At 37.3% G+C, this 72,089-nt stretch overlaps 1 protein-coding gene across 1 annotated transcript; it reads left to right on the forward strand.

The window, feature by feature from the left end:
* The first annotated feature begins 22,529 nt into the window (after nucleotides 1–22,529).
* LOC143756615 (uncharacterized) lies at nucleotides 22,530–49,535 on the forward strand. Its single transcript, XM_077247194.1, has 6 exons — nucleotides 22,530–22,586; nucleotides 24,292–24,513; nucleotides 45,918–46,073; nucleotides 47,017–47,105; nucleotides 48,610–48,703; nucleotides 48,813–49,535. The coding sequence occupies exons 1-6, from the start codon at nucleotides 22,530–22,532 to the stop codon at nucleotides 49,128–49,130; spliced, it is 936 nt and encodes a 311-aa protein (XP_077103309.1). The 3' UTR covers nucleotides 49,131–49,535.
* Nucleotides 49,536–72,089: the final 22,554 nt, after the last annotated feature.

The raw sequence follows: 72,089 nt of genomic DNA on the forward strand, positions 1-72,089 counted from the left end.
ACAGCTGGAGGAGTTCATCTGACGGAGCAGAGATCAAAGGCTCGGGATGAACTGACTCCAGAACAGTGGGCATGCTGTAGTGAATCTGAAAAAATACTGTCATCCTTTATGCATGCAGGGAAAACACTAGCTCAGGTTGAATGCGGAAACCTGGGCCTGTTGTCTTAACCAAGGACTCGTAATGTACCAAGGTAAAGCGATCTGTGAGCACTCCCATTCATTTCAAAGGCAGTTGCTCAGCTGGTACATACTGCCCATATAGTGTGTGTGTGGCGTGTATGCATATATACTGTATATATATATATATATATATATATATATATATATATATATGTAGCAGGGTATGTATAACCGCTGTTATTGATTGGTGTCATGCTAACCCTGTGAGCCTATCAGTGCCGAATGTAGCAGGGTGATGTATAGCCCTTGCTCTGATTGGTTGGTGTCATGCCAACTCTGTGAGCCTATCATTGCCCAGTTTGGGGAGTATAAAAATATGAGTGTTTTTTGTTGGCCAGGTATGCGTCACTATGGGTCCTGCCCATTGTAAACTTCATGTTATGAGTAATGGTAGGTGTAGTAGCGTTGGGTTTGAACCTCAAACTTTGAACTTGATTGAGATGTTTACATCAGCATATTTGTGACTGGCAGGAGAGTTTGATGCATCCTCTGGTTTTGCTGTCTGGTGTGCAATGGCTCTTGCAATAGCTGCTAGGTAAGTTTATGTATGTTAAAAAGTGTTCTTTGTTAATGGGAGACTGAATTGCTTGCATGTTTTTAGTGTGTTGTCTCGTAAGCGGCGGCATTCTCATAAGGCGAGTGACGATATGTAGTACAGTGCTGCAAACCTCCTGTGGTATGTATGATTTTAAGTTAATTTAGTTTGTTTTTAATTCTAAGTAATTGTTTCTTATCTTTGGCAGGTGCGACAATGTCCAAGGGTTCCTGTGATTTATTTGAGGGCAGGATTTAAACCTTCTAATGTGACTGCACTGCTGCTTTGCCTGGGTCTCAATTGAATGCTCTTGTTGGCGAAGCTTGCTTTATTTTTATTGTTTTGAGTTGTCTAAACTTGAGTTAATTTTTTTTCTGAGTAAATGTATTTGTTATTTTGGTTTATGAATGTATACTTTTGTTTCACAAGTATAGAAACTTTTGTATGTCATTAGTTTGTGTATTTTCTTTCCATTGTTTCATTGGATCGCTGAGTAGGAGGGGTTGGCCGTGGTAATAATTTGATTTTGTGTATTTGCACGTAGTGCGTTTAATACACTCTAAGAAATAAATCCGTAAAATAACAGAAAAAGTACTGGCAGCTCATTACCCGGACTTTGTCCCGTAATTAAAAAACGGAAATTTTCTGTTATTTAATGGTGTATCTATAGTAAAAATAACAGGACACTTTCTGTCATTTAATGATGTATTTATAGTAAAAAAACGGACACTTTCTGTCATTTAATGGTGTATCTAGAGTAAAAAAACAGGACACTTTTTGTCATTTAATGGTGTATTTATAGTAAAAAAACAAGACACTTTCTGTTATTTAATGGTGTATCTATAGTAAAAAAACAGGACACTTTTTGTCATTTAATGGTTTATTTATAGTAAAAAAACAAGACACTTTTTGTCATTTAATGGTGTATTTTATAGTAAAAAAAACAAGACACTTTCTGTTATTTAATAGTGTATCTATAGTAAAAAAACAGGACACTTTTTGTCATTTAATGATATAACTACAGTAAAAAAACGCAAATGTTAAATAAATCCGTAAAATAACAGAAAATGTACTGGCAGCTCATTACCCGGACTTTGTTCCGTAATTAAAAGATGAACATTTTCTGTTATTTTATGGTTTTCCTACAGTAAAAATAAAACAGATGAATTTAGGCAATGTACCTACAGCAAATAGAAATTTTACTTTTCTATTAGTCAACAGTGTACCTATAATGATAATAACTCTTGTTGAAAACATTTCAAACAAATCTTCTGTGATTAAAAAACAATTCCATGAAAACTAAAACTAAAATATAAAGGGAAAAAACAAAAGGGAAAAGAATATATAGTTTTTCATCTATAAATTGTTTCAAGTCTGCTAATTCATGACACTCTTTGTTAAAGGAACACTCCACCGTTTTTTTTTTTTTTTTCATATTAAATTATGTTATTCCCTTAACTAAGGCGAGTTGATGCATCCCTCTCTCGTCTCAGTGCGTGCACTCAGTCGCTCGGCGACACTTTGACAGCCCAGTTCATTCATTAGGATCCAAACAGGGATGAAGTTAGAAGCGACCAAACACCTCCACGGTTTCCCTTAATTACACTTACACGAGTAGTTACACGACCAAGTATGGTGACACAAAATAAAACGTGGCGCTTTTTTAAGCGGGTAAATGGATAACTATAATGTATGGCTGAATGATCCTGAATGATCCTGGAGTGATGATATTATTGCACCGAGTAATATCACTCTGTTTGGATCCTAAAGAATGAACTTGGCTATCAAAGTGTCGCCGCGCGCCAGAGACGAGAGAGGTATGCATCAACTCGTCTTAGTTAAAGAAGGCTAATATCCGGTATTTAGCACTTTGAGTCTATTTTCTAGTTTGTTTTGGATGAATTTTTGGATGAACCCATTTTGACGATGGGTGCCGTCTCGACTTTTTGACTCTTGACTAGAGTGGTGGACACAGAAATTTTCTCGACTTTTTGACTCTTTTAGAATCGCCTCTGACCGCTTCAGAGTGGCTGTCTATGGGCATGCACAAACATTTCCTTAAAACAACCCTTAATGTTCGTTTTCAAAACTGTGCAACTCACCGAGTGGTTAGTGGTGTTTGTTGATGATTAAAAACAAATTTATCAGTGCAATGTATGATTTCAATCGGTGTTATTTGCTAATAGTGGAACTATTTTTTCAGATACCTCACAACCGCGTATAAACTTCCGCTCGATATTTGAGTCTGCACACTCCAGACCAAATGTAAACAGACCCCTTTTCCGTTTCCGGTAGCGCAGTAATATCAACGAGCAATGAGTCCTCCAACAGAAATCAATGCGATTTTACAAAATGCCAAATAAAACACGACAGAAACTGTATTTGTTTTGGAACATCAAAGAACACCACTAATCACTCGGTGAGTTGCACAGTTTTGAAAACGAAAGTTAAGGGTTGTTTTAAGGACATGTTTGTGCATGCCCATAGACAGCCACTCTGAAGCGGTCAAAGGCGATTCTAAAAGTGTCAAAAAGTCGAGAAAATTTCTGTGTCCACCACTCTAGTTCATCCAAAACAAACTATAAAATAGACTCAAAGTGCTAAATACCTGAATTATCCTTTAAGGGAATAACATAGTTTAATATGAAAAAAACGGTGGAGTGTTCCTTTAACATTACAACAATTGCATCCACTGAATAAATTATTTTAAAATGTGTGAGGGGAAAAGGTTTTTAAGAGGAACATGTATTGGGGGATGGGGGGATACTCTTCTTGTCTTCAGGTAAGATGAAGTCTGTAAAAGAAATACAAAACAGTATTACTGACATACAGAATGTGTCAAAACAAAGAAAACCAAGATTCTACAGTGTTAAATTTAACACAGTCTCATCCCAAGACGTCATATGACTGACGCTTTTGACCATACGTCAACATCCGACGTTTTAGGGTACCCTTTAACGTCAGTTAGATGACGATCCTAGGGCGTCATCTAACTGACGCTTTACCTTTAGCGTCAGTTAGATGACGCGGGTAGGTTTAGGTCTGGGGTAGGGTTAGGATTAGATAGCGTCATCTAACTGACGTTAAAGGGTACCCTAAAACGTCGGATGTTGACGTATGGTCAAAAGCGTCAGTCATATGACGTCTTGGGATGAGACTGTGTTAAATTAACACTCTGAGTGTGGACTCATAAACACTGAAGCAGTGTTAAAGTAACACTGAAGCAGTGTTAAAGTTAATGAGATAATTAAGTGAATTATTGAGTGATTGAGCATTATTGAAGACACCTGATGTTAACAAGCAGAATTACTGAAGGAGAAAACCGTAATTTAAGTCACCATTATGGAGATCAGTGTTTGCTTTAGTTGGGCTCTTGACCCTTAAATCATTAACTTTAGATTTTGTTTGGCTGCTGTACGTGAGTTATAACAGCCAGATGAACAAATAGAAAAGGTGGTCTGATGTTGTTGGTTGTGTTTAAACATGATCATTGTCACGGACCAAGCAGTAAAGGCAAGGCACAAGGTCAAGGATTTGCAAAAAAAATTGGCTTTATTTAGCCTACAAATCAAACAAAGTTTCAAATCATTGAAAAACAAAGTAACAACAGAATTAATCAAAGTGGGTCTCAACTAAACTGAGGTCAACATAACAGAACCACAACATAAGTCTGAACGTAACAAAACTGACCTCCTGAATGACACAAAATGGGGGTATATATACACACAGGCTAGCCTACACCAAACACAAAAGGGGGGAAAACTTAATTGACTACAATTAAAAAGACCCAAAATAAACCCAACCACCAACCATAAGAATATACTGTACAAACAAACACTACTGAAACCCAATGTTAACCTAACAAACAAAATATCCACATGCTGCTGTGCTATTAAAAACTTTGTAGTTCAGAGTCCCTCTGCCCACTGCCAGGAGTTGGTTCCTTCCACTTCCTGTGGTGGAGTATAAAAGGTGCTCTCAACTCCAGCACACCCTTTGGCAGATGACTCGGCAGCCGCATGTGTAGAAAAAAAAAAGACAGGTATAAATCCCTAAACAATTCTTCTCAAATGAATACTATTAACCAAAATGCCTGCACTCAGATTGGGAACTAGCATCATTGTGAAAGGAATAAAAATATCTAGAAAAAAATTTGTTTGTGATTTATTTGCAAAGAAAAATAAATGCATTACCGCCACTTTAGGTGTTGGCGGTTGGTAGAACCGCCACATACTCCCCCTCCTCTGGAGACTCGCTGGGACAGCGGGAGAGGTAGTCAGCCGTAGTATTCTGCTTGCCTGGGATGTAATGTACTTCAAACTTATAAGGTTGCATGGCCAGGTACCAACGGGTTATTCGACTGTTGGTATCCTTCATCCTGTCCAGCCACTTCAGGGCTTTATGGTCCACCTCAAGGGTAAATTCCCTCCCCTAGAGGTAATATTTGAGAGAGTCCAAAGCCCATTTGATTGCTAGACATTCCTTCTCCACTGTAGAATAACGCACCTCCCTTGGGTACAGTTTTCTACTCACATATGCCACTGGCTGACGGAACCCTTCAGGGCCTTGAAGGAGCACAGCACCAAGCCCACGGTCTGAAGTGTCAGTCTGCAGAATGAATGGTTGTTTGAAGTCTGGGCAGTACAACACGGGATCGCTGCTAAGTGCCTGCTGGATGTCTCTGTAGGCTGTTTCGGCCTCTTCTGTCCAACAGAGCTGATTGGGCTTTTTGGGACTGGTCATACCTGTAAGCACAGCTGCTCTTGCAGAGTAGTTAGGTATGAATTTGTGGTACCAACCTGACATACCGATAAAGGACTTGAGCTGAGTTCTGGTTTGTGGGAGTGGGCAAGACTGGATGGCCTGAACCTTCTGCACCTGTGGTTTGATGACCCCTCCTCCAATGACATGGCCCAGGTACTCAGTTTCTGCTTTGGCAAAGGTACACTTGGCAGCATTCACTGTGAGCCCTGCAGCCTGGAGGCACTTGAAGACAACTTTAACCTGTTAACCTTCAAGGCCACTTTTGAAAAATCCCCAGAAATGGCATACCCAAACTTAAACAGATACAGTTCATGAACCCTTTGCACTAAAAGCACAAGTATGATCTCATTTGAAAGCTGACACCTAGTAGTTTATTGTAAATGTAGAAATAATTATTGTCATAATGAAAAAAAAATGTTTAAATAGCTTCAAAGTTTTGTAAAGTTATTAGAAATTTACTTTTATGAAACATCTTCATAAAAATAAAATTGAAGTTGGCCCTGGAGCAATCTAGAAATGCACTGCAGCTAAAGCCATATGTGTGACCATTTTATATTTAAAATCTGAAAATGATAAGTCTAAAACTCTGTATTTAGTTAAATGTTTTTCAAGATCATGTCAAATTACTTTATTTTGATTAGACTCTAAAATGCAAACTGATGTTTAGTCATCTTCTGAGTCATCTAATCAGTCTATTGTCTCTATTATTTTGTGGTGCAAACGAGCCCCATTCAGAGTCAGTCTCTCCCTGCACACATTTACACCTCTCCAGACTGGTTATGACTCTAAATATGCATTTCTTTTGTCTGCATTATAGCTACTAACGACTGGCTATTCACAGGCTATTCATAGGGTTTCAAACCCTAATTTCTTTTATCAAAGTTCTCACTAAATATTTGAAACTGGTATCAAATGCACTGAAACATTTCAGTAAGCATTCCTATTTAGAAAAAAATCATAAAACAATAACTGCTGGTGGCAGCTGGCAGGTGCACCTGGGCTAGCTAGCATGTTAGCTTAGCACACCATCAATACACGACCATTTATGAGATTGAAACCATGTTTGTGCTCCAAACTTACTTTATAACGCAAGTCGAGTGTTTTAAATAATCTTCTGTGATCTAATTTGGCTTCAGATAAAAAAAAATCCGACAGAAAATTTATTATTTATAGTGTTCTGCACGATGATGAAATCTATATCGATTAGCATTGCATTATAAATATAATCTATTATTATGAAATACCTGGCATGGCTTGAAGAACACAGGTAACTCAAATATCATTGCAATCATGTTTATTGTCTTCAAAACATCTTTATCTGCATGTTACAGCGATCTCTGTCAGCTACTTTCTGTATCAGTGACGTCCTGGAATGTCACATGACTATGGGTCTTCTTCGTGATCCATTTATGGACTGTTATTGTGCATATAGCGCCCTCAGGCTATTGGTATGAATTGAAAACACAGCACATCTCAGTAAGAAGCGATCATAATGATTACATCGACGCATTTGGGTATAAATTCAACAAATATTATTCCTGTCTATAGAAATATGATGTGAATCTATGAGAATATATCAATATTTCTCCAAGTCTGCACATTTTTGAGCTAAAGCCCTGAGGGACGATGTTTTGCGAATCGCTGTCATGACGACAGCTTGGAGTGTTTTTTATGAATGGACCAGCTGACGCTCATAATTCATATTAAAGGTATCGACTCATTTTTCCATTTCATAACTCCTGACACAAATTAAGACATAACTGTCACTATAAGTTTCTCAGAATACAATAGTGGTCAAATACTGAATCTTGAGTATTATATCTTTTTAATGATGTATAGTTTGTCAAGGTATAACATTAAATCTGATAGTAAATTTGAACTAAATAAAAAAAAAACCGCTTCAGTGCGCCGACGCTCTGGAAACGGTTAACAGGTTAAGATGTTTCAGATGTTCTTCCCAGGTGTTACTATAGACCACAATGTCATCCAGGTAGGCCAAGGCGAAATCTGACATGCCACCCAGAACTCTATCCACAAGCCTCTGGAAAGTAGCCGGGCCCCCATGCACCCCAAAAGGCATAACTGTAAAATTATAGAGTCCCCAGGGGGTTTTGAAAGCTGTTAACTCACGGCATGACTGGGCTAACGGGACCTGCCAGTAGCCTTTACACAGATCAATGGTAGTGAGGTACTTTGCCTTGCCTAAGTGTTCAATCAGGTCATCAATGCGGGGTGTTGGATAGGAGTCAAATTTGGAAATGGAATTCAGATATCTGAAATCAATGCAAAACCTGATTGTGCCATCCTTTTTAGGCACCAAAACAACAGGATTGCACCACTCACTTTTTGAAGGTTCGATGATTCCAAGAGACAGCATCAGATTAATTTCTTTTTCCAGTGGGCCCAGCATGCGCTCAGGAATCCTGTAACTCAAACGTCTAACAGGGGCATCTTTCTTCAACACAATGTCATGCTCTACCAGTGTTGTATGACCAGGGTTTTCCTGAAAGACTTCTGGTATAAAAAGAGACCTCACCTGTGACTGCTGAACTTCTGTGAGGTGATCCAGATTAGGCACTGACGGGGCAGGCACTGGCAAGTACTGCTCTTCCACCTCGTCATCCCCCACACTCCGGATAAGCATCACGTTAGGTCTCCCCACAGGATTTCCCTCCAGTCTAGGAATCCATTCCTTCAGCAGGTTGATGTGCAGGATCCTTGGACGGCTCCGACCCGGAGTGGAGATTTCATATGTGGTAGGGCTGATCTTTCTAATTACCTCATAAGGCCCTTGCCATTTAGCCAGAAGCTTGCTCTCCTGAGTGGGCAACATCACCAGTACCTTCTGACCAGCCTCAAAACTCCTTTCTTTCGCCAAGCGATCATACCAAGCCTTTTGCTTGAACTGGGAAGCTGCCATGTGCTCCTGTGCCAGCGTAGCCATTTTCTCCAGTTTCTCTCTCATCTGAAGAACATAAGAAACAACATTAAGGGGTTCTTCCTCAATGGAGGGTCCCTCCCACATTTCTTTCAGGAGGGTCAAAGGCCCCCTCACCTCATGACCAAATAGCAGCTCGAATGGTGAAAACCCAGTGGAAGCTTGTGGCACTTCTCTGTAGGCGAACAGAAGGTAAGGCAACCACTGGTCCCAATCAGAGCCAGTCTCATCAATAAACTTACAGAGCATCTGTTTGAGTGTCTGATTAAACCGCTCCGTCAGCCCATCAGTTTGTGGATGATAAGGTGTCGTTCTCAACCCTTTGATTCCGAGCAACTGATACACATCCTTCAGCAGCTTAGACATAAAGTTGGTGCCTTGGTCGGTGAGTATCTCTTTGGGAAACCCAACCCTTGAAAAGAACTGAACCAGGCACGATGCTACCGCCTTTGCCTTAACTGACTTCAGGGGAAACACTTCTGGGTACTTTGTAGCATAATCCGTAACGACAAGCATAAATCTGTTCCCAGACTTACTCTTCTCCACTGGGCCAACAACATCCATTCCTAGACGTTCAAATGGTGTATTGATCACTGGTAGAGGCTGGAGGGGAGCTCTGGTTGGACGTTTTGTTGTTGTTTGCTGGCACTGAGGACAACTCCGGCAGAACTGGGCTACATCTTTATGTAAACCAGGCCAATGAAAATAGCGGTGGATACGAGCTGTTGTTTTGTGCTTCCCCAGGTGGCCTGCCCAGGGAATGGAGTGACCCAAAGCAAGTACTGATTGTCTAGCTACTTTAGGAACCACTAGCTGGTTTCTTAAGCGGTGTTGATAGTAAAGGAGACCGTTCTGTAGGATATAGCCTTCAAACCCATGCTCCATATCAGTTCTCCCTTCATTTGCCTTTGCTCTCTGGATATAGTCAGCTAAACTAGCATCTTCTTGCTGCAGTTGCACCATGTTGACCGGTAATTGGAAACCCATTGTCAGCTCAGGGGTTGACCTCACAGGGGTTTTTCCCGCTGTGTGATAGAACTTTTCTTGCCGTCTTTGCCTGCGAGACTTGCGAGACTTCCCTGGCTCGGCCTCAACCTCGGCATCATAAAAAGGCAGAGAACATAACGTGCAATCGGTCTCACCTGGATGGGATGTTAATGCCCGCGCCTGAGCCCGGGTCAAGGCCATGCTGCAGGTGGAACTCTGCTGTATCAGGTCAAGAAGCACTGGTAAATCATGACCTAACACAACTGGGAAAGGCAGGTTATCAGTGACACCAACCTTTAGGAGGTAAGTCTGCCCTTGCACTTTGACGTACACATCCGCCGTTGGATAAGGTTTCTCATCCCCATGGACACAACAAATTGGGACTGTCTCAATGGTACAGACAGCCTGGGGGGGAATGTAACGTCGATGTACTAGTGTTTGATTACTTCCAGTGTCAATAAGTGCCCTCAGGTTCCGACCATTAATTTCAACCAATGTCTCTTTAAGGGATTGCCTCACCTGCGGCCCAGGCTCACATTTCTTCCGGGGTGCATAGCACATCTGTGTAAGTTTTACTGGATTCTGTGGACAAACTGGCTTTGTATGCCCCTCTTGTCCGCATAAATAACAAACCACTGTATTAAAACTTTTACCGGAGCCATGAGCAAGTGGCCGATTCTCCTTCACAAGTGGCTTACTTATTGGTGATTGCGGGCGTTGCTGAGCCAAGACAGGTTTCTGAAAATCCTTTGAAGCCTTCCAGGACTTGCAAACCCAGGAAGGATTTTTACGGCGTGCGGCTACAAACACATCTGCTAATGAAGCAGCCTCTGCCGCAGTCCGTGGGTCATGCTCTTTGATCCAAACCTGCAACTCAGGGGACAGCATACGCAAGTATTGTTCAAGAATAATAATTTCACCAATCTCATCAACAGTTTTGTCTCTTGGTTGAACCCATTTCCCATAAAGCTCCTTAAGTCTTACATACAGCTCTTTTGGGGTCTCCTCAGGTTCCACATTAAGAGATCTAAATCTCTGCCGATATGATTCAGGGTTAATATCATATTTCTTGAGAATGGCACATTTAACTTTATCATAATCCAGAGACTCATCAAAATCCATGTGTACATAGGCACTTCTTGCCTTACCCGTCAGCAATGGAATAAGTCGAAAGCCCCAATCTTCTTTTGGCCACTGACAGGCCACTGCTATCCTTTCAAAGGTAATAAGAAAATGTTCAATATCATCTGCATCAGTTAATTTTTGAAGCTTAGGTTCTTTAAAGAAGCGTGAATGAGACTGACCATACTGAGAGTCACCCTGCTGGAACGCTATTGGTGGATAAGCTGCCGGAGATGGTGAACTAACCTGCGCTCCATTAACCTGGCTATCCTGCTGAGGAGAGGGTGATCCAGAAGCAGCTAGGGTCCTTGCTTGAACTTCTAATTGCAGAAGACCAAACTGGTGTTGAAGTGCCTTGAACCTCTTCTCTTGCCTGGTTGCTTCCTGCTCCCATCTGGCCTCACGGGCTTGCTGCTGCCCCATGTGAGTACGAACGATGCTTACCAGGTCAGCAATGGTTGGTTCTGCCACATCTTTATCCTCCATGCCAGTGCCTCCACCAGTAGCTCCACCTACATCTGCCTCATCATCTGTTTGATCTTCAATTTCCGCTGGTAGTCCTTGACCACCTCCAGCTCTTTTACTTCCTCTTCCTCGTGGCAATCCAGCAAAGAAGGGGGGGGGGGGGGGGGTATAGAGAAGAGAAAAAAGAAAAAAAAATCCAAACTCCTTGTGTCCTGTACTGAATGATCTCACCGCTGCCACCACTTGTCACGGACCAAGCAGTAAAGGCAAGGCACAAGGTCAAGGATTTGCAAAAAAAATTGGCTTTATTTAGCCTACAAATCAAACAAAGTTTCAAATCATTGAAAAACAAAGTAACAACAGAATTAATCAAAGTGGGTCTCAACTAAACTGAGGTCAACATAACAGAACCACAACATAAGTCTGAACGTAACAAAACTGACCTCCTGAATGACACAAAATGGGGGTATATATACACACAGGCTAGCCTACACCAAACACAAAAGGGGGGAAAACTTAATTGACTACAATTAAAAAGACCCAAAATAAACCCAACCACCAACCATAAGAATATACTGTACAAACAAACACTACTGAAACCCAATGTTAACCTAACAAACAAAATATCCACATGCTGCTGTGCTATTAAAAACTTTGTAGTTCAGAGTCCCTCTGCCCACTGCCAGGAGTTGGTTCCTTCCACTTCCTGTGGTGGAGTATAAAAGGTGCTCTCAACTCCAGCACACCCTTTGGCAGATGACTCGGCAGCCGCATGTGGAGAAAAAAAAAAGACAGGTATAAATCCCTAAACAATTCTTCTCAAATGAATACTATTAACCAAAATGCCTGCACTCAGATTGGGAACTAGCATCATTGTGAAAGGAATAAAAATATCTAGAAAAAAATTTGTTTGTGATTTATTTGCAAAGAAAAATAAATGCATTACCGCCACTTTAGGTGTTGGCGGTTGGTAGAACCGCCACAATCATTATTTAACAATCATATGACCTGAACTCATAGAGAGCCCAAATTAGGTTTACTTTATCAATTAATGCAGCACTATTCTTGTACAGCATAGTGTTTTAAACTTTTACAAAGTAATCCAAATAAATTTTTCTACACGTCTCAAATACATTTTTTTTTTAATCGATTCAGTTTTTTTAGACACAAAGACATCAAGAATCAGCCTGTGAATCTCAACAATGGTGACAATTATAAAGCATGTTGCAGTGCATTCTGGGTGCCACCAATCAAAACTCATTCATGGCTGCCATCATGCATTGCTTCATGAATAAATAATGAGCTTATGTTCAGAGGTGATCTGTTTGTCACCATTGCTGAGATTCATACACTAATTCTTGATGTCTGTGTGTGCCAACATAAATTTTTTTGAAGTTTTATTTTTTTATCACTGTGTGTGTTGGATATTGAGTGTGGGGTGGAAATCCAAAGTGTCTCTGCTGGCCATCTTCCTCTTTGTGTCTTTAGGAAATGTTGGAATTTGGTACGGTTTACTAGTGAGACTGTGGCATTAGGTATTGTATGTCTTCATTCTTGTTCTTTTGTATTTTAATAAAGTGACTTGTTGTTTGTGTATTTTAGTCCAACCATCCGTGCTCACTCCTGCATTTGGCAACGAACCTGTGTGCCCTGGTATAGGGCTGTTATTTTCCTGGTGTATTCCAGGTGGCGTAGTCGAGCATTGATTATAGGATCTTTGGTCCACTTGCGGGTATTATATATATTTATTTTCAAATGTCCTCCGCTTCGCCACGCGTGAACCTGTAATGTTATTTTCGAATCCGACCACAAGGACTCATGCTCAATCACTATATGTTGGCGCATATGACACTAAGAACTGTTGTGCATGAAAAGGTAATATATAATTTTAGATGTAAATGCTATGTGGAAACAACAGATCCTATCACTTGTGAACCAAAGAAACTTTGATGCGATTGTGTGGAGGTGGCGTGTTTCTGAGGTGTGAATCTTCCTTCCTTTTTGCAAACAAGGAAATGTCAAAATAAGGGAATAAACATTATCTAAATCTATGCTAATGCCATGTTTCATGTTGTTTTGAATGCAGATTATAAATCCTCCAGATTTGGCTTCTTGCCATCTGTGGCCCCTTGAAGCTTATTGCTGAGTAGTGTGAAATTATTATTTGCTTGTTATACTCTACATGAATAATTCATACACCAGTTAAATGCTTTGAAGGCTTGGTTAATATTAACCTTGTTATGGTCATAAAAAAGTTCAGATTCAACCCTCCTCGTTAAAAGACTATTTTAAACAGTATCTCGAGTCATTATTTGTAAAAATCAAAGCGAGATCTCTGATCACTAATATGCATGTGTTTCCTTTAAAAGTCTTGAAAAGGACTGCAGCCATTTTCTTATGGTTATGTGAGATGGAAGATAATTACATATGTCCTATAATATTCAACAGTTAAACGTCTCTACTAAATGGAATCAGTATATTTCAGTCTTTGACAAGAACTAATGAGCTCATATCCTCTAAACTGCTGTACTCATCTTTGGGATGTAAGCTGTATGCCAATGAGCTGCAAATCTAATGGAAATTCATTACGACTTCTCCTCATTAGGTGGTCATGTGAGAAGCTTCTACAGGGTAGATGCCACTGGACCTCTAAGTGTTTGATGCTTTAAAGAGTAAAAGTGTTGTAGTATTTTTATCCCATACAGAAAAAAAAACATTTTCCTCCATTAGATGCTATCAGAAATAGTATACTGTCTGTCTGTGTGTGTGTGTGTGTGTGTGTGTGTGTGTGTGTGTGTGTGTGTGTGTGTGTGTGTGTGTGTGTGTGTGTGTGTGTGTGTGTGTGTTGTCCCCTTAAGCCATAACTGTATTCACTATACAGCACACCTCGAGAACCTTATTGATTTTATAAACGGTTACCATAGACAAATACAATACATTAAAGCCGAAATGTATTAATGTTACAGCATATAGAAGGTACTGTATAATGCTGCTTTCACTTCAATACACAGATCTAATATGCACAAGTAGTTTCTTTACTTGCTGTTTACGTTCACAGACATAACCGACTTTTATGTGAACTTTGTTTGACATAACCTTGTATGTATTTAACAGTTTAAGCACAATAAGAAGTGAAAGAGAACTTTTAATACTCACAGGACACGACGTCTGACATTTCAAGCTTTCTGTGCATGTGCTTCGGATGTGTGTGTGCTCAGAAAACCATTTATCAGACGTTTAGACTGATATGGCTGAACGCATGGAGATATAGCATTTCCATAATGATGAAGAACTGCAATGTCACATGAGCATGACCATGCAAGAGAAAATAATCAAAACCAATCAGATGATTTAGTTTTTGTCAGAGTATCAGAGGCACGAGCTGTAAAGGCTCCTCCCTCTTCTGGAAAGTGGCCTGGGGAGCAGGAGCTCATTTGCATTTAAGGATACATGCACGAAAACAGCATGTTTTTCCTTACACTCAAAATTGTGTGTTTTCAACATGGTATAATAAATGATCTGTGGGGTATTTTGAGCTGAAACTTCACAAATGCATTCTGGGGACAACTGAGACTTATATTAAATATATTGATTATTTATGTTACTAAGGGTGTTGCACAGTGCATGTAGAATTTAGATTTGTAAATAAGTGAGTTTTTTAACATGTCTTGATTTGTTGATTTATCTGAGATTTTAAGTTTGCTCTATATATTTGAACTTTTGATATTTACAGAGCCTCACCAAGCTGCTGCAGTGATTACCACCTGCTCAGCTCTGCTTCAGGCCACATAAAAGAGAATATGAGATCACTGAGGCTTTTCTTCCATTATTTGAACCCTGCTCATTCTATTATTACATCTGAAGTTTATAAACTATTAACGTTCAGCTTAATGAATAATGCATTAAAAATGGGAAGAACAGCTCTATCATAAGAATGGATGGGCTGCACATCATGACTTATGCAGTATATGTGTTTTCTGTGCAGAGTCCTCAGCAAAGAGAGGATGATGTCAGCTCCAGCCTTGTTACAAGAGACGCAGGTGCTCAGCATCCTCAGTGTGAACGTTATTGTATTATCTCCAATTAAAAAGAGCTAGTAGTTAAAAAAAGTAACTACATATATATTTCCGTAAAGTGTATATAGTTTATGGAAAAGTTTGCTGCGTCTGGCAAACGCCTTTGTACTACCATTGGTCCGTGGCAATTACGTAATAGGTAGGTGTGTGCTGAGGCCTTCATTCATGGTACTGCGGCCAAACCAAATCTTACTGAAAGCTTATTTTTCTGTATATCAAGCATAAATTTGGAACACAACTGATTGCAACTTTGGCTTTGATTTTCTTGCAGTTTTAGAGTAAAACGTGTTTTTGAAAATATATATTCTATATATTTCTAAATATATAAATACTTCTATCACGTATCAGATGTGTAGTGAGTTGGCTATTGTAATTGAAGTTTCGCCCTTTATAACTTTAGTTAAGGGAACTTAGTAAGCATCGATGCTCCCTGGTTTTCACGGTGCATTGTGTGACTTTTAGTGACCTTATTATTTAACATTTAATTATTGAATGTTTGAGTAATATTCTGAGTTTGCATTTCACTGCTTTTATTTAAGGATTTTTAAGAAGTCTGACATGAGTAAATACAAATGTTTACACAGCGCACAAACGCCTCTGCTCTTACTCCCAATTTCTCTCAACATTGGGACAAGAGAGGAGTCAGTCAATACACAGGAAAACAAAGTAACTTGCATTATTTATTTGAATAATCTGTTGTAAATTTAAAAGTAATGTGTTGTATACATATCAAATACATTTTTCCCTGTCTCCATTTGATATTACATCTTTCCCTGGTTTCAGGGGCGTCATGCAAGCCAAAATTCTGGGGGGGCACAATCTGAGACGTTGCAATGGTTTTCTGACGGGTGATATGGATCATGTTAGGAGGGGTCAGGGGGTTTCTCCCCCTGAAAATGTTTAAATTCTGGCTGCTAAACATATGCATTTCAATGCAGTTTGGGAGGGACAGAAATACCTTAACGGAGCCAGCAGCAACCCTCCTCTATCTGAGGACTAAGTTAAAGTATCTATTTTGTAAGTTTATGCAAAAGACAGGTTGATGAAAGAACTGTAAGCTCAAAATCAAAAGCTTTTGAAGTCTACTTCATTAAAGCATGTTTACACACACACTTACTGTACACTTAGGCCTACTACACCTTATTTTAAAAACAGTACCATTGCAGTTTTTATGTTATGATTTCAAAGTGGTATGTGACCTAAACGATCTTACATTAAAGGTACATAAAGGTGCTGAGGTCTGACTTTGTGGTACTCTGAAATTAAGTTATTTTAATATTAATATGATGAAGGACTTTGAAAGAAGTTTGACAGATTTCAGTGCTGAATAAGGTTAACACTACCCTGTTTATTTGAAAATGGTTAATATTTGACAGAAATGTAAAAAAGTAATCAAATCAAATGTAATATGTAACATTACTTTAGTAAAATCATACAATACTGTAGTTACACTGCTCATTATTATATTTTAAATAAGGACCTTGTAAAGAGTACAAATTGTATGGCAGGCAGTAACGTTAGCCAACTAGTTAACGGTTAGACTAGGCTAGCTATCGATAACGTTACACTGACACAACTTAAGTTAACCCTCTGAATTCGCAGCTAATAAATCCATAACTTTTTGATCAAGTTAAAATTTCCAGGTCAACCACAAATAATCCCACTACCTTTTAATATCACCCGATAACTAATTCAATGCCGATTTGTTGCTTTACCCAATTACCACTTCAAGACCATCTGTAGAACATTGCCAGCTCAACGTGCGAGACGAGCGAGTTGCTTGAAAATACACAGCAAAGATTCTAGAGCGCTACGCGCGTAGCAATCTAGATTTGATATACACAGACACCATATTAGGAAAAAGGGGCGGGCTGATGCTGACCGATTTATTACACATCCAGAAGAATACATTTGGGCCGTTATAGGCTGTGGTAATTATGGAGCATAATAGGAATAAAGTTGTGACAAAAAATTATCAGGGAGGAAAAATCTGAGGGGGCACGTGCCCCCTCACTTTGAATGAGCATGACGCCACTGCCTGGTTTCACAGACAAGGCTTAAACCTAGTCTGAGACTACAATGCATGTCTGACCTATTTTCTTTCTTAAGCAACTTGCACTGACATATCTTAAAATATTTCACTGCCATTGTTTTTTCTCAAGATGCACACCAGTAAAAAAAAGATTTCTAAGGCACATTTGAAAAAGCTACCTAATGTCCTAATTGAACTAAGGTCTTATCCTGGCTTAGTTGAAGCCCTCTCTGTGAAACCGGGCCCTTGTTCACTAGCCTGGTGCAAGAGTTTCTGATATAGTACTAGTGCAGGGCTTGCAACTAACATTGAGATGAATAGGAAGGATGAATGAAAAGCTCTATCCAGGTATGCTAGACCTCCTTGGTTGCAATAAGTCTCAATAGGATTTGCGACTGATCTTTTCACAGATTTGAGGGATAAAGAAAGATAAAAAAAGCAAGTTTGTGGACCTAATGCAGAAGCTGCATCAAAGCAAATCATCTGGATAAACAAAAGACTGCTGCTTAGCTGCCATTGATTTCTAAATTGCGATCCATTGATTTCATGTGCTCTCACTGAGGAACTGAGATATAGAGACATGGCAGAATTTCTAACAATAAATCACGTTTCCTTTATTTAATCAAGTCCGTTTAGCATTATGGTTATTTGAATGATAGGCCTCTCAGTGTACAACACCCTACAGGCAGCTTGAATTGACAATGTAATGCTTTACATAAATTGTGCAGACTCTAATAGTCATTCTGATCTCCAGCAGCTTATAAATATGTAGAAATCTAATCAGTGAACATTTAGTATTTACTGCAACTTATTTTTCTCATGTTAATAATAAGTCACAGGAGAAAATCAAATGTTTGAATCATAGGTTTCATTGAATTTATAATTCCTGTATCATTACTTAGCAACAGGGCTGTATCACTGCTAAATTTAAATCTCAATGGCAAAACAATTTCACATTTTAGCTTATTTGTGAACTTGAAGTCCGAATTTAATATAATGAGAGCGAAAGAAAGTCATGAAATAATAAACAGAGAACTATATTCAGGGATGAAGTGGTCACATGGAGCACAGAGACTATTCATGACGAGCCAGTTGGCTGTCAAAACCAAAATGTATATGCAGTGTAAATATACAAATTAATTAAATAAATTAAAAAATTAAAAATTAAAAACTTAAAAACTTAATGTTACGGAAGCAGACGGACAACAAGGTAGGTAGTGATGATAATGTTTAATTCAAACAGCAGAGTTTCAGGATACTTCAACGTGCAGAAATGGGTGAGTAACAGAGTTCAGATATGGATAATACTTGAATGCAGTCCGTGGATGGATAATGGATATTTCCTTTGCAGGAACGTCGGATGGAGATATCCTGAGTGGAGAAGAGGCTAACAGGCTGACGGCACACACTCACGCACCCCTTGACTGGACTGAAAGGCTTACGGCTCGTACACCACGGCAGAGATGATCTGGACAGACTGGGATCGGCACAGAGAACTGGTAAGTAAACACAGGGTAGATAGGTTAGTGATACTCGTAGAGAGAAGCACTATAAGTCCGCTTCGTATGAACGAGCCCGGACAATGAGAGGTGTGTGGTGTGTGCTTATGAAGCAGAGTGGCTAATGGGGTGCAGGTGTCTCTTGTTAAAACTCAGGTGACTGTGATCGTTGGGTGATTGTGGTAGAAGAACCTGGCCAATCCGTGACATTACCCCCCTCCCCAGGACCCGCTCCTGAGGGCCGAGGTCTCTGGCGCCGTGGTGGTCTTCCTCGTCCACGAGGTCCAGGGTATTGAGGATGGCTGGAATGGAACTCTTCCATGATTGTGGGATCTAGAATGTCGACTCTTGGGATCCATGATCTCTCTTCTGGTCCGTATCCTTCCCAATCGACGAGATATTCTAATCGACCACCACGACATCGGGACTGCAGGATTTCTCGAACGGAGTAGATGGATTCTTCTTCCAGCATCAAGGGGGGAGGAGGTTCCTCTTCGTGGCCAGGTTCTGTAGAGGGAATCAGAGGTTCGTGAAAGGGCTTGAGCAAAGAAATGTGAAATGGGGGGTGAATTCTGTATTGCGGTGGTAGCTGGAGTTTGAAGGTGACGGGATTGACCTGTTCCAGGATGGTAAAAGGGCCAACAAACCTGGGACTAAGTTTTTTGGAGGGCAGACGCAGACGCATATCACGAATGGAGAGCCAGACTTTATCTCCCGGAACATAGACTGGGCCCGAAATCCTCCTCCGGTCAGCGACTGTCTTAGATCTGCGTACTGCCCTTTGCAGATGATGGTGAGCTTCGTCCCAAACTCTCTCACTCTCCCGGAACCAGTAATCCACTGCGGGAACCTCAGATGGTTCACCATCCCAGGGAAATAGGGGAGGTTGGAATCCAAGAACACACTGGTGTGGTGTGAGGCCGGTCATGGGTTGCCGCAGTGAATTTTGGGCATACTCTGCCCAGCCCAGAAACTGGTTCCAGGAGTTCTGGTGGGCATTACAGAAGGTCCTGAGGAACCGTCCCACTTCCTGGATCTTTCTCTCCGTCTGGCCGTTGGTCTGGGGGTGGTAGCCATTCGATGGGACTGATGATGATATCTTCGGGTATAATGTTGGTGGTTATCTCGGGAGTTTCTGTAGAATCATGTAATCTAGACAAAGCATCGGCACGGACATTCTTAGAACCAGGACGGTAAGTAATGGAGAAGTGGAATCTGGAGAAGAATAACGACCATCTGGCTTGACGGGGACAAAGTCGTTTCGCATCCCGGAGGTACTGGAGGTTTTTATGGTCAGTGATAACTTGAAATGGATGGGTGGCACCTTCCAGCCAATGTCGCCACTCCTCCAGGGCGAGTTTGATGGCCAGGAGTTCACGGTTGCCGATGTCGTAATTTCTTTCTGCCGGGTTAAGCTTCCGGGAGAAGTAGGCACATGGATGGAGTAATTTAGGTGTCCCGTGAAGTTGAGAAAGGACGGCTCCAACTCCGGAAGTTGAGGCGTCTACCTCCACGACGAAAGGAAGTTCAGGATCTGGATGCATCAGGAGAGGTGCCTGTGTGAAGGCAGATTTGAGGGATTGGAAGGCTGCGGCCACTTCAGGAGTCCAGAGGAGACCCTTCGGTTTACCTTTGAGCAAGTTGGTGAGTGGAGTGGTGATGAGGCTGTAACCTCGTATGAAACGTCTGTAAAAGTTGGAGAATCCAAGAAATCTCTGAAGTTCCTTGATCGTGGTGGGTTCTGGCCAGGTAGTTACTGCAGTGACCTTCTTCTCATCCATTCGAACCCCCTGACCGTCAATGAGGTATCCTAAGAACTGTACTGAGGGGAGATGGAAAGAACACTTTTCTGCCTTCAGGAAGAGGTGGTGATCTCTGAGTGTGTGGAGGACCTCCGCAACGTGGTGACGATGTTCAACTTCACTCCGTGAGTAGATGAGGATGTCATCTATATAGACGACCACGAAGCGATGCAGAAACTCCCGGAAGACCTCATGTATGAAGTTTTGAAACACGGAAGGGGCGTTGACCAGACCATACGGCATAACCAGATATTCATAGTGACCAGTAGGGGTCACAAAAGCGGTCTTCCATTCATCCCCTTCTTGTATTCTGACCAAGTTGTAAGCGCTGCGGAGGTCCAACTTCGTGAAGATGGTAGCAGACCGAAGTTGTTCGAGGGCCGCAGGGACGAGAGGAAGGGGATATTTGAATTTGACTGTACCTTGGTTTAGAGTCCGATAATCAATGCATGGCCGCAGCCCTCCATCCTTTTTGGCAACAAAAAAGAAGCTGGATGCTGCAGGAGATGTGGAATGCCGAATGTATCCTTGATTGAGAGCTTCCTGTATATACTCCTCCATGGCCTTGGTCTCTGGCAGTGACAACGGGTAAATCTTACCTCTGGGCAAAGGAGTATTGGGAATCAGATCCATGGCGCAGTCCCATGGCCGATGTGGTGGTAACTGGGAAGCTCTCTTGGGGCAGAAGATGTCTTGAAAAGAAGAGTAGATATCAGGAATTTCCGTGGACTGTTTCTCGAGAGGACTTTCAACTAATGTGACATAGACTGGAACAGGATTCGGTATCGGACGTGGAAGAACCGGAAAACATCTTGGTAAGCACTCTTTGCCCCACTTTATCACTTCCCCGGAGCCCCAAGAGATGATGGGATCGTGTTTCACCAGCCACGGACGCCCAAGGATGATGTCCACATTGGCTCCCTCCAGAACCAGCAGCTGAATATCCTCTTTGTGTAGTGCTCCGATTTGGAGCATAACGGGTTCACATTTCTGGTGAATACGTGGACGTGCAGTGATGAACTTGGTTATGGGTTGGATCTGGTAAACATTTGACGAGGCTTCGGTACGGAGCTGGAGCTGGCGACAGAGGGTTCCCGAGATGAAATTCCCTGCTGACCCGGAGTCGATGAGAGCGTGGGCTGAAACAGAGGATGTCTGGGTGGTTAACTGGACACAAGTAGTGAGAGGATTCATTTTTTCTACATCAATATGAAACACACTCACCGATGTTCGTATGGGACGAATTGGACAGTTTAACCGAACATGCCCACTGGCTCCACAATACAGGCATAGACACCGGTTCAGTCTCCTCTGTCGCTCAGCAGCTGTGAGTTTACCAGAGTCGATAATCATGGGTTCTGGTTCTGGAGGGCTGGTGGTTTCAGATGGGCGGAAGAGTGCAGTAACATTAGAATGGGACTGATAAGATTGTAGACGGTCTGAGCATCTGATGGATTGTTGAATGAACTTTTCGAGCCCCATATGATCATCCAAAGCGGCCAGTTGTAGATGGAGTTGGGGTGTGAGACCAAGCCGGTAGGTGGTCAGTAAGGACCGCTCGTTCCATCCACTGGCTGCAGCAAGAGAGCGGAAGCGAAGGGCATATTCACGAGTCGACATCTTTCCTTGAGATAAATGATAAAGTTGCTCACCGGCTGATATCTCTCCATCAGGTTGGCCGAACACCTCCTTGAAGTGAGAAACGAAAGCTTGTATAGAACTAATGGCTGGACCAGCTTGCCTCCAGATCGTTTCTGCCCATTGGAGAGCTGGACCGGTGAGTAACGATGTGATGAATGCTATTTTTGACTGGTCGGTAGGATATAAAGTGGGTTGCATGGTAAATATGAGAGAGCATTGAAGCAAAAATCCGTTGCACTCCTCCGCCCCGCCAGAGTAGGGCGCTGGTCGGGCCATGGGACTGGAAGCTGCGGTTGCTGAAGAAGTGCTCGGTGGTGGTGGCGCTGGCGGTGCCGGTGGTGTGGGAGGCGCGATGGTAGGAGAAGATATTAAAATCCTCTTCAACGAATCCACCAGCTCTTGAAAGGGATCTGGAACACTCATGCTGTTACTGTCTTTAGGTCCGGGCTAACTGTTACGGAAGCAGACGGACAACAAGGTAGGTAGTGATGATAATGTTTAATTCAAACAGCAGAGTTTCAGGATACTTCAACGTGCAGAAATGGGTGAGTAACAGAGCTCAGATATGGATAATACTTGAATGCAGTCCGTGGATGGATAATGGATATTTCCTTTGCAGGAACGTCGGATGGAGATATCCTGAGTGGAGAAGAGGCTAACAGGCTGACGGCACACACTCACGCACCCCTTGACTGGACTGAAAGGCTTACGGCTCGTACACCACGGCAGAGATGATCTGGACAGACTGGGATCGGCACAGAGAACTGGTAAGTAAACACAGGGTAGATAGGTTAGTGATACTCGTAGAGAAAAGCACTATAAGTCCGCTTCGTATGAAGGAGCCCGGACAATGAGAGGTGTGTGGTGTGTGCTTATGAAGCAGAGTGGCTAATGGGGTGCAGGTGTCTCTTGTTAAAACTCAGGTGACTGTGATCGTTGGGTGATTGTGGTGGAAGAACCTGGCCAATCCGTGACACTTAAAGGGTAACTAAACCCTAAAACAACTTTTTGTAGTTAATGATCTGTAAGACTGGGGCTTTAATAGTGCTTTTCATTGATTCGAGTACATTTTTTGACATTTGGGTATAAAGTGTTTTAATTCTACAATATATGGTGTAAAAGCAGGCACCAGCTCACCACACCCTTGGTACGAGCTCACCAGGCCCTTGGCATAAGCTCAGCCCCTGGTATAAAAACACCTTGTTCCGTCAAAACCATTGTAGCGAGTCAGGAGTTGGAATTTGGAGTATTGAAATCGATCAGGATAACGTATATTAGCATCTAGCTAGCATAGCATTTATATAGTTATTTAAATTTTTCCGTGTAGCCTAGGTAGTTAATAAGCATAGTTGTTAGTGTAGTATTGTTAGAAGCATAGTTAGTTAGTAGCATAGTATTTCATCAGTTAAGATAGCTTCAAGTTAGCTTAGATTTTTAACATTAGCTTTATCTGTATTTAGTACAGTGCTTAGGATGGGATGTAGGTGCAGTGTTGCTGGTTGCAACAGCACTGCTGGACTGCATAGCTTTCCAGCAGACTTGGAAATTAGGCGCCAGTGGTTACATGCATTTTGCCTGGAAGACCGTGAGTTACCCCCTAGAGTTGGAGTGTGCAACCTGCATTTTACGTGGGATTGCTTCTCCAACGCAATGGAGGTGAAAATGGGCTTCTCAAAACAGCTCGCGCTGAAAAGTGACGCAGTGCCAAACGCTGCTCCTCCTGCATGGACTCCGCCACTGCAATGGCGTCTTGATGTGAGTGAGCATATATTTTTAATCACAATTTATGTTCTTTCCTATTAGGCTCAAGTTAACCCTCTGGGGTCGACAAATGCGCCGGCGCGTTTTGATGGATTTTTTCACGAAGCAGCAAAATAGAATTAAAATCACAGACTTATGAAATATGAAAAAATAAACTGTAAAATGTCAACTTTTTTATGTGTCCTCTTACAATCAAAACTAAATATTGTGCATTTGTAAAATAAAGAAAATAAACAGGGTGTGCTTTCTGCCTCTCCGTCTCCGTGTACTGTTTTCTGGAGCACGTCTCTAAACTTAAACAAAACTCAGTGAATCCTAGTCACATAGGCAAGCGCAATATATCTTTATAAACATTTAAGTCTCTGCAATTAAATGATCTAATTCAAAACAAAAACAAATATTCTTTGTTTATGTAATCTGTATGAAAAGATAGAGATGTCCGTCGTTCTCATGGCAACTCATTATCTGCTAATGTGAACATGCCTACAGAGAGCACGTGCTATTGAAACGTGGGTCTCAGGAGAGGGAGAGGGATCAAAGGAGACAGTAGAGCAAAGGAGAGTCAAAGTCTTCCAAGTATTGAGTCTTCATCCATATGGGAGACCCAACAATGAGGGAGTGAGAAGTGTGTGCTCTTATAGTGCTCTTGATGAGGGTGCCAACAGGTGTCAGGTGCAGGTGATCAGTAATTGGGTCATTGTGATGGGCTGTGTGAGTGTGAAGGAACAAACAGGCAGACAAAGAAACTGTGAGCTTTGGATGCTAAAAATTCACAGTAATTGCAGTCAAGTTAATCAAGTAAGTAAAATTAATAAATAAACACAATCCATCCCTGCTAGATAACTCATATTCTGAAGGACTACACAACTGAAGTCTCAGTTTCTCAATTTCTTAAAGGCCCACTGAAGTGCCTTGAAACGTGCAGCTTTGGTTGAACCAGTTCACCAAATCAAACTGAATCGTTCAAAACAGAGTCAGCGCTGATCCAGTTTTCTAAAGTTACTCGCATTCGGACGTGCCTGACAGTCACTCCGACTCGAAATAAACAATATCCCGGAGTATATGTTACTCCAGTAACTCCGACAGTAAACTGATGGAACTGATGAGCACAAACAGCTGACACTGAGCAAGCGTTTACTGCCGAACGTACAGTCAGGTACAGCCACGGTCGCTTCGGCCAGGTGGTATTTATAGCATAGGGGACTGGACACTTTCGATTCTAGAGAGCATTTGATTGGACAGAAGATGTGATGAGAAGCTGAAGTCCGCGGTGACGTCATGAAAATCCGTGATCTATTTTAGTGGAAGTGATAGACTGTAAGTTTTGCATGCTTATATCTCCTAAATGTGAATTTTGTCATTGTTTTGGAACACACCAGCTTATTTATCAAGTCCAGTCAAGTCAACTTTATTTATATAGCGCTTTTTACGATACAGATTGTTTCAAAGCAGCTTTACAGAGATAAAAGGAAAATAATGTTGTAATGATATTGTTAAATATAAAATTAAATGTCCCCAACTAACGAGCCAAAAGCCAATGGCGACAAAAGGCGAAGAAAGGCGAAAAAGGCGACAATGGCAATTAAGGAACCAAACTCCATCAGTTCATCTGGTTGGGGGTCGAGGTCATCACGCCGGTATGGAGACGAATTTGTTGAGGTGTCCATGAGGCCTTCACAGGGCTGATGAGGCTGGCACTTCAGGGATGTATTGTCGTCGTGTCCATGCGATGGCCCTTCGTCAGATTTGGATATGGCCTGGATCCGGCAGACTGCGGTAAAACTCGGGATAAACAGAGAGACTAATATTAGAGTAGACATACATCCTTCTTATGTTGTACCAAGTGCATCAGGATTTATGGGAAGTGTTCCCGGTTCCGGCTGATCTAAACTATGCAGCCTAACATTGAATTATAGAAGTCTATAATGTGTTATGTGTATGCTAAGCCAAAGAGATGTGTTTTTAGTCTAGATTTGAACTGACAGACTGTGCTTCCCGGGCAATGTTAGGAAGATTGTTCCAAAGTTTTGGTGCTAAATAGGAAAAGGATCTACCGCCAGCAGTCGATTTTGATATTCTAGGTATTAACTGGCCAGAATTTTGAGATCGCAATAGACTTGAAGGACTATAATGCATGAAGGACTATAATTTATAACATTAAGGCTAACATTTTCATCCTAAGAGCTAAAAAAAATTACATTTGGATTTCGGTGGGGCTTTAAGGTGATTCTAAAGGTGAACTTTTTTTACCACCAAAACTACACTTTTTAGTGAAAACAGGTTATTTACTGTTTTCAAGTGTGCTGCCATTGTAAGCAACAATGAACATACAATTTAATGTCATTCAACTTGTGATGTCTGATTTGTAAACAAATAGTGCTTTTGAGTTGATTATTTTTAATGAATCTATGAAATAAATCATACAGTAAGTCAGTCTATCTTGAACAACACATTCATGTGACTGAAGGCCTGAAAAATACCTTATGCTTATATATAAAATAGTCTAAATCTCTTTAAAGAACAACTGATCTGCTGTAACCTGCAATTTCACAGTAGGAGGAAACATGATGCATTGTATTTAACTGATTTTAAATGTCTCTACCAATGTTAAAAACAAACCTTCAATCTTGCTAATTATTATTTGTACATGCCGTGAGGTGCTCCACAACAGAACATATATTTACATCTTAGCTGATATAGGAAGATTTCAAAGTTCAGTTCAAACTGAAGATACAGTGATGATATACAGTACATTTAGCATTAGACACTTCTGGATTAAGTAAAAGTCAGGTGCAGTGAAGATTGAAGGAAGGGACGTTTGGAGGAGAATGTGTGTCTGTGTGTAGAAGACAGAAACAGTGGGCGACATCCTACACCATCTGTTTCCTCTCCCTCTCTCCGTCCTCAAAGGGACACATTTGGGAGTGTGTGTGTGTTTTAATGAGCACCCACACAGGTAAGAGAGATGCGATTGGAGAATTTTAAAACAGAGAGATACTGTGGCAGAACCCCGGACAACAATCAATGCACACCTTTATTTAGATTATAAAATAAAAACCCCTGCAGTCACATCTATACTGTTCTCCAAAGATTTTTACCATAACAAGTTTTTAAAATTGTGTTTGGGTTGATTAAGTGATACTAAATATTTTTGACTTTAATAAAAGTTAGCACAGAGGTTACAAATTTTTATTTCCAGTTAAGTTTTGCACCATGACATTGCAGATCAGAAGCACATGCTTGCTCTTACAGGCCAAGATAGCAGGCTTGTGCAAAATTCAGAATTTCAGAATTGGCCTCCATTCAATTCATGAATTGGAATTTGAAGTGAAATGACTCCGCCCCACAGGAAGTTGAATTTGAATTTGAATTGGAATGACAGGAAGTGGAATTAAATTCATGGCAATTCAAAGAAATTCTACACAGTCACACATAGGGTGACCAGCATCAAACAAACCAAATGTGGGACGATATGGGACATGTTACCAACACTAAAACATAACCTGAAACTGTTATATAATGTCCATTTAACTTAATAAAAACATTTGTATTCTGCATTTCAGCTCATAAAAATACTACAACACAATTGCATCACCAATGTAACATAACATGTCTTTATTTTACTTGCCATTTAAATTCAAAATCACTGAGCAAGACAGCAGGCATCATGCAGATCACTATTTTTGAAACAGTTCTGACTAAGTCCAACTAAAATCCAACAAAATAAATAATGAACAAATAAAATATAAAATAACATGAAATTAGTTTATTGACAGCCTTATATATTAAGAATATATTACACCAAACACTTTCATATTTTTAGAAAGGATGTGAATTAAAACAACTACAGCAGGCAATAAATTGATAAATTCTGTTAAATAAAAATTTTAATTTACCGAATTATCCATTTGTTTTCTGACAGGGAACACAGGGAACGAATCACCGCTCAACATTTTGATTGACAACCTACTAGTATTTACTCCTTTCTTTTCAACCATTGGATATGATTTTAAAAACGGCTGTTGTATTTGTACTTCTGACGAAGCGCTTTTAAATACAGGTGAAAAACTATGCCGCAAAAAGAATAAATAAAATGCTTTCTTAAAAAGGCAAAAGAACGCATGCACATTTTCTTAATATGATAATTAAAAACAAACAGACTGATAAAAATACGGGATTGTTTCATATTGTTTCATAGCAGTTAACACACATAATGATTCAAAAGCCTGTGTTTTTATAATTGTATATCTTCTAGGGGTCAGAAAAAATCCACTGAGTCTTAGGATGGAGTCATGCTCCCAAAAAGCTACTTTTTCAGAAACCCATTGCTACTTTATAACATGTGTTCAGTGTTTGAGTGGCACTTACTAATAAACTGTCACATTGACAATTTTTTGCTTACATACAGTATAAAACTTAAAGTAAAATAAATAAACAAATAAATAAATCACTCATTGCATGTATTGCAAACACTGTTGGCCACCAGGCCTTGACACTGTCCTGAACAATGTGCAATTGAATAAAGTAGAATCTTAAAGGTAGTTCACCCCCCCCCCCCCCAAAAAAAAAAATGTCACCATTTACTCACCCTCATGTTGTTCCAAACTTGTACAAGTTTCTTTTGTTGAACACAACAAAATGTATTTTGAAGAATGTTGATAACCAAACAGTTGACGGCACCCATTGACCTCCATAGTATTTTTTTCCTACTATGGATGTCAATGGGGGCCACCAGCTGTCTGGTTACCAACATTCATCAAAATAACTTCCTTTGTGTTCAACAGAAAAAATAAACTCATACAGGTTTGGAACAACTTGAGGGTGAATAAATAATGACAATTTTTGGGTGAACTACACCTTTAAGGATCTGGAGGACCATTTCGAATGAATAAATGTAAATTCTGCCATCAATGGATTCAGTAGAAGAGTAAGATAAAGAGAGGGCACAATCTCTCAAACCAAAGAACAAAAACTGCTGTTCTCTTCAAGTAACAGGGCAATATCTTATAAATCCATCTCTCTCGTCTGCTAATAAAGCAAAACACTATTTATGTGGGAATGAGGGGAGCAAATATTTACACATAAATGTCCATATGCTTTCAGCCGATATGTCTGTGATGAAAGCAAATGGATGGCAGTTCTCAGATTTGAGAACTAAGCTCCTTGCTGAAGTATTTTATGAATAAAATGAAGGGGCAAAATTTAATCCACTTCAAGCCATAAACTCACAAGCTCATAGGAATAAATCCATTAACCAGCAGCATCCTTTGAGTAAACACAAGCAGAAGAGTGTTTGGTTGCAGTGATAACTGTACAGATCAAGAGCAAAATTAGCATTACAACATAATTCTGGTGAAGTAAGATATATTTTTTTGTAAACTGCCTAAATGAAGCCAAAATGTGTTCACTGGAACAAACAAAAACTGAACATGCATATATAGAAATAAAATGACAAACAAACTGCCAATCATTTCCTTCTCTTTTTGAAACACAGGTTGGATAAAGTAATTTTGGACTGTTCCCTTCTAATTTAAATGTTGTTTTAAGTCACTGCAGAGTGCCAGTACCATTCAAAAGTTTGGGGTCAGTAAGATGGGGTCATGTTTTAATATAAAACTATTATATATAAAATAATAGTGAGTTGTCCCAGGTAAGGGGCCTGCAAGGTTCAATCATCTACTCAGAATATCCAATGTCATATTTTCAATAAAAACAAGTAGGAAAAATGAATCTCAGTGATTGGAAAAGGAGGCATTGGAGGCTACTAACCCCTGTCCACTCATACCTTCTCCTAAACCCTACAGTAAAAAGGGAGAAGAACTCAAAATAGAAAAGTTAACTGAATATTAACAGATACCCACTGGAGAGTCAGTATGCCCTCTGGCCTTCTTCTCTAACCACTCTCCTCTGTCTAACCTCCTCCACTCTCAAATCTACCTGTGTGCTGCATGGCTGGTCATTAAGCTCCAGAGAACAGACACAAGCGGAGGGGAAGAGAAGGACAAATGCACTGACATGAACACAGCGGCCTACACCCTAATATTTTACATTTGTGAGTCACAAACTGAGTCAGAGCTTATTACCTTCAACAATCTCAATGGTGGAGGGTCAAATGCATGCAGGTCTTGGGGTCTGGAGGTGATCTGTGCTGAGGAAACTGGTTCAAACCTCAGGTGATTTAAGACAGTTCCACATGCTTTTTTTTGACAGTTGTATGGCAGTTAAGAGCACTTTTCTCAGAATGTGTTTTGGGGAAAGGGCCTGTAAATGTGCTTGAAATTAGAATGCTATTTTGTTCTGCTGTGTTTGATAATGTAAGAAGCTACGTAATTTTGTATAACAGTATTACAAAAATATAAAAGTATAAAAATGTCTCATCGCACCTAATAAGCATTTAAAGATGACAATGAATGAGAAACTTCATATAAAAATACAACACAAAATATGTTAATTATACAATATCAAGTAGATGTTGCAACAAAGTATATATATATATATATATATACACCCACATATAAAACTATATTCACTACATACATACATACAATAATACATACAATAATACATACATATGTATGTATATATATATATATATATATATATATATGTATATAGTGAATATAATATTGAAAACAAAATTTAATATATATAATACATATCTCACATTTTTATGAAAAATCTAATTTCTTTTTAAAAATTACATTTGTAAGCCTCTTGTGTGCTGCGTTTATTATTTAAAGTAAACAGGATATCAAGAGAATATTAATAGTTTCCATTTTGCTTCCAACTTATGGCTATTAAAGCCTAGATGCCGTCCCAAGAAAATACAGATATAATCTCATATTAATTTCCCTACATTTAGTGAATACTCTGTATTAATTCTCCCTGAGAGAGTTTAAATGTGTCCAGCTACACAATGTGATGCAACGTTCAGCAAGCGTCCTCATTTTCAGCACATTAATACGCATAAGCTACTTTCTTTAAATGTAGACTGGGTCCGTTGATACTCTTACAAGCTTTTGTTCATCTGGGATTTACAGCTCAGAATAGCCAATTAAAAAAAAAAAATGTTACAGAATGTTTGACATACAGCCGTCTGTCCAGTCTTTGTAGACATGCTGTTTACTTTTAAAAAGATGACCTAACGCTTTGGAATCCAGGAGCAGAGACCCTCTGTAGGATAGAAACATCGAACAGATGGTGGAAAGGTAGAGGGCATAAACACAGAAAAACACTCGAAACTGCACAGAATATCTGCTCACTGAATTGAGGAAAGACTTTGACACCTTTATAAAGTTCAAAAAGACTGACAATATAGTTTATGTTCAGTGCTCAATTACAGTATTAAAGTGAATGCAAGAACTAATTCCAGCTTAAACTTTTTTTTTGGTTGAAATTTGCATAAAAGTCGAAGTTACAAAAGCTTAACTTCTGCTTGAAGCTTGTAATTATTAAACAAATGTAATAATTAAATATGAATGCAGTATTACATTTAATGCATTTTTACCATATTAAAATACATTCCACAGAATTCCAGTGTTTCCATCCAAAAAAAGATTGGAATAACTCAATTTCAATAGTACATTCTTATTTTTTATTTTATCTTTAAAACCATCTGAAAAGAATGTAGCTGTTTACAAGTAATATTTGGATGTCTGTTCCTGCAACATGCATTGGTCTTTTCAGAGAATCTACTGAAAAGAGAGAACATTCAAACAATCTGCAGTCACTGAGTACACAAGCTTCATGCCTGAGTCTTGGGATCTATAAAGCTTGCATGGTGATGTTAAGTGCTCTGGGAAGTCACAATACCGCTGGGATATAACAGCACAGTTTGTCTGAGAAGACAACTTCTGAATCAAGCTGCTCCTCAATTTAATGGTACAGCCAGTCAATTCACCAGCCTCTCTTCTTCTTGTAACTAATGGGACATGGTGTTTGAGGAACACAGTTTAATATAGTAGAAATACATTGCAAGTGACTGTACGTGTGCCTGTGGTATCAGTGTGGCCACTGTGGACAAGGAACAGAGGGTAGGAAGCCTTTGAGGGAGCCCATGGTGATGGTTCTAGAAGAGGATCTTGGCAGTCACAAGTGCCTTACACACTTTAAAAGCTCATAAACATTTAATGTATCAGGGCAGGACTGAGGCTAGTGTTATCACGGACTTGTGTTGACTCAATTACGGAGAGCCCAGAGTGAATCAGCTTTTCAGCTTGGCAAACACAAACAGATCAACTGGCATGAGGCCTCATGCTCTGAAACACAATCATCAGGCACAGAAACATAAATCAAAATCACACAACTAAATTCTCAAAACACACATGCGAGAAGACGAATGGGTGCTTTTGCCATCAACTTGTTATCTCACCATATCTAAGGAAAAGTGCTTACAGTTTCATTTTCTCTTTCATCCTCTTCTCTGTGATGTTTGTATAACCCTCAGCCATCTCACAAGCAGTCCTGTTCTTCTGAAGCACCTCATTCTATTTCATATGGATGTTTTTACTGAACTGTGAGGTACTGTTGAATTTCAGTGTTGAGCAGAGCAAGATTTTCACTGCAACACCTAGTTTAAACCATAAAATCCTTTCAGAATATTGTTGGAGTTTATTTAGACAGTTGTTGCCAGAGGGCAGTCAGCTTGCATTTAAAATTGGTTCACAGTGCATTTTGAGATCGTTCTCCACAACCACATAACAGAACGTCAAAGATGAAAAGTCAGAGTTTGACTTCTCAGATTTCAACAAAAGTACCTCGGAGAAGTAAATTGTTAAACTTTGCACTATAAAAAGAACAGTATAAAATAAACGCATTATAAAATAAGTATACAATTGTATATAAAATAAAGATGATCTGTGAACATCACACAATGAGAATGGAATGACAACATGAATTAAAAACTGCAATCAGTAAACAATATTCTTATACTGTAATATTATAAATTATATAATATTACAGTATAAGAATATTATATATTATAAATTATATAATATTACAGTATAAGAATATTGTTTACTGATTGCAGTTTTTAATTCATGTTGTCATTCCTTTCATTCATGCCGCAGTGCATGCTGGGAACTCACACAGATGAAGGTTTTAAAAAAGTAAAAAAATTGATGCCAAACATTGTTCATTCATTCAGGCTAGATGGGACATCATTTAGGTAAATATTGTTGGTCTAACATGTATTTGAAATAAGATTAACATTGTATCGCATGAACATCACTAAGCATGTGCAGGTTGTCAAAGAGGCTTGTTTTGTGGACAATGTAATGATTGTTAGTCTAAATAGACGGGTGAATTTGTTATCTGAAAAAGTTCCTAAGTACAACAATATTTGTAAGATTTGTACAGTATTAATCTGTCAAATAAAGATCAGCAACAATTATCCAAACAGACTTACATCAAAAATAAGTTTATGTACTTATTGTTTTCATGTTGTATTGCAAAACAATTTTGTTGCTATTGAGGTGGGATATGGGTAAAGTTAGGGAGAGGTTTGGTGGGATCGTTAGGTTTAAGGGTGTGTTGAGATGTAAGCATGTGCTTAACAGTGTAATTATAGATGTAATTACAGAAATTAATTACAGCTGTAACTACAATCAGTTATTTCTTTAATATAAGTAAAAATGTAAAAAACATGTATGTACACAATAAGTGCACTGTATCAAATTGTTACGTTAAATGTTAGTACAGTAGTAAAAGATACCTAATATTTGTGTGGGACCGTTTTTTTTTTTTTTGTCTAACCAGCACTGGAACACCAGGGTTGCATTTATGGAAATACGATTAACACTTGTTGTTTTTCTTTTTCTGATTCTTCATAGTTTCTTCAAAAAGTGTGCTGAACCATTCAACACCCTCACGAAAACACCTGCGCAAAGATCATCTACCCAAACAGACCAATCATAAATATATATTCAATGTAAGGATGGGCACGAGTACCCAAGTTCTCAAAAGTGAAAGCAGTTACTAATTGGTGATGATTATTAATGACAAATAAACGACATCATATAACTATTTAAGGTGTGGAATAATACACAAAAAGACAATCAAATGCAAACCAAACAAACCCAGAATAAAAGTAAATATTTATGTCCCCAAATAACTGAATGTTATTCTTGCTGCATCAGTGTATAGGCTACTGACTAAAATAATACAATGCATAAAGCCAGTGTCATACAAAAGATATGTTAATATAACATAAAATAGCCAAATTAATTGGAGCCTGACCCACTAAGACCTGACAATGAAAAGAGCACATCTAGGCTATGATACAAACAATAAATACATAATATGACAAATATTACAAAACACAATCTTTGAGTTTGACTTCACATACAAATATATATTTTAATTGGATTACTAAACATTAATACAAAACTTCTACATTTATACATGCTACATCACTTTTTAACATGCTAATAAATGCCTCATAATGAACCTCTATGATGTCAATTCATTAAATTACCGACACTGAAGAGTACATAGATCAACATCATTCAGCAGCATGACTGCAAAATCATTGCAAAAATGCAAATAAGTAAAGCATTACACTATTAACTCCTAAATTATGGTCCACGACCGTTATGCAAAGCCCATTCCAAACTAACTGCACAGAAAACCAACTGCAAAATAAACTGACTAGAGGGACTAATATGGCCATATAGCATGGCTTATTATAGCAGTGTTCTAAACTTATGACATAGGGCTCTGTAAGAAAAATGTGGACCAAAGACAATAAATGCTAACCGATATAGAACCTACTGGGAGCACAGACTCACAGATTCCACTAAAAACATCAATTGTACAATAACAACAACCATAATGAAAAGTTCAATCATACCCGGCACATCTAGCAAACACGGAAAACAGTTCTGGACTTGGGTAAGATAAAGGAATGTTTCCAAAGGACGTTTGATAACCTGGTAATGTTTATTGACTCCTTTCATGCTAACCCCACTGCCATTTTTTTTTTACAAATAAATGTCATATCCATGTTAATATACAGATGTACTGCTATTCAACAAGTGTTTTTTTTATGGATTATTTTGTGGCATATTACATGCCAACAAGCTCGAACATGCGGTCAGTTTCCTAAAGAGAGTGATGACACTGCATTAACCGGTTCAGTTCGGTTGTATAAACAGTACATTAATTTAATTACTATTTGGTTGCTATAGCAAAATATTTCAGGGGTAAATTATGTAGCCAATCTGTGTACAGATCCGCTCAAGCACTCAAAAGAGAAGTGACAGCGATATTTAGCTGCAGTGTGTATGTGGCCTTTGTGTCAGCTGTTTTTTTTTTTGTGTGTGGCCTTTTCAAAAAGGATATTTAAAGTGCGGTCTACGAAAGGTCATGCTCAAGAGATTTTTTAAACAGCCTGAGAAAGCCAACAATGCGTTATAATCATTGTTCATGTTGTATGAAGGCATAAACGGTGCGTGACAAGTTTTGACATACATTTTTCTTAAAGTGAATGTCGTTTTAACTTTTGTTAAACTGTACTGGTAAAATTGTGAGAGACCATCAAAGTCTAATGATTTACATTTACTGCTAATATCTTTGTTTATTTGCACACACTTCTATCTGTGTATTTTAGCGCTGCATGATTAATCGTTAAAAGATTGCGATCTTTGATTCAAATACCCTTGCGATCTTATTCCTAAATGAAAACTCTCAATGAGACACTTGATAAGTACGATCACAGTGAACATTTAAATTAGTGTTTGCGCTGACCCATAGAGAGCAGTTGTCATATATAGGTGTGAAACAGTTACAAACAGTATTTTCAACTCATCGTTTCTGTATTAAAATTATCATATAAGGCAGAGCCGGTCCAAGCCTTTTGGGGGCCCTAAGCAGAATTTGATTTGGGGGCCCCCTCCAACTACGCAAAGTCACCTGTGCTTGATGATTATTGACACAAATGTCACGCAATAATGATACATTATAAATGAATACAGTGAGGTTATGTATTGATACAAAATAAATACTTAATAAAAATAGATGCCTACTTAAATAAAAAAGTTTTAACTTTTACTTTACTCTTTTACTAACTCTTTGAAACTTCTTAAAATAAACTGTCTCAAAACATATAAAATAAATTATCTGCTAAAATAATGACAAAACTGAGAAATCAGAAACATAATAAGAGCAAGGGTTCAACAATGATGATTATTGTTGAAAACTGTACAAATATTATTATTTCTCAACTGTCTCAATACAGTTTAACTGTCCTCAAAATCTTTTTTATTATTATTATTGTAACAGACTTTGTTGGATTGTACATGACAGAATCCAACAAAGTCTGTCATTATAATACCGGTAATGATGTACTGGCGCTCGTTGTATGTGTGTATGCAATCTATTATCAGGCCGGCCCTGATATAAGGAATGGAATAATATCTAAGTTCAGATATAAACACTGATGACTAAGGCAGCGATCAGAATAAAGTAAATCAGCTTTTAAAAGTAAATTAATGCTTCAAATAAAAATTGAATAAATTACATCATTACACCAGTAGGTGGCGACAATTGATTGTTAAATATGTATTTGTCATATAATCATTCATCCTAACTGATTAAAAAAGATCGATTCCAATGAAATATTTTTAAATGGACTGCAGTAATTAACATTTTCTCAGAACCTTTAGTAAATTGCATGTGTTTTTGTTCAGTCATCAATTCAGAATAATGGGAGAATCGTGATCTGGGGCCGTATTCACAAAGCATTTTATCTTACCACTAGGAGTGCTCCTAAATCGCACTAAAATATTTTAGCTAGGAGTTTTCTCTTAAAAGTTATTCACAACGCCTTTCAGACCTACTCTTAGTAAAGAAAAATGACAACTCCTAAACTAAGAGTGAGTCTTCGTTGCTATGGATGACGTCATTACTCATGCACGAGCTTGACTGAAGTGACCACCTTGATTGGCTGATGATTGTAACGCGGGAATGATTCCAAACACCTCCCCTCCCCTATGATGATGAGTGACAGGTGACAGGTCTGAGAATGCGTGCGCTACACAAGTAGTGCGAAGGACGGAAGATGATGAATAACTGAATAAATAGCCTAAATGAATAAAGAGTAAGGAAAAACAAATAGCCTAGTAGCCTAATGAAACATATGGATTGATGCAATATCTTTGCAACATTATTGAATTAATCTGTCACTATATGCCTCTGCCTACGTTTGCAAAGAGAAGAACATTTTAATTTGATTCACAATGAAATGTTACAATTAGTTTACATGCAGTGAGTAGTTTTGGTTGTTGTTGGTGGCGTTGTTGCATCCCTAGTTATGCCTACAATGCAAAATTGTTCCCTCGTGATTGGAAGCTCCTGTAGCCGCCGCATACGCATTTCAAAACATCGCAACGTGAAATGCCACAAAAAGCGGTTTGTGAATAGGTCTTAGTGAGTTAGGAGTCCTCTCGACTTCTTTTAAGCTGTCCCAGACTTAGGTGCTACTTTTAGGGCTAAAATGCTTCGTGAATTACTCTTAGTCAAAAAAATTAGGAGTCCTAAAGTTAGGAGTGACACGCCCATTATTTTTAGGAGTTGCTCCTAAATTCGCCAGTTAGGAGCTACTTTTAGCCTAAAAATTCTTTGTGAATACGGCCCCTGGGGCCGTATTCACAAAGAATTTTATTTTACCACTAGGAGTACTCCTAAATCCCATTAAAATATTTTAGCTAGGAGTTTTCTCTTAAAAGTTATTCACAACGCCTTTCAGACCTACTCTTAGTAAGGAAAAATGACAACTCCTAAACTAAGAGTGAGTCTTCGTTGCTATGGATGACGTCAATTCTCATGCACGAGTTTCCTCGCAATGATCACGGTGATTGGTTGTTAGATGACATCATGCGGAACATAACACAGACGCAACAAATCATGGAATTACGACATCTAAATATGTCTGTGTCCTACACAAAATAATAATAGTAATGTCATCGAAATGCATATATAATGACATGTTTGTGCAGGCCCCAGTGAAGTGTAATTCTAAAAAGGCAGAAAGAGAGAGAAAAGTGGTGCATTAAATTAAATTAAATTAAGGTAGCCTAATACCCTAATGAAACCGCCACTTGCCTAATAATGAAAAACGACACTTGCATTAACACTTGCTTGGTTAATTGACATCCTATTAGTATAGAAGCTTGTTTCCGCCACTGAATAAAAATAAATTAAAATAATTGCGACTTTTTATCTCACAATTGCGAGATATGAAGTCAGAATTGTGAGAAATAAAGTCGCAGTTGTGAGATAAAAAGTCGCAATTAGCTTTTTTTATTTTTCATTCTGTGGCGGAAACAAGCTTCCATAGCCTAAATAGACTACTTAAAGCAAGTAAATGTTGCTCCTATTGAAGTAATGTAATAGTTGAATGACGATGGATTATGAACTCGCCAAAACGAAAAAGAAAGCCCAACTGGACGCAGGATCAGTTACTGCTGCTGGCCCAGTTGGTGCTGAAAAAATAAAAAAATAAAAATAAAAGGGAAATTCGACACTGGGATATCAAGTAAAACTAAGCGTGAGACATAGGAGAAGATTTGTTTGCAGATCAATGCAGCATTCCCGCTTGTGTCGCAGACCCCGGACGACTGCGAGGCGGTGATATGCGCTACAATCCTTTGTGAATAGGTCTTAGTGAGTTAGGAGTCCTCTCGACTTCTTTTAAGCTGTCCCAGACTTAGGTGCTACTTTTAGGGCTAAAATGCTTCGTGAATTACTTTTAGTGAAAAAAATTAGGAGTCCTAAAGTTAGGAGTGACACGCCCATTATTTTTAGGAGTTGCTACTAAATTCGCCAGTTAGGAGCTACTTTTAGCCTAAAAATGTGTTGTGAATACGGCCCCTGATCTCTATTTAAAATAAAAAAAATAGTGATTCTCAATTTATCCAGAAACGTGCAGCTCTAGTGTTATTTTTCATCTGTGTTGTTTTTCCACCTATTCAGTATATGAATTGTAATTTAAAATTGCAATATTTCATATACGTTTCATTTTAAAATGAATAATTATTTATTATTATATAGTGTTCTATCTTCAGGTTTCATCTTAAATGCTCATTCAACAATTCATCATTGTCAAATTGCAGAGACACATCTGCTCTAGTGTTGTGTTATTGTGAAAGATTCATAACAGCAGATAATGAATGCATACTCTCAAGTGCAATGCGTAAACAACAGACTAGAAGAAAACATGCTGCAAAAACACATCAGTTAACACAGATTACCTCTGTGAACTTCACTCATCTCCACTGTTATCTCTGAATTTATTCTGGTGCACGTTCAGATTCCCAGAACCGGACACAAATGGCCTGGAACATTTAGACTGAAATCACTGTGTTAATAGTTTCTGTTTTTGTAGATTAACTTTTATGTTGTCAAGAAAAAAAAACTATTAACTAGATGATTTGAATCACAAGGACCACTAGATCTGAGAACATTAGAGACTATGGCCATGACTTTCCTGTTCTGTTGTTTCATAGACCGTTAAATGAAGGCAACAAGACATTACACTATAACATTAGACAAGAGCTGGAAATGTAGGAAGTTTCATCTGAAAAAATAAATAAATAAAAAGATACCTCATTCTCTAAACACCACATTTTTTGGAGAGCTCTTTGCCCGTTGAGACGAATGGACGTCCTAAGTGACAGCTCTCTCAAGGTATTATAAACTTCTTTGGACAATATTATGTTCTATATTATGTACAAAAACCTTCAGAGATGATTAATGTCTGTGACATTGCTTTATTGGGCTTTTGTGATGGGATTTTAACATCATCTAATAAGTAGAGACTGATAAATTATTAACTAGCCTAATATTACTGAGTGTAAGCAAAAGAGAATGTGTGACAGTAGATTAGTACGTTTCTGATTCTTTTAATTATATCCTCCCTGACCATTCAATTACTCTTCTTTGTATTTAAATAGGCTTTGGAATCTCCTTAGAGCAAACCAATTCGTTTATATTGGAAGACAGTATATCTCAAGTAAAGTTCCGTTAAAGGGACAAGAACAAAAGGAGGGGGGGGGGGGGGGGGGGGGTATAGTTAACGTATAATGAAGACTTTTTTTTTAATCAACATCAAGATTTGAGATAATAAAATCACATGGATGTATACATTTTTTTTATGTGTTATCATTTTCATTTACATTTTTTACCATTTTAAACAGCCTTTTGCTGTAATTTTTTTATTGTAAAAAGTCCTGGGATGTGACAAATCATTTGTTAAAATATCTAGTTAAGTCATGAAACTCTAGAGGGCGCAGGCTGATAGGTCATTTACATGCAATCTGCATGCATCACGTCATTAATGCATGGCACAAGCTCTGCTGATCCTGCAGCCAATGAGACTGCTTGCTCAACATTGAAATAGTCTGGTTAATTGTTTGCTGTAAGCTAGACCTGCACCGCGTTATCAGAGTTCCTCTAAAGCCCTCCACCTCCCCCAGCTCCACTTGCCTAGATCTGCCACAGGATTTTTGTAAGTCTATCTATGCAGCAGCAGCATATCTTACATGCTCGCAGCAGCGTGTCTGTGTATCTATTATCAGTAGCAAGTCCATGCTTGCTCTGCAGCATCAGCAGCAATAATAAACAGCAGCAGCGTGGCAGATCTAGGCTACATTCACAGTCAGTCCAAATCAAATTATTGGTGTATCAGATTGGAATCTGATCTAAAATTCTTGACATCCACATTGTTAATCGCAATTGTTCAGATCTGATTTGTGTGCCCCATGCCGCTGTTTCGTTTTCCAGAATATCTGCATTGGTTTCTATGGCAATGAGGTTACGTTGGTAGGCATATGCCAAAAACAACAACCGCAACATGGAGGGGTTTGCAATACAGATGTTGTCTTATTTACAACATGACAAAAATGTGTAGCTGTTGCGCCGGACTACTGCGTCTTACGAGCTAGCGGCAGAAATGGCTGTTATGCGGGGCTTTATTCCATGTTGTCGTCTCCGCCGGTTTCAAAGCATGTCTCCGTTATATTGTCACTTTCTGCTCGTCCGCCACTTAGCAACAACACAGCCTTGTTTCTGCAGCGACATTCAGCATGTTTCCTATTACAACATCTGACGTTTATCTGGCGTGAGAAAGTCACATCATAAACCACACAAAATCCGATGAGAGCAGTCAGACTGAAACGGATATCCAAAAATGCAATTTGAATAGGATTTCAAACCATATATGAAAAAATAGCATTTCATGTGATCTTTGGATGTTCACGCTTGCTAAATCTGATCGGATTTTAATTGGATATGCAGAAAAATCGGATGGAGTCTGAATGTAGCCCTAGTACGCCAAGGTCAAACACATTAACATTGCCATATTCAATAACATGCTAAAACTATTCCAAGAGTTGTCGTGATTGAAATAATAATATTCCATATAGTCTCTCAATGAATATGACCTAATAAAATGTCAAATTCCCAAATTTATTTCTTACATAAAAGTGTGAGACAAACAGTTACACATGCGGATCTTGCAAAAGTGATGATCTAATAAAAATGGAGAAATATATGGCATGGCGGGACCTGTCAAGACTTTTAATCCTGATACAACGTTTGTGATTAATGACAGTACAGTGAGTGGAGGTTTTGCCCCCTCATTTAGAGCGCGTGTAGCAGATGAGTAGACTCTCCCTCAGGGCTCGACCATCTCTTACAGAAGCAGTGTGGAATTAAAACTAAAGTGCATGACTGCAGTTTTGATTTAGTTCACACTCTTTCCAATTACAGAGTAGTGATGCTTCTACTGCAAGAGGAGCTAAATCAAACTCGGTGGAGAAACGGTATAAGCAAGACTGTATTTATGCTCTTCCAGTTTTATTTCTGGTCATTTGATTGACCTACTTGTCACTGCTCTATGATTCCTAACAGGAAACAGTTTGCATCAATGTCTATCTGACTTGATGGAGACTAATCAAGCTGCACATTGTGTGCAGTGCACAATGGACCTGTTTGGAAAAACAAACTCCTTACTCTGACCCAGTTAAGATAAGAGATGGCAATAATTCAAGCTGCGCAAATGCTGATTTCTTTGAGAGTAACAAGGGCCGGAATTTGGTTAAGATGACATGGGTCATGTTGGTTAATGTCATACATTGTAACTGCATCTGGACTCAAAAACATCTGTCAATTCATGACTAAAATGTATATTGAAATTTTATAATGTGTAAATAGAAAATAAACAATTTTTAAAAATATATAAAAAACAGTTTGTTTTAAAAATCTTTCCATCTCTTTCTTTTGTTCTTGTCCCTTTTCATGTACCCTGACTCTACTTGAAATATTCACACATTGCATAACATGTAATAAATACATGAAATGAACCGTAGATCTCAGTGTCACAAGCTAGGAGCAAAGATGGTGCATTTTTATGTACTTTCAGCACCAACTGCCATTGAGATAAATGGGGATGCTAACGGATAGCTCTCTCTAGGTATTACAGACCTCCATGGAGAGTAATCATGGCATTTGTCAGCCTGGACCCAAATGACATGCACATATTAGCATGCTAGCTTAGTGTAATTGGATTAATTACGGTATAACTCTCTTGATTGAGATTTATAAACTGCTGTGGAAATCTTAAACAGCCTACAGTGCATATCTGTGCTTCTTTCCACACACACTCTGCGAGGAACAATGATGTTACACACCATCTATGTTTATTTGTGTAGGTGTAGTTTCTAATTTCTAAGTTTATTTTGTGCCCATTTTATATAAAAAAGTTATCTTTCTTTGGCTTTTTTTAACTAATTATTGATTACACAAATTTAAAGTCTTGTTTAACTTTCACTTTTCATACAAAAAGCAATTTCAGTTGTCCTTGTACAGCCACTCTAAATTTATTGCAAATAAACTAGATTAAAACCTGCTCCCTTGTGGGGGGAAAAAAAGTTTTATAAGGCATTATTCTGTAGACACAATATAACTCAACAAATAACTAATATAAGCATCTGCAGTGCAAAAGCATTATCCTATTTTCGCAGTCACCAGGGAACCTGTGAAAATCTCCCTTTAATTGAAGTGCAGATTCAGAATATTACTAAACTGATGCTAAAGAATATGTAGGGCATTACTATTCCATTTTTCCAAGGGCTCCCTAAAGCTAGCAAGGCTCACACACAACAGGAACTGAGCCTGATCACACACACACATTCACACACACGCACACACACACACACACACACACACACACACACACACACACACACACACACACACACACACACACACACACACACACACACACACACACACACACACACACACACACACACACACACACACACTAATTGTCACCGCACATCTATGGATAAACGAGCAACAGTTTACGGCAATCAAGCCTTAAAAATAAGAGCTACTCTAACCCCTGAGGAGAAACAGAAAATGGTCTCTAAAGCCACAGACCAGGGCCAGAATTGAAATAAACAGATTTAGCATGTCTCAAAAGCTTCTCATATGACATATTCAAATTTCTACAACAAGGAAAAGACACATGACTGCATAAAAGAGAATGCAGATATTTCTTGCACTGTTAGCTAAAGAAAGCATAAGGTACCTTGCAATGTTCCTCTTTATATTTGATTTTCATGCAAGACCTCAACCCTGCCTCTTTCCCAAAGCTCTTGGGAGACTTTGCAAAACAAAACTGCATGTATTTCATGCTCTCATGGTCTGTCACCCCCCATCAAATGTACACATGGAGTGCTCATATACTGGCAGAGCGGTACAGTTTGAGCAGTGCAAGCCAGTATTGACAACCTCTGTTGACTTTTTACAGCCAGAGAGTCTTAAACTCCACCAGTTTGGAGTATTAACCTCATAAAATCATAGTGCACAAAAAACCTTCAGAAACAGGCCTATTTGTGACCTCATAAACACTGAGATTATATGAGCAGTTAGTGTTTTCCGATACTGTCAGATGTCAGTTTGATAAATGATTACTATTTTATGGCCTTACTCATGTAAGTGACTGTATATATTTAAATCGGCAATCCACAGAGTGTTTTTCTTATTGACAAAGAGAGAGAGAGAGAGAGAGAGAGAGAGAGAGAGAGAGAGAGAGAGAGAGAGAGAGAGAGAGAGAGCGGTAGCAAGAATGAATAATTCATTGGCACATTGTGTTATTTGAATAATAACAAACAATGCTGTGAGTCTGCATTTTTAATGAAAGTATGCATGGGGAATAATGACAATCATAAAAAAAAAAACTAGTGTTACTATAGGTTACATACCTTAGCAACATGCTAACGACAACCTCTATTGGAATAAATTTTCAGTTTTTTAGGAGGCTACATAAAGTCCTGTTCACACAAATGATTATAACGTTAAAGATATAATTGTAAAAATTGTTCTAAATATAAAAGAAAAGCAGAGTCCACACCACAACTATAACGATAACAGCACATAAACAATATTGTTGGACTCAGTTTTTTTTTTCAGAAGAGGAACCATAAAAATAATTGACAGCCAATGAGAATCCATCTTGCTTTTAAGAGCTCGAGCATTTAAAGCAGCAGACGACAGAACTGCAGCGTACGCAGAAGAATGAACAGAACAATATTGTGCATTGTTCTGGAGACTTATGTAGTTATTGTTATAGTTAGCTCTTAATTATTGTTCTTGGTTTGAACAGGCTTTTAGAATATCTACTGGACAGACAGTTTTGACAGTCCCAGAACCAAAATGTCATATTTGGCTTTTTATTGCATCAAACTGAATTATTCAAGGCAAAGCATTTGCGCAAAGCAGGTTGGGTCTTTTTGAAAAGATAGCTTAACATGTCTTTGTGAAGTCCATACAAAAAGATTCAAGCTTTACCACAGGCTTGTTTTCTTTCACATGTCAGAATTCAGCTTCATAGGAACCTATTATTATTCAATAAAATAGGCTAACAACAAGAGAAGAAGTGAGGAAATACACACAGACAAGGAATAAAGCATAACTGGAGAGTACCAACTCCTTAAGGAGAAGTCGCGTTCAGCTTTGTCATATTTGCTGTGATTTGTTGACAGGGCCCCTGCTCTACTTCTATGAGAAAGCAGACATGAGAAGGACGATTTGGACTGTAAAGCGCTCCTCAAATGTCATCTTTTTCTCCCAAAAAAACCCCCTCACAAATTCAGGAAGAGTGCTTTTGCTTAATTATGGACTTTTTATTTTATTTTGTTATTTTCTCCTGCTCAAGACCTTTGAAAAATTACGTCTTGCTGAATGTCAGTGGAAACTGAGCGGATCTGAAATGTCAGAGCACGTTAAAGCTCATGAAAGAATATGCAAGAAGAGTTGGCATTATAGGCGGCATTAGTGCAGAACAAGTGATGAAACATAAATATTGTGAAGTATTGAATCCATTGCATGGTATTAACTACATCCACAGCTATTGAGAAATTGCCTGCCGCTCTTACTATATGTGCAATATGCAAATTTTTCCATCTACAGTTGCGAATTTAACTTTTTGCTAATAAAGAACCGTTTCCATCCAGTGAGTTGAAAAGAAACAAAATCATCACTTCCTGATTAACTAGCGATAAATATCACTAAGAAAAATGGAAGTTGATTAAGTAGGAGAAACCATTGTATATAACTATGGTAACAATTTAGTCTAGGGTCCAATTCTCACTATTAACACTATTAACTATTATCGGTCAGCTGGTTAGTCCAGTTATGCCTTCCCATGGTCACATGTCTTTTTTGATGCGCATAGATTAATTTTTCATAGATTAATTTCGTAGTTTATGAGCATGTTTTCTCATCGGATAATGCACATCTTGGAGTTTCCATTTAGCATTTTTTGTGAGATATTCCAAAATGCACATAAAAAAGGTGGATGGAAACATAGCTAATCTGGCCAACTCTAACCAGGCTGGAATTACGCAATTTCCTGGAGTCTGCACTCAAAAAAATGAAAATTGGTAGTTGTTGGTCCTAAGAATCTAATTATGTTTAAATTAAATAATGCTCTTACGTTTGTGCATTAAAATTAAAACAGTTGTGTTGACAAAATTAGAAAAAGTGATATTTCCCATTTACACAGCTCACTTGTGTTAAATGAATGAAATGCAGTTGTGTTGCTTCTGCAGTACCGCACTTTGGTCAGCAGGTGGAGCTGTATTTGCACATGCGCAGATGGAAAGCACATCCAACGATCCTTCAGCTCACTCAAATTCCCTCATCGCCATTTTGTGCAGTCAAATGCAACATTTCACAATCAACGTTTTGTCTTTGTGGACACAGAGGTGAGGTATTTTACTTTTATGCATTTATATAAGCTAGAAGCTGTCAGTAGATTATCGCGGATATCGTGTTTTGTATGTTAGGCTATTTTAATGAAGTTGCCGCGTTCCTCGTCTGGTTTTCGCATTTTTGTTAGTTAACGTTAGGTATAACGTTACATTCGTGTGTTTCGATCTTTTATAATATGCATACTTGTTAACTTTGATGTGAATTTCCTCACACAAAGACACAAATAACTTATTAAATTGTTAGTTAATAAGAGTTTCTCCATTTATGTGTTAACAGATTGTTGTGTGTACGTTACTGTATAAAGCAAAGCACTTTCACATTTTAGTAATGTTATCAGTTTTAATAACTGTCTCAAATAATGGTGTTGAGCATTTTTATTTAATGTCAAATGTTAACTCTCAAACTTTGGAAGACCCAAATAACAGCTATAAACACATTTGACATGTGAATAAGATGGCATCTGATGTTAGCTAACGTTAAGTAATACAAGCTTGGTGGTTAGGCCTAATCTAAAGTGTAAACTATTTATCATGGATATACAGATTTTTACTGTATAGCATACCACTTATTAATAATTTATAAACCTGTATTAACTAATAATTTATAAATTACTTATATCTGAATTAACAAAACAATAAAAAAAATTGCATACCACTTATTAGTCATTTATGAATGTAGTCATGTTTTGTAAATGATTAGTTCATCATTAACTAATAACCTTATAAGTGACATAACTAATTTAACAAAACATTCATAAAATGTTAGCACAGCACTTATTAATCATATGTGAATATAGACATGTTTTGTAAATTATTAGTTTATCATTAACTAATAACTTTTAAGTCACTTATAACTGAACGTTATTATAAAGTGTCACAGTGTTGTTTATATCATTATTATTCTTTGGTGACTTACATCTTGTTTTTTTTCTCACAGAGTTTTGGAGTTCTAGAGTCCTACATGTGGCTGTGCAGAGATTGTGGCTCGTCTCACACATCAAGATCAAAGCTTTTAAAACACTTCAGGTTGGTACATGGACACTATGGCCGCAGACAAGCATATCCATGCGCATATTCTTACTGTCCATGCACTTTTAAAACCTGGAATGCACTGCGGTCCCACTTATGCAGATCACATGGTAGTGAGCAGCAACCTCAAAAGCAAAATTCTAGCGAAAGTACAAAGATAAATTGTCATGTTTGTGGTGTTACTGACATTCCTTCAGTAAATGATTACTTTCTCCACATAAATAAGCATTTGCGCAGTCATGAGACAGTAAGTTGTATGTTTAAGGACTGCTTGTTTAAATCAAATGTGTATAGCACATTTAATTCACATAAGAGGCGAAAACATTGTCAGTGTTCGTTGACTGATTTTAAGGAAGGAATAGTGAAAACACAAGAAGTAAGAGGAATATCTGATGACACTCTTTCAAACGAAGAAATCAATACATCTACGTTAGAGGAGGATTCCGATTGTATTGATACAGGAGAGGTTCCAGAGAACTTGCCAAAGTTGGTAGGGCTAAAATTTGCTTCCTTGCTGTTGAAGCTTGAGAATCACTATCATGTCCCAGGCACAGCTGTCGATGAGTTGTTGGAGGACTTGCATTATTTACTGAGTGATGCTTCTTTCCCTTTGTCATACAGAATTATTGTAGACACCTTACAAAAGCACAGGATTGACAATGATGAGTTTCTAGTCAAAGACCTTGTTACATCTTTAAGTACAACAAATCCTTTACTCACAGCAATAAAGCATGGTGGTCCACTAGCCTCTGCATTTAAGCGTAAAGAATATTACAGGGAAAATTTTAAAGTTGTAGACTCCGTGGAGTATGTTCTTGAGGCCAAGAGAAACAGAACCCAAAAAAATGGTTTTAAGCCAGGTATTTAAATCTTTTACTGCAGTGAGTCTGTACAAAATGTCGGTTTACATTTCCAAACATTCTTTTTGCCATTAATTGTAATAATCCAGTGACATCTTTATATGCACAAGGAGTCTGACAATAGCCAATATGATCCACACAGATATTGGATCTCATCATCATCAAGTCTGTCTATGATTACATGAAGAAACAGAAACACTGAGAAAGATTCAATCCAGAAGATCTGCGTCAACATCTCTAAGACACCTGAAGAAACCTTCCTGCGAAGCTACAGTAATTTTTGTACTGTTTTAAAACATAATGCCATAAATAGATTTTATTTACTTAACTTCTATTAACTACATAAAACCAATACTTGGTGTGACCAGCCTTTGCTTTTGTCCAGGTACACTTGCTCATAGTTTTTCAGTTAGCTTTGCAGGAAGGTTTCTTCAGGTGTCTTGGAGATGTTGACGCAGCTCTTCTGGATTTAATCTTTCTCAGTTTTTCTGTTTCTTCATGTAATCACAAGAATGACAAACTTGACTTGAATGAAAACATCACAGTGGAATAATCTGTATAATGCTACTTAAAATGTTACAGGTACAGTAACAAGTCTAAAAAGCAAAGTGCTAACTAAAGCTCATTTAAAATTTTTTCAGAATGACACCATCGAAAAAAAAACGGGAATGCATCTTGAAAGCCCTTACGGTTTACATGAACGAAGACCCCACAAACCTTGTGAAGGAGTACTTGGTAAGTTATTTACTTAAAAAAAAAACTATTGTATGTTTCTTTACAACCAACTCCCACTTTCACCCCAGATCTGTTATTAATTATTTCTATTTGTGTTTTACTTTTTTAGGATGTTGAACATGATGAAGCCCAAACTTCAATGCGCAACACCACCCTAGGCATTTATGTCATCGTACATGAAGGGGCAGATGCTACAGACGCTTATGAAGATGTCGGCATTATCATTGAAGGCGTCCAAATACTCGAAAACCTGAACAATGTGGCTAATGCTTGTTCTGTGATGCTTGGTCTAATTTACACTTTAAACTTGGCTTACCCACAGGACCTGAGGTACACTTTTGAAGTATTTCAAAAGATTTTTATGGAGCTAGATGCACACAAGCTTTCAAACAAGGTCCAGGTCCTGAAAAATAAACTCCTTTCGTAAACGCTGTAACTTGATGTCAGGAGTAACTTGATGTCAGGACCAAGAGCCAGGAAGGCGTAATGAGGTTTGTTTTCTCCATAATGTTGCATACTGTTGCATACAGTACATACATAATACTGTTGTTTTTTTTGTTTTGTTTTTATGCAATTAAAATGAGGCAAAAGAAGACTGCTATTATTTTTCAAGTATAACACATGTATGTGAATATTTTATAAATCCTTTAATTTAAAGACAACATGCTTTTATTTATTTTTATTTTCTTGTAATAAGCAGATTCTTTACATTTTGAAAAGTAAAGTTAGTCTTTTGAGATTACATATTTTGTACAAGTTATTCTTGTTGGAATTTTGGTTGAAAGTTTTCAGAATTGTCATTGAATGGATTCAATAAAAAACTGGAACAGAATGAAAATGGATTATTTATTTTGGATGAATTTAAAAAAATTAATTTTAGGATAATTGAAGTTAATTAACTTTATTGTTTAAAACAAAACCAAGACTGGTAAGTTGATTCAACTAAACAACATTGCATTTACCTTAAGTAATTCACTTACGTTTACCGAAATAAATAATGTTACTTAAATCCAACATAACCCAGTTATGTGCATTCTGTTGACATAAAAAAGTTAAGTTAGTCCAACATATCATTTTTTTGAGTGTGTAAATCGTGTTAAGAAAGTAATTGTTTAGAACTAAACCAATGACTAGAAAGAAATATTCAGCAGACTTGAAAGTTTGCAAAGTTAGCAGTTCCAATCTTTGAAAGAGGCTGAGTTACATTTAAGGCAATCATTTATGTTGCAATCTATTTAATCAGTAACAAGTAGTCTACATTTTTAGTCAATATTGTGCATTTCTTCACATTCATAGTAATTCTGCATTTAAATATCTCATATGGTGCTTGAAAAAATCCAGCAGATATAGATCTTGATCTTAGACCATAACATTAATTAATGCACCTTGTCTTTGTACAACCCCTAATGAGCATGTGATAAGCAGATTTGTTTAGGCTGTCATTGATCTTTTAGAAGATATTACTTCAGACTTCAATTAAATCTTAATTAGACTTGGTTCACCTTTAAAGTGTCTGCAAGGTCTTGAGTGCCTGTCTGCTTAAAAGACCACTAACTTTATTTCAATGACTCATTACATATTTACTGCTGCATCTCCATTACATGTTACGCTTCATCTGGAGATCTTGCAGGTCTTTAATTTCTCACAGAAACAAATGACTCGAGAATAAAACAAATCACTTTAGTTCATAGTTCACTTTTTAGAGCTAAAAGTCTGAGTATATGCATCTGAGCATATTTTGTTAATTTGTTTGTTGTTTTTATGTGTTGACTCACGGATGTTGAGTGTAAACATTATTATGGCAGCCAAGTTGAAACTCAGATGCTGAATTAAATGCATACAAAGATAATGTGCAGTTTGGTCTCTGTTAATTGTGATTTTCTTCCCACTTCTTCTGTTTCTCCTTGGCACACTGGGGGAAAATGCTCACAGAGATGTTTGCTTAAGAAATATGAGTGTAAAATATTCAAATTCAGGTAGTGTGTTGTTTTACAAACATAAGAAAACAATAAGTAGCAACCCGCTGACAACAGATGACCAAAAATCTGAGACCAAAATTTAAAATTTAATTTAAACCTCGAAATAATATGGTGTTTTAGGATTTTGACTAAATGTTATTACATAAAAATATTTACGACTATTCCTCGGTCAGTAATTACATTTCTGACACTGATCATGTGAACTCCTTTGTATAGACAGTCAGTTGCTTCCAGCACAAGATGCTCTTTAAATGATCAAATCATGCTGGAGAACATGATTTCCAGGTTTTCCAAACTTTTTAAGTTCATGTATGTCTGTCATTATATTTTTTATTTTTTTCAGTTAAACTTTTTACTTATATTGTTATGCTGATAATACCCATGTTTAATTAAAAACGTAATATTAAATTAGAAAAATACTAAAAGACACATTTTCGGACTTTTGGACCCTGGTGTAAATTCTTCCAAAAACTTTTCAAAGAACAAAACACAAAAATAACAAGATTATTAGTACACAGTGCATATTTAGACAAAATAATGATTTTATAATTATAACTAATTGCAATATGCTTCATTTGCATTTATTGCAAATCAGATTAATGTGTGATCAATGGTTTTTATTCTGCTTCTACAATAGGTAATTCTAGGTTCAAGAAGAGGCAATAAATCTTAATTACAGACACATTAGCCTCTAAAGACTTAATGACACACCTGAAGAGATGTGGTATAAATTGAAAATTCAAACTCCCACAAAATACGGATATTGCAAGCCATTCAACCAAAACAGCAAAATCTAATTGTGAAGGCCCGTCTCTCTTCCATATATCAATCAGTAATCCGAGAGAAGCTGGAAAAATGTCGCCAGCCTTAATCCTTGGAAATCATTCGCTAAAAGCCCCACTTAGATGGAATAACAATCCACTTTAATTGCTTTATGAAACCAATGGCTATTCCCTTGTCCTCAGTCACCTTTTTGCCAGATGTAGCTTCACATAAAAGCCAAGCTTCTGCATTGTGTATTCTGTATTGTAAGTCTGAAATGGTCCATCTACGATGTTCAGCATATAATTAGAGGTCTATTTGAAAAGACCGAAGACAAATTTCCTGCAATGGTATAGAAATTGAGCATTAGTCTTTTTAAAACATGATTTCAAAGATGAACAGACAGAAGTATTCAGCAAATGAAGAGACCGGTTTAAGTGAGGGCCATTTAAAACCTGAACAGGCTCGTTCTGTGATTCAAATCAATTAAAGAAAATGGAGGGTAGATTGATGATTGGCAAATTCAAATGATGCAACACTTCCTTAATGTGTCCAAATCTATTGTATGGTACCATACACTTCGTTATTGGCTTCTATGGTTCAATGAAGAACCTTTAACATCCATGGACCATTTCCACTGCACAAAACTTAATTTATTGGAAAAAGTGGTGACACTTTATTTTAATGCAATATAAACAACACGCGCACTCTTTTTGCTACTGTAGAGAGACTGACAAACCCCCCAAGCCAGATTCCCAGTGAAATGCTCTCAGTGAGAAAGTGCAGTGAGTTTGCTTCTTTCTTCTCTGAGAAAATCAATAATATCAGAAAGGTGATCAGCTCTTCCTTGAGTTGCGCTGGGGTCAGGCAGATCAGACAACAGCACGAGAAAGTAGCAACTATGTCTGATTTCGAAGAAATTGATGGCAAAATTTTGGAAGAAACAGTACAGCACCTGAAAACATCAACCTGCGCCCTTGACGCACTTCCCACATCTTTTTTCAAAAATGTGTTACACAGCTTAGAAGCAGATCTCCTAGAAGTGGTAAATGCCTCACTTCTCTCTAGGAGTTTTCCGACCTCCCTGAAAACTGCTGTTGTCAAGCCCCTCCTGAAAAAGAGCAATCTGGATAAGACCATATTAAACAACTATAGACCGATCTCAAATCTTCCTTTCATAGGCAAGATCATTGAAAAAGTTGTCTTCAATCAGCTGAACAAATTCTTAAGCTCGAATGGATACTTTGACCATTTTCAATCTGGTTTCCGACCGCACCACAGTACAGAGACCGCGCTCATAAAGATAATAAATGATATTCGCTTAAATACTGATACAGGCAAATTATCAGTGCTGGTACTACTCGCCCTCAGTGCTGCATTTGACACTGTCGATCACAAAATACTTCTTGACAGGCTGGAAAACTGGGTCGGGCTTTCTTGGATAGTCCTAAAATGGTTCAGGTCATACTTAGGAGGCAGAGGTTATTATGTGAGTATAGGAGACCATAAGTCTGAGTGGACATCCATGACATGCGGAGTCCCTCAAGGCTCAATTCTTGCGCCACTCCTATTCAACCTGTGCATGCTCCCAATGAGCCAAATAATGAGAAAGAACCAAATCGCTTACCATAGCTATGCAGACGACACACAGCTCTACTTATCCCTATCGCCTAACGATTACAGCCCCATTGACTCCCTTTGCCAATGCATTGGTGAAGTAAACAATTGGATGTGCCAAAACTTTCTTCAGTTAAACAAAGACAAAACTGAAGTCATTGCGTTTGGAAACAAAGATGAAGTTCTCAAGGTGAACGCATACCTTCAGTCTAGGGGTCAAACAACTAAAAATCAAGTCAGGAATCTGTCTCTAGAGTCAGACCTTAGTTTCAGTAGTCATGTCAAAGCAATAACTAAATCAGCATACTATAACCTGAAACATATTGCAAGAATTAGATGCTTTGTTTCCAGTCTTAGAAAGACTTAGAAAAACTTGTGCATGCTTTCATCACCAGCAGGGTGGATTATTGTAATGGACTTCTCACTGGCCTTCCCCAAAAAGACCATAAGACAGTTGCAGCTCATACAGAACGCTGCTGCTAGGATTCTGAGCAGAACCAGAAAATATGAACACATCACACCAGTCCTCAGGTCTTTACACTGGCTGCCAGTTACATTTAGGATTGATTTTAAATTATTATTACTGGTATATAAATCATTCAATGGCCTAGGACCTCAATACATTGCAGATATGCTCAGTGAATATAAACCCAACAGATCACTCAGATCATTAGGATCACATCGGCTAGAAATACCAAGGGTTCACTCTAAGCATGGCGAGTCTGCTTTTAGCGACTATGCCAGCCGCAGCTGGAACCAGCTTCCAGAAGAGATCAGATGTGCTCCTACAGTAGTCACATTCAAAGCCAGACTCAAAACACATCTGTTTAACTGTGCATTTACTGAATGAGCACTGTGCCACTGTTCGTCCGACTGTTTGCACTGTATTTTATTTTATGTTTTAATTATTCTGATTTCATTTGATTAGTTCTGTATTTTATCTTTTATTCTAAACGGTTTTAATTATTCTGATTTCTTTTGATTATTTTAATTTCTTCTATGTAAAGCACTTTGAATTACCATTGTGTATGAAATGTGCTATATAAATAAACTTGCCTTGCCTTGCCTTGCCTAATGGTCCCTTTTGAACATTCTGTGGACTAAGTAACTTTTCAACTATGTCAACTAACTCTCATTACAGTATTAGTAGACTGTCTGCTTAATTACTGCTAACACTTTATTTTGATGCTCCCCCAAACGACATTCCACTGACTATAAGTAACTTTGCAAGTACATGTCAACTCATTCTTCTAACCCTACCCAAAAAATAAACAAAAACTCAACAAAACTCTAGACATTCTGTTGACTATAAGTAATGTTACACATATGTCAGTTAACTCTTATTAAAGGGGAACATCAAAATAAAGTGGAACGAAAATGCTCTTCACACTAAGAAAAAAAAAATATCTTTTAAAAACTGTTCACTGAAAGGTTCTCTGGGGAACACAAAATGCTTCTTCTATGACATCGCTGCCAAAATACTCATTGAAACCTTTATTTTTAAAAGTGTAAAAGGGATTTTAAATTTTGTTTCTCAGTCAATGTGTGCAATGTTTGTGCATGAATGTGTGACCTCTGGATCTTTGAATCTTGATCCTTCTATAAATGTGAAAATGCCATAAAATAAATAACAAAAATGTACTTTATTTACACATATTATTATGCTAATAGTCAATGTGTGCAGCAAGCTGTCAAATTGTGAAACAATTCAGCTCAATAAGATGAGGATAAAAACTGCTTCTTAAGATTCTGGAACTATTTCTATAGATAAACATCGAGACATGATTCATTGAGTTTCTTTCGACAGGCTTCTTTCCACTAATGTAAACAAAGATGAATCATAATGCATATCACAGAATGGCAAAAACACACATCAGAGTTAACTCAGCAACGTTGGTGAGCAAAAGCATAGCACGGTGTCAGAAACAGGAAAGGATTATTCGAGTAATCATGTCAGAGAGAAAACATGAAAGTGTTCAGGACTTGAAACAATCCTTATGCCTGCCAAAAATAACGATTGGAACAACTTGTCAAAGCCTGCTTCAAAAGCAATGATTTTGTCAGTTGGCGTAGTACAATGTCTTGCAGGGGGTGGGAGGGGGATACTGGCTGGTGTCATTTCATTCTTACTACTCTGTCTGTATTTCAAAGAAGAAAAGGTCTAGAAATGTAGTGTAAATGACAGAAATATATATATATATATATATATATATATATATATATATATATATATATATATATATATATTATATATATATTTTTTTTTATCTACAGTTTTGTATGTGTATACAATGTGTACATGAGGCAAGTTTGTATGCATTAAGCAACAGAGTTCCTCACATCACAAAATTGCCTCTTCTTTGAAAAGCCACAATGGCAGAAAAGCTGCCGCCCTCAGAAATGGCAGAATGAATAAAAGATAAATGTCTGTCTACATTGCCCAGGGGAGATGAAGGTCATTGTTGTCAAAACTGAGTGTGTTTGTGTGCACTAGGAATAAACTGTTATCCCTACTTCAGTAATGGTTGGAAAACTGATGTCATATTTTCAGCAAAACTTCAATTGAACAGTATGTAAAAATCGAAGATCATTGAAGTTGCCCTTTCTTGTGGCACTGCAGCTTCAGAGGCACATATATGTAATGACTTAGCTTTATGGAAACCACAGTTTATGGTTGGTTTTATTAACGATTTTTGTTGTATTATGAACTAGTGGCCATTAAAATTTGTGGTATCATAATTTATATTTCAATCAGCATAAAAGTTAATTATAATGATAATTACCGTTATAAAAAACGACAAGGTGCATACAGCTAACATAAAAAACGGTCTACACAGTGTGATTCATATTTGTCTATCCTGACAAATAAATAAATCACAATAAACAGACAAACCAATTCAATAAAGGGGATTGATTCTGAAAGCAGAGCTCTCTTTATATATTTTGGACGCATTCGAATTTAAATGTTTCCCGCTGGGAGTATTTAAAATGTTGGCATTTGATGATCTAAGAGCTCTCCCCGGGGTGTAAAAGACTAGACATCAACAATAAATGCTAAACCAGTGAGAACTTCAAAGGCAAATAAATGGACGATTCTAAAAGGCAGAGCATTTTTAATTACATGTGGTCTTTCAAATGAAGCCCTCTTTGCTGATCTTATGAAAAGAGAAATATTTAAAAAGGTGGTCAGGGAATAAAGTCTCATTCTTGCTAGAGGCCTTTTCTGATGGGAAACGTTAATGCAATTAACTATACAATCCTAATTTACATCATAGAATCTATGCCCATATTTCATTGTTTTAATCACTGTGGCCAAAAACTTAGTTAACTTGTGGTCCTTCATTTTGCTGAGCTCCATTAAAAAAAGAAAAAGAAAAGAAAATAAGCCTTTTCAGCATTAAAGTTTGATAAAAATTCCATTCAAACTACTCAGTAATGGCAAAGGGACGTAACATCAGATTATTCGCTGCAGAAAGATCATCGGACTCGGTAGAGAAATGCAGTAGTGCATAATCTTTTTAAAGGTGCTGTAAGCATTTTTTGTAATACCATACATAAAATGTCCTTGCTTCCTGACAGACATCAGTGAAATAGATGTCCTGAGAAATCACACCTGTCTCTGAGACAGCCCTATAGTGTCTGTAAACAGAAAAAAAAAACATCAAGGCAATCAGAAATGCATGTAAAGCATTTTTGCACATACCGGTTTTCTGATGAGGGAGTATGGATGAAGGCATGGGGTGGGTTTAATTCAGTTGCCAAGTCTGAAGGAAAACGGAGGAAAAACAGGAAAATTACAGCACCATTATATAGAAAGGTACCACTATAAAGAAAGATTAAATAGACTTTAAAGTTATTAAATGTGCACAAAAAAAAAAACATCAAATTGTGCCCTGTAAAAAAAAACACACAAAAAACTGGATATCGTTCTCAATTAATTTTTATTGGGATCAGTAGAGCTCAAACCGTCACTCTGCTGTAGATACATTCAACTAATTATCAGAAATACAGAAATACAGAAATAATTATCAGAAATACAGAAATCTGGCTCAATATTGTGCTGTCAGTCATGTCAAGAGCTGACCTTAAAGCTGAAAGGGGTCATTTTTTTCAATGTTAAAACTCTTTCTTCCAGCTTAATATGCACAGAGACAGACATCTGTTGGTAGATTTCCCCAAAAAGTGTAAATACAATTGCGACAAGCCAGACAAAACGAGTTTTGCAAGACTAAATATTTTCAGACCAATGGCAGACAGGCCATTTTCATTTACATTTATCCAAAGCAACAAGATACACTTTTTTTTTTATCAGTTCATGCATTTTCTGGTGCTATTCTCTACTTGTTTAAACAAGTACAGAGCCAGGAACAGGTACAGAACAAGTACTCTACAGGAAATTTCAAAACATAATTTTTAAACGAATAAAAAAAAAATCTATTAATTTCAATTCAAATTAATTTAGTTTACAATAATGTATTAAAATAATCTTTCATCATAAATTAAATAATAAATATTTATGTTATTATATTATGTTATACAATGTTTGTACTGCCTTTGAATGTAAATCTGCACGGACAGTACAATAATAGTTCAGTTTGGTGATGCTATAGGGCAGAAATGACTCAATTCATCTTTAAATCCAGAGGGATAAGCGGATATACGCTGTTTTGAAGAAGAGGGATTTACTTGTATTTACATTCATGAAAGTAATAGACAAAATCAATGTAAAGTCAAATGAGAAGTGCATATCGTCCTACAGTATCTATCAAGGTAAAAGCCACCCATTGCTCATCTATTTAAGAATAAAATAGCCCAGACGCTCTGTTCAGAGATTGTATCTTTTTAAGAGTAAATTTGCATTAATATAAGCTCTATGCACTTGAAGCCGTTTAGTCTCATGCTTCATGAAATAACTGTGAACAAGTATCTCACCTCTCTCCTATCTCAATAAACATGCAGGAGATGAAGCAGCCCTAATAATCATGCCACTCAGCCCATGTTCAACCAGAGCCCTGCCTCACCCTGGGGTCTGTTCCTGCATAAGAAGGCCACTCAGAGAGGACACATGTGCTTGTCTTTTATTGACCTGTGCTGTAGGTTGGCTGTGCTGATGTGAATCCTGTCATCATGTTGCTTAGAGGACTCGGTGGGAAGTGCAAACTTGCAGGCGGTGATTTGAATTTTGTGGGCAGGGATATAGTGACAGAGAGTGACTGGTACTGGTTAGCCCGGGACCCATCACAACCCACAGAGGATGGAATCCCCATATGCACTAAAAGATAGATGATGATGCTGATTTTATTAAGGTTTCTCTGAAGTTTTTCTTTTTGAAAATTTAATCTTTTCAATTAATTTAAAAATGTTAATATAAGATAATAGAATGCTAAATTCTTAAAATAAATCAAAAACAAATAACTAAAAATGAAATGCTAATTTTAGCCTTCTAGCATTGAAAGCATACGATCCCACCCTCCCAGCAAATTGCCATCCAAAGACATGCCTCCTTCAGAACACATGAACGCACACAGACCAGGAGTGAGATGACCAGAGACAATGTTATTGGATTACGTCATGTGTCATTCACCGGGGAGAAAACGTTACAGTACAGTGAGTAACAGTACTACAGTAATGAACGAAAACCAGTAGAATTTATTTATTTATTTTTTGGCCAAAGACTACATTTGACAGTGTTAATACATTTAAGATTAATTTTAGGTGAAAGTTAGATAATGGCAAAGGAATCTTAATGTAAAAACAAGGGAAATTGGCCAATAATAAATAAATAATAATAAAACCCCCTCTTATATTGACAGATATGGTAATGATACAACAGTTTTGTGAATCCCTAATGCTAATCGATGATCAAGACATAAGAATCTCTCAGAGTGATTATAGAGACCCTAGTTCAAGCCCTATGTCATTAGAATAACTATAAACAAGAAGTGTGGGTGCATGATTTGCCTGCATTTATTTAGTGATTTTACTGACTTGATTAAATTGACCTTTATTGTATGGTGCTATTCAAATCCACATCCCCCACATCTTTGAATTCTAGCAGGTGAGGAGACTCATGTGCAAACAGATAGCACAACAAAAAAAAAAAAATACCTACAGGGACAGGAAGTGTGGGGGAAAAACAGTAGGCTAACACAAAGTGACGGTAAAACACAATAGGGAATGCCTTATTTTTGGATAGTACAACAAAGACAATGATAAAATATACCAAAACCAAAACAAACATTTGGTCAGAAAGACTGGCTTAAAAATTGGGGAGAAAGGCCAGAGCAGCAGGACTAAGGGAGAAAGGCTATCAGGATGCCTGCAGATTCTGCAGACCTGGTGAACATTGATTTATGACAGGAGGCGAAGAATAGCCGTCAAGAGCAGACAACACTTTGTAAAGGCCACTGTAAACATGACACGGCTCCATGCAAGTCCAATAGATTTCAAGAAGGGTCCTATTACAATAAATAAATAAAAAGTTGAATTCAAATAGATTGATTGAACATTTGCATTTGATTAAACTGGATAATTGGATTCACTCATCACATCCATTGTGAATTCACATATGGTATGATCACAATGTAGCAATTATTATTGTGTTGAATTATGTAACTCTAATGGTTTCATGTGAAAGGTGTTTGCTCTTTTGGGAAATCTATCAAGCAAACACCTTTCAAATGCGTCATTACAATTACATGCATTGAGAACTACCAACGTAGTTTATATTAAAACATTTGATAAAGTCAAATCAGCTACAATCGTTTTGATTAATTGTTTTTCCCCCATTCACTAACCGAATGTGGTGTTGTATGACCAGGTCCATGAAATATTAGGCAATCAGGCAATGTATAGACTGTGGTTGAGGGAAGAAGAAAAAGAGAAAGATAAAAAAAGAAAGAAAACAAATCGATGGCAATTTCAGTGTTTACTAAGGCTTTAATGGACTATAATAGTAAAGGGTTCAGCATGTACACATTTGTGCGTCATTGACTGTATCTAGAAATTTACAATCAGAGGATATTTAGGATGTCGAAAGTTTATTTCCTCCAGAACTCCATATGCCAACACACACTGTATATGCAATATTCCTCACAATAAACCATCAACAGGAACATATGAGCAGGAAAGTCACAATGTATCTTCACATTTTCAGCAGGTGGCTTAATAAGATGCAAGACAAGTGACATGATGACCTGGACTGTTAGTCACAAATAAACAAGAAAAAAACCCTGCTAAATAGCTGCATTATCATTGCCTGTCACTATTAATCCACTGTTCTATAAATAAAGCCATTATTTAGAAGGCAAATAAAAAGAAACTATAGATTTTTAAGTTTTTAAGAAAATGTCAATCTGCTGGTGCCATACATCAAAATATAATTTAATACATGATTTGTTAATTGTCTGCCTTACTCATTCTGTAAAATGAAAGTAAGGGAATTTGATATCTGACACAATATCTGTAAATAGCCGTGCACATCAAAATGTATTTTGTCACAGATGATCTGTCATATACTGTATCACAGCTCAATGCTATTTCAAAGGGCTCAGCTGTCATGTGGCTATTAAACTCAGACATTTAATATTCAGCTAGCCATAATGTGCTGAATGCTGTCTCTTTGATGGATAAAGGAGAATGGTGACACACTGAATGCCTGGCATTACAAAGTGACAGTGGAGGCCATGATGAAAGAACAAAAGCAAACACCCTGTAAAAGATTCTTCTTACACCACCATCTCTTTTAAAGTGCAGTCTTGGCCTTATTTTATTTATTTATTTTGTATTTTGCTGCTGCAAACATACTGTGACACAGAAAAGAAGCTTTTTATATGAAGATATGCATACACAGAAGTGTTGATGTTTTAGGAATGCATATTAATTCACTGCAATAGACCCGCCATGACAGGTATGAAAGTGAGGCTGTGAGGGATTGACTTGCCGTGTTTCCAATGGCATCCGCTGTAAAAAGCTGTATAAAGCTCATAAATTACTTACAATTTTTCACAGCTTATATTGTCGGGTGTTTTGTCAACTGAAATTTCTTGGAAAGATATTTTTTCCAGTGTTTCATGAGCAGAACAATCCAAAAACACATTAAATAACAGTACCATCCATTGACGAGATGCATATCTGTCCCTCACAGCCTCGCTTTCATTCACATTAAAAATCAAAGATGGCGCTGCTGTGAATAAGGTCTATAGTAAACAACGCTAATGGGCCAACTAATATAACAGAGCTTCTCAAATGATTTTATCAGGATCGAGATTTTACATTGGAGATCAAGTGGTGACCAGCACCATAATTGTTTATTGTACAAAAGTATAGAAAATGTACATTAGAGCTGGGTAAAAATATTAATATTTCATAATAAATTACATTTGTTTTGTGATTTTTAAACAAAACCAAATCTTCATGAAGAATCCGTTGCTAGACCCAATCTAAAGCCAGACAGCAGGTTGGAAGGTGCTTATTCATAGTTTTGACCACTAGACTGCCACCATGTTAAAAAGCTTAGAGTTAGGAACCCAATTGTGAGGAAGTTGTGAGGAAGACTTTAGTGCTTTTCAAAGCTTTGTTTTTTGCCATCATACGGCAGAGTAGTCCGATTCACTCACTAACTGACTCGTATAAAATGGTTATTTTTAGTAAATCAAAAACATACAGCGCAACCAGTGTAGTCCTGTTCACAAACAAATGACTCTTTCGAGCCAGTCGTTTTGATGAATCATTCAAAGACACAAACCTCATTTGAATTAGTCTGACTGAAAGAATTATGAAATACTTTAATATATTACATGATGAATGACATATATTATAAATTTATATTTAAAAAGTAAAAAAAATTAAAGCCACCATGAAAAAAAAATGTATGGAATATTTCCATAAATGATTTATGCATGCACATCACAGAAAATGGACATACATTCAGCTGATCTCATAGTAAAGTCTTTCTCCTTGTGGATTTGCCCGAGTGGTCAGTGGCTGCCTTAGGGCATTTAACAACTGGTTCGTATCAGGGGAAGTGATGGGAAATATCACATCACCACACCTTTCTCTGACTGAATATAGAGCAAATGAAATGGAATCATTTAAGAGAACATTTGGTCTCAAGAGCATCAGCCAACTGCAAGACTTTAATGTGAAATTAAAACCACTTTCAGGTCTTTTGTCTCGTTCATGTTGTTATTCTTCAGAACACTCTATTGTAACAAAAGATATCATAGTTTTAATACATTTGATTAGTAATCCTAATATCTAGAGGTGCTAACGTATCACCCGATAATAACAGTGAGATGAAACAAGCGAGTCTTCCTCTAAAGCCATTTTCACTGCTTTGCCAAGAGACTGATGACAGCAGCCATCGGGGACTGGACGAAAAGATCAATTTGCTGCTCCAGGTCCCCATGTGACATCAATTCTAAAATAAGGAATTCAAACAGTAAAATTCTACACAAAATAAGGAATTTAAAAAGTAAAATTCCACCAAATAACAATATGGCTAAATGACCAGAAATCATCTCAATTCCATGGCAATAGAGAAGGCGAGATCCGCCATCCATCTATACGTTTATGTATGCGGTGACACATAAACGGCTAATATGGGATTTCAAAATGACAAAAAGCATCTTCATTAACAAAATAAATCAATTATTTCAATAGTATAATGCTGTGCTTTCTCTCACCATGTCATCTATTTTCACTCCTGCTATCTGTTGGAATGAATAAGTAGGATAAGTAACAGAACAAGTTGTCTTCATTTCCTTAGTAATTCAGTTACAATATGGTGTCTCATGGTCCATGATATTGAATGTGTTTGGCCATTCCTACCATTCAATTTTACTACTATAGTTCATTTTCATGCCTTAATATATTGGATACATATATTAAACTCCAAAACATAAGGTACATTTTAAATAATTTCACTACTTTGGCAGATATGCATGTTCTTTGCCATGCCCGCATGCTGTGCATTTTTAAGATGGCATCTGGCAATTTTTTAAGACATAATAATATTAATTAAAAATGTTTATTCAGTGTTGATTTTGGATTTTTTTCTTTCTCCAATACAGATGCTGCAAACAAAACATGTTTTCTTGGGAATATTCTTTTAATTGGTAACCAATGTTTTTCTTGTTTTTCTTTCTATGGGGAAAAAACAGCACAGGCATTACACATTAATACATTTTAAGAAATCCATGATGTTTCTCTAACTTTAATACAATCCATCCGGTTTAAAAATTACAGAAATCTTTAGGATATCAATATTTTAAAATATGACTAATAAAATTAATAATTAACTTATCCTTTTCTTTCCATTTTAATGAATGAAGTTTAAGTGCTTTTGCTTGAAATTAGTTTGGCATATGCTTTACAGAAATAAATCAGAAATAAGCCGTTTTTTTTACTGCTATTTTAAGTTACAGATTTAAGTACTGAATAACAAGAACCCCTTTTCTCTCAAACAACATTATAGCGTTCATCATTCAATGGTGATCCATTATCCACTTCTGTATGGAGGACTGAGGGAAGATTTCTACTCTCCATTTCACAGGTGATTCTAGACTCTACTTAGGGCTTCAGTGCCCTTATCTTTTATCTTAACCTACCCGTAAAAATACAATCCTGTGGACACCTGAGCCTCATGAAAAACACATGATTTTATGATCTCTCCTCATGTTTACTGAAAATTGCAGCTGTAGTGAATTCTCTGAGATCATTTCATCTAAATCCTCCCCATATTAGTTGTTAAACAAACTTTAAAGATCATTATATTAAATAATATTGTCCCCTCTAGTCAGCGAGAGGCTCTTGCATAGGTGACAGCACAACTGTCTCTATCTGAGATTTCCTCTCTATTGAAATGAAATAAAAGAATGCAACCTACTGGTATATATACTGACTAAAGGACCATTCACACCAAACGACAATACCTATAATGATATCGATAACAATAAAGATATAGTTTTAAAAAATAGTTTAAAAAAATAGTTCTTAATGTCAACAAATCAACATTTTTTCCAGCTGGTGAACAATAAAAACTAACAGCCAATCCAAATCCATTCTACTTTAAAGGTCTTAAAGGGATAGTTTACCTAAAAATGAAAATTCTGTCATCATTTAGTCGACCTCAAGTTGATCCAAACCTGTATGAATTTCTACTATGGAAGTCAATGGGTACCTTTAACTGTTTGGTTACAGACATTCTTTAAAATATCTTCTTTAGTGTTCAGCAGAAGTAAGAACTTCATACAGGTTGAGAACAACTTGAGGGTAAATAAATAATTCATTTTTGGGAGTACATTATTGGGAATAATTCATCCCTTTAAGCTTTAAAGAGGCAAATGACATAACAGCAGTGTGCACTTATAATAAACAGAACAATAGGTGTGGACGTCCAATATAGTTATTTTTATAGTTCTCGATCCTGGAGTGAACGGGCCTTAAAAAATGCAGTTTTACATGGTTTATTCAAAATTGTCAGTAAAGCAAATTTTGTTCCCACGACGTCTTCCCCCAGAATGTCAAGAGGCAAAAGGTCAGAGGATCAAAATATGCTTGACTGACAGTCTGGTTTTGAGCTGCCATAAGGAACAGGGACTTGGTAAAACCATTGTTGTGTTGCAGTACAGGAAGTGTTAGCGGTTTACAGCAAAAACAGTTCATTAAGCTCTCAAGCCCCCAGGCTGATTGCAAAGTGGAAATTAAAAACAAAATCTGCAAGACAAAGTGGTGTCTCTCTTTATCTTCAAACATTATCTAAGCATCTCCCAGGTAGCGCACAGGAGGGATGTCCAGGGTGTGTTTCTCTCAGAGGACACCACAGCTGCCTCCACAGGGAGAGAGAGAGCTTTAATTAGATGTCAACACGGCTGAGGAGATGCAGACTTTACAATACTCTATGGTACGGGGCTTGGCTGAGCTTCTACAAAACGGACGTGACTGGTCATGGGTGGCAAGTCCTGTGGGTGGTTATATTTCCATGTGTGAATATAAATATTAGTCAAAAAAAAAATTTCCTAACACATGTTGACTATGTTCTTATCAAAATGTCAGCATAAATGTGAATTATAATACTGCATCAAACAAACAGGTCTAATGTTATGCTTACTTCTTGGCTACAAGCTTTTTTTGTCCTTAAAAAAGTTTTAAAATACATTAAACACACAATATAATTAACTATAAACTAATAGTTTGCAAATGGTTTGTAAGTACTTAATTACTGTACTTATTACAGTGTTATAATAAGTACAAGACAAAAATGTGTGTGGCATGAAGAACACAAGCCTTGCTGACTCCATAAAGGGGAAAAAAGTAATTGAAGAAAAATGAAGGGATGCAGGGATTTGTTGTTCCTACTTATGAACTCTCCTCGAAACAACAGACACAACTTCCTCGTTTCAAATAGTTCATCCAACAATATTGAGTGCTTTCTTGCCTATGATGTGCTTTCTATTTTATAGAATATTTCCATAGATTGAAAACAACATAACTGACAGTTCTCTCTCAAGCAACCAATTTCCTACTTCAAGTTTTACCATTCTATGGTCTCTTTCTTCTCACATACTAGAATAATTTAAACTCAAATCAATATTTCATGACCATTTATTTATTCATTCATTCATTTGGCAAGTAGCTGTGTATTAAGCAGGATAATGTACAATCAGCTGATCATTATGGCAAAATAATTCGCTTCAGGGTGATATACAGTAAGACCCCACTGCGTCGCCTCTGACTTTATTTTGAGATAATGACCGGCTGACTGTAGATTATCCCTTAAATAATTATTATCTCTGCCACCAAACTAAGAGTTCACAGCTTGTTACTATTCAGACCCTGGCTCTCATACTAAACCAAACATGCAAGTAAAAATATGCAATTCTTAATCTCTCCTTGAGAACTCTATAACTCTTTCCCACCAAGGCCAAAAGTGGAACATTCTACAGCAAAAATTCTCAGGCCATTGGAGCTTATACCGTGTTGCTCTTTGATGTGCCAGCATGCAGTCTAGGAAAGTTTGGTTTATCTCTCTATTCTCCGAAGCTTCCATCCTGCTTTTGGTTAATTTGCTCTGCCATATTCAAGGTCCTCAGATTGAACACTGTCAATATCGATATTTACACACACCGGCTGGCCATACAATCGAATGCCCCTAGAGACACTGGTAAACACGAATGAGACAGAGAGTGGAACGACTGATGTGAGAGATGGCTGTGTTGCATCAGCGTTGGCTGTTTAGTATGCTGCGGTTACACTCTTAATTGTCTACTGCTGTGTCAGTTGACTGCAATAGAAATCTCTGACTTCTATAATGGGAAAGAGTCTGTCTCTTACATCGGCAAGCAGCTGTATACCACTTAATTTCCCATCTGGTTTAACTCTACAAACAGCAGCCATGAACCTGCTTGAATATGGATAAGAAGAAGAAAAAAACAGGTTAAAGACAGAGAGAGAAGCACAGTGATAAGGAAGGCAGCTTGCAGTTGCATTACATTCATGCTCATTTGCACAAACTTCAACTTTTTTTCAATTTTGTCACATTGCAGAACATGTCACATGCCAACAGTTGCTGTAATTCTCACTTGAAATGAATTACTTCCAGTTAGAACCAAACAACAATAATTTTCACCTATGACTTAAAATACTGGATAACATATTAAATGTACAATTATACAGGTGATGAATTAAAATTTTACTACGAAGGTTTTAGAGGACAACTAAAACATAACACTAAAAGATATGAACAATTTAAGTTGTAAATTAAGTTGCAAATCCTTCACTGAAGAATGAAGGGCTTTAGGAGGATTCCTAACAAAAAACAAACAAAAAAAAAAAACGAAATTTGCTTTCAATTGCATAAACACATTATTTATAATTATCTTTAAAAACTGAGTTTAAGAAATAACAACAGATATAGGCTAACATTTATCATTCCGAAAGCCTAGTATACCCTTTCTATAAATGTTTCTTATTTTATTTTAAATAATATATATATATATATATATATATATATATATATATATATATATATATATATATATATATATATATTATTTTTTTTTTATTTTTTTTTGGGTTAAAAAAGTACCGCATAACTGGTATAATTCTAATAACATTTCAAAATACATTTGATCACATTTGAGTCCTCTTGAACACATCATTACTTATTCAGAGAATACATACTCGACTGAATTCCTACTTGACACTAATTCTATCCTTGACCTTTGGCCTAAACCAACTTTGCTAGTCAGTATTACCTTCGTTCCTTCATGTTTCTGATTGGAGTTTGATTTTTGACTTCCAGCTGAGTGTGGCTTGAGCATGGGAAAGGTTGCATGCAGATTCCCTGATTACAGAAATGTGAACAGACTGATATCATAGCAGTTGCTTTAATAAAGAGGTGAACTGCTGTTGCTTAATGACTTTTAAGTCTCTTTTTGTGGACATCTGGATGCTTTAGTCCACCTGTTGCTTTGAACTCAGTCTGTCAACCTTCTGCATATGGGGTTCCTATTACTTATCAGCTTTAGTAAATGCATGGCAGTGACACTTGTGTTTAACATCTGTGGCATATTTCAAAAGCTACTCAGTCATGATTAAAAATCAGTTTCATAAAGATCCTGTTTTGGTGTTGAAAACCATTGAAGAATTTCTAGCAGGCCTTAAAATAACAATTACAATAACAATCACAATATCAAGTCAAGTAAACTTTATTTATATAGCGCTTTTTACGATACCGATTGTTTCAAAGCAGCTTTACAGTGAAAATATATAACAGAAATATAAAATTTTATAGAATAAAACAGAAATGCTTCTGGGAGATCTATTTTTGATATACTGCTATCAAAACATTTGCACATTTGATTTTTGAGATAGGATATCGGGTCAGTTAATGCACTTAATACCTGTTGGGAATTTACACTAATATTAAATGCAAGGACCTGCAACATATTAATGTAGTTTTTTTTAGATGATAATAATAAGGGCATATTCTAAGCTGATAGATTAAAAACAGATGGTTATTTGCTACTTCAGACCAAGAGTCATATAAGAACCTATATTCTTGCTCCTTGACTGCTAGAGAGAAAAAGAGTTAGTCTTTAATGCATAAAATAAATTCCTGGTTGCCATGTACGCTAGCATAATGCTCACCAAATAAATAATTATGTGGACATGAAATGTAGATCTGAAATTATTCTTCCTGTATATTATTTTAAAGGTTCTACTTAAAAAAGTACATTACAATATTCAGAACAAAATACACGTTTTTTTAACTAACATCAACAGAATAATAAATACTATAACAAATGTATGTGCTCATTGTTAGTTGATGTAAGTAAATACATTATTAACCATTGTAAACTAATAATACCTTATCGTAAAGTTTTACCTTAAATGGGTCATCGGATGCAAAATTCACTTTTATATGCTGTTTGCATATAAATTTCTTTGCAGTGTGTGGACACAACCACCAAACAATGAAAAAAATATATTTAATCTTTTTTTTTTATCCTGAAAAAATGTCTACACGCACTCAATAATTATGCCGTTTGGATTTTCTGAACAATATGACCCACTACCGCTGACGAACTGTCCCGTATTAGCATATGTCCGTCCTCAGCCATTTGTATACTGTCCACTAAGGCAGCACTTTACGTGTCGCGTGCACAACCCCATGGAAGAGAGAGGTGGGATGAGCAGTTGCTTATTATCATTTAAAGAGAAATGCACCAAAACGGGTCGCTGTGAACAGAGCTGTTTTTGAGAAGGTAAAAAGGGTGTTGTTTTACACAACCATTGAGGAATTTTAACCAAAGTATGTTACAAACTTTACATGAAGACCCTAAAGAATCGTACCAACTTGTGGAAAATGGGCGTCCGATGACCCCTTTAACATTTTCATTTATTATCATAATTATAATACACACATTTCTTTATTGCACAAATAGTTTTTCCGGTTACTGCACTATAGCAGCACTATGTTTCTTAAAGAAGGAGATTGTAATATTTATCAAAATGATACTGGTTAAGATCCAAACGGCTGTGTTGCAAATGGATGACAGCAAACTGCTGTACGCTATTGATCGATCAAAATCATGTATCCCAGGGTACTGTGCAGTAAGGTTTTATCATATTGTTTGGTGTTTCTCTAATTGACTTTCATTGTCCTTTGTCAAAGTCAAATCCCAGAGGCTCTGATAGCAAACTGGATAGACTGATTGATTATGGCACAATGCGGGTATGTGTGCACTGTTTCGAGTTGAACACTAAGACAGTCTTCTAGTCACATTGCACACCATCTGTCGGTGACTACAAGATTAGCACAGATCTATTGGAATAAACTGTTGACTTTGCAGTCTGCGTTTGATGAAATGAGGTCTTACGGTTCCATACTTGAGGAAATATATAAAAATGAGTATCAATTGAAACAAATTGAATGATGAAAAAAATGCCGTTGAAGAGGTATTGTATTACATTTGTAGTTATTTAAATGGTAAATTAAATGATTTGCTTCACATTATTTTATGAATGATTAAGAGTTTTAGCAATTATAATTATGCTGGATTTAATATTCTCTTTCAGCATGAAAAAGTTGGAGAATTAATCAAAAGCAAGGTTTTCTTCAAATGCAATCTGAAACACATTCTCGCTCACTTTCATACTTTCCTCAAAGTGCACAACTGCACACCAAACTGTTCCCACTAATGAATCAGACCTGCAGTGGAAAACATGATGAAATGGTTGTGTTCATTTTGAAGGGCATGAAAAAGGTAAAACAAATAAAAAAAATAAAATAAAAAGGCTTTAGTCTTGTTCTGCCAAATTATCAGTAGCAGTATAGTGCTGATGTACTGCAGATGGCTTCATAGAATCTCTGGGACTACTGTTTTTCTGTCTCCATTTCACTCCAGCAGATGGATATATAGTATATCTGTGTATTTATATATATATATATATATATATATATATATATATATATAATATGATTTAAAAACACTAATGTGTACAACCATTTTCTGAGCTTGTGCTGCAATTTTGCAACATTTTAGAGCACAATCATTGATGCATTCCTTGAGGAATGCAACAATACAGTTTGAGGTTTTGTGCCGTAACCTTCTTTTATGTATTTTTTTTTATGCTAAAGAACCATCTTATATTGGAAACTTTGTTAAAATATCTTCTCCCATCTGCCATTGAGTTCTTTATTGCATAAAATATCAAAGAACTCAAACAATGCATAATTCCGTTGGGAACATTGTGCTGTCAAATAGCACTTTGTAGTCGGCACACTAGAGTAGAGTTTCTTTGCAATAGTCAATATTTTGCTTTATTTTCAGTCCAAAAGTTTCCAGTTATCCACAAACATAAATGTTATGAAAAATGTATGAAAACACAAGCAACATCAAAACAACCAGCAGCAAATTACTTTTAGACTACGATTTATTTTAGTTTGCAAACACTATAATGAGAAATATTGTGAATATCAGAGTTGCGTGCTACAGACAGACAGATCAATTAGATAAATAGAGTACATTTCTCTTCCTGCCATTTCAATTCAGTTTCCTGTGGGGGTGTAACCCATTGAATTCAAATTGCAACACAAGATAGGGACAAAATCAACCTGTTCTCTTGAGAAAGCATAACTAGTTTTCGGGGTGACAATATTTTGTATCATTTCGTCAACATGATTAGCTCAGAAAGCGATTTTTAGAAAAAAGCAAGCATGTACAGCAGGTCCACCCCTTAACCTATCCGTCATTAAATCGCAAGTAGACCTTACGCAAATGAACAAATTAGATCATACAAATTCATAGGAATAAGCCACCAATTCGCCAAAACGGAAACTAGAATCTGATGGCAAATAGAAATAAAATTGCCATTAGATTGTTATGACATGTTATGAATAATAGAGTGTGTTTTTTTCCAGTAGTGAAGGTAAAGAAATCTTAAAACCTACAGGAATTATACTTTATAAAAGTTGTAGAAAAGAAAGTTCAAGTGCTCCAATGTTTTCAGACCCTTTGCCTCAAGGTTCTGGGCTTAGTGCAGCATTTGGAGTTTAAAACAAGTGCTTTTATTGAACTGGAAGCATCAGAATCAATCAGTTGTAAACAGTTGTGACAAGAAAAGAAGCTTGCTAGCTTTGAGATTGCTCAAGCAAGATAATAAGTAGAGAGCTACATCAATGGCAGTCATCTCAAACATGGGTCACCAGCCAATCAGCTTTCTTGCCCTTTGGAAACACCTCTGTAGAGCTGCAACATCATCATGGTGCTGTTAAGGTTTAGCTCTTAGGAGGAGTTAGAATACATATTTTCTAATTTTATATTTATATTTTCTAATCAGTTTGGTGTAGAATGAGTAAAGCTGTTTGTTGTTAGGGTGACAAAAACATTGTAAAAGATACATTTTTAGGCTGCTCTGTCTCAGCATTCTAACAACGCTTGTAGATCAAGATGGCAATCAAAAATGCGGCGGGTCTTACAGTCTTCGCAATCCACAAGTTCGTGGAAAGATGTAAGTATTAGACAACTGGCTTACAATAGAAATGTTCAGCAACCGACAATAATAGACTTGTAATGCAAACTACTGCAAATTTTGTCGTTTTGAATTGAAAAAAAGCGATCATGATTCATGTATTTTTTATAAATAAATGTGACGAGACAAGAAACGCTTGAGTTTTCGACATATTTGACATACGAATAAAAGTGAATGTGTACACATTTCAAAATAAAATAATTTCCAATAGTTTAAATTGATTACGTCATTGCAATTAGACCTAGAACTTTTTGAATCGCATGTGTGCTTCAACTTTGAAAAAGCTAACATTTTAGTAAAGGAACAAAACAAGAGATGCTTATTCATTCTTTTCTTTTTTTAACCATGCCAATCAATTCCTGGCAGGAGTCGAGGAACCATGTAGAGTAAGTGATCTCAATGCACTGAGGATGTGCAGGCCATTTGACCTTCAGATTAAATATTTATGAAAGGAGAAAAAAAAAGTTCTAGCTTGCTTATAAATTACA

This window comes from Siphateles boraxobius, unplaced genomic scaffold (assembly GCF_051911475.1).
Source record: "Siphateles boraxobius isolate OS27281-9 unplaced genomic scaffold, OSU_SipBor_1 3, whole genome shotgun sequence".
Classification (NCBI taxonomy): Eukaryota; Metazoa; Chordata; class Actinopteri; order Cypriniformes; family Leuciscidae; genus Siphateles; species Siphateles boraxobius.

Bases quoted from the DNA above. Each gene is read 5' to 3' on its own strand.
- LOC143756615 (XM_077247194.1), top strand. From the start codon at position 22,530: ATGATAATGTTTAATTCAAACAGCAGAGTTTCAGGATACTTCAACGTG. The intron at 24,514-45,917 runs GTGAGTGTGAAG...TTGCTTCTGCAG, and splicing joins GGGTCATTGTGATGGGCTGT to TACCGCACTTTGGTCAGCAG. The intron at 47,106-48,609 runs GTTGGTACATGG...AAATTTTTTCAG, and splicing joins AAGCTTTTAAAACACTTCAG to AATGACACCATCGAAAAAAA.